Source organism: Oryctolagus cuniculus, chromosome 2 (assembly GCF_964237555.1).
Source record: "Oryctolagus cuniculus chromosome 2, mOryCun1.1, whole genome shotgun sequence".
NCBI lineage: Eukaryota > Metazoa > Chordata > Mammalia > Lagomorpha > Leporidae > Oryctolagus > Oryctolagus cuniculus.
The window spans coordinates 13,733,841-13,805,929 of NC_091433.1; the positions used below are offsets into that span (position 1 = coordinate 13,733,841).

General features: G+C 37.7%; 1 pseudogene; it reads left to right on the forward strand.

The window, feature by feature from the left end:
* The first annotated feature begins 27,258 nt into the window (after positions 1-27,258).
* LOC100356097 (GTPase NRas pseudogene) lies at positions 27,259-29,903 on the forward strand (annotated as a pseudogene).
* The last annotated feature ends 42,186 nt before the right edge of the window (positions 29,904-72,089 follow it).

Genomic DNA, 72,089 nt, shown 5'->3' on the forward strand with positions numbered 1-72,089 from the left:
TTGGAGTGAGGCATTAAGAATTACTTTTTCTTAACTAGTTTTTTAAATTTAGGTTACACAAGGTTCATATAATTCATATATACAGATTTAGGAACTTAGTAGCACTTCCCCTTCCAATCTCCCTCTGGCCCATACTCCAACCCTTCCTCCCCCTTACTCTAGGATACCCAGTCTTAACTTTTGCAATGACCTATTTTCAGTATACTTAATGATTGTGTAGTTAGCCCTACTCTAAGTAAAAGAGTTTATCAAATAGTACAAAGAGAAAGAAAACAAAACAAAACACTGTTCCTCAATGGAAGGGACAAAGGCTATAAACAATCATCGAGTCTCAAAATGTCTATTTCAGTGCAACACATTACATTTCAGGTATTCCATTAGTTACTTCAGATCAGGGAAAAATATATATGATATCTGTCTTTTTAGGATTGATTTATTTTACTAACTATAATGGTTTGCAGTTGCGATCATCTTGCTGCAAAAGACAGGATTTCATTTATTTTCACAGCTGAGTAGTACTCCATAGTATATTTATACCATAATTTCTTTAGTCAACAGTTGATGGATATCTGGGTTGATTCCATATCTTAGCTATTGTGAATTGTGCTGCAGTGAACATGGGGCTACAGATAATTCTTTCATATATTTATTTATTTTGATTGGGTGAATTCCTAGGAGTGTGATGGATTCATCTTATGATATAAGTCAATATTCAGATTTCTGACATATCTCCATACTGTCTTCCACAGTGATTGCAGGAGTTAACATTCCTACCAACAGTGGATCAGGGTACATTTTCCCCCACATCCTCACGAGCATTTGTTGTTTGTTGATTTATGTATGTGAGCTATGCTAACTGGAGTGAGGTGGAACCTCCTTGTGGTTTTTATTTTCATTTCCCTGATGGCTAGTGATCCTGAGCATTTTTTCAAGTGTTTGTTGACCACTTGAATTTCCTTCCTCTCTTGAAAAGTGCCTGTTCAAGTCCTTTGCCCACTTCTTAACTAGGTTGTTTGTTTTGTTGTTGTTGAATTTCTTGAGCTGTTTATAGATTCTGGAAGTTAACCCTTTATCAGTTGCATAACTTGCAAATATTTTCTCCTACTTTTGGTTGCCTTTTTACTTTGCTGAGCATTTCTTTGAAATGCAGAAGCTTCTCAGCTTGATGTAATCCCAATATCAATTTTGGTTTTGATTGCCTGAATCAGGCTGTTTTGATACAACTACCCTGTAGTACGTCTTGAAATCAGGTATTGTGATGCCTCTGGCTTTATTTTTTTTATAAGATTGCTTTAGCTATTCAGGTTCTCTTATGTTTCCATGTGAATTTTAGCATCAATTTTTCTAGAACTGTGAAGAATGCTGTTGGTATTTTGATTGGGATCACACTGAATCTGTAAATTACTGTGGGTAGTATGGACATTTTGATGATGTTGATTCTTCCAATCCATGAACATGGAAGGTTGACTGTTTTTTAATATCTTCAATTTCTTTCTTCAGAGGTTTGTAATTTTCATCATAGAGATTGACATCTTTGCTCAAATTTATTCTTTGATTCTTTTGGAGCTATTATGAATGGGATTCATCTTAAAAAGATCTTTTTCAGCCATTACATTTTCTGTGTATACAAAGGCTATTGATTTTTCCATGTTGATTTTGTATCCTGCCACTTTACCAAACTCATTTTATGAGTTCCAACATTCTCTCAGTGAAGTCTTTTGGACCCCTATATATACGATCATGTCATCTGCAAATAGGAATAGTTTGACTTGCTCCTTTCCCAATGTGTATGCCTTTTATTTCTTTTTCTTGCCTAATGGCTCTGGCTAAAACTTCCAGGATTATATTGAATAACAATGCTGAGAGTGGATATCCTGGATCTTAGGGAGAATGTTTCTAGTTTTCTCCATTCAACAGGATGCTGGCCATGGGTTTGAAATAAATTGCCTTGATTGGTTTGAGGGATGGTCCTGCTATCCCCAATTTGCTTAAGGTTTTCATCATGAAAAAATTTTGTATTTTGTCAAATGCTTTCTCTGTATCTATTGATTGTTATTCTTCAGTTTGTTAATGTGATGTATCACAATGATTGATTTGCGAATGTTGCACCATCTCTGTAAACCAGGTATTATTCCAGCTTTGTCCAGATGAATGATCTTTCTGATGTGTTATTGGATTCAATTAGGTAATATTTTGTTGAGGATATTTTCATCTATTTTCATCAGGGATTTTGGACTCTTTCTCTGTTGCATCTTTTTCAGCTTTGGGTATTAAGGTGATGCAGACTTCATAAAAGGAGTTTGGGAGAATTCCCTCCCTTCCCATTGTTTTGAATAGCTTGAGAAGAATTAGAATCATTTTTGCTTTAAATGTCTGGTAGGGTACAACAGTGAAGCCACCTGTTCTTGGGCATTTCTTTGTTGGGAGGGTCTCAATTACTGATTCAATTTCCATCTTGTTTATTGGTCTATTTAGGTTTTCTAAGTCTTCATGACTCAATTTTGGTGCACTATGTTTCTAAGAATCTATCCATTTCTTCTAGGTTTTCAATTTGTTGGCATATAGCTCTTTGTATTAATTTATTTATTTTTTTTAAAGATTTATTTATTTATTTCAAAGGCAGAGTTACAGAGAGACACAGGCAGAGAGAGAGAGAAAGACAGAGAGAGAGGGGTGTCTTCTCCTCTATCCCCTGGGTCACTCCCCAGAGGGCTGCAACAGCCAGAGCTAACTGATCTGAAGCCAGGAGCCAGGAGCTTCTTCTGGATCTCCCATACAGGTTCAGGGGCCCAAGCACTTGGGCCATCTTCCACTGCTTTCCCAGGCCAAAACAGAGAGATGGATTGGAAGTGGAGCAGCTGGTTTTCGAACCGGTGCCCATATGGGATGCCATCACTGCAGGCAGCGGCCTTATCTGCTATGCCACAATGCCGGCCTCTCTTTGTAGTAATTTCTGGTGATTCTTTTTATTTCTGTGGTTTGTGTTGTTACATTTTCTTTTTCATCTGTTCATCCTTTCATGATTTTATTGTTATGGGTCTTCTCCCCTTTTTTGGTTAGTTGTAACAATGGTGTTTCAGTTTATTTTTTTTTCAAATAACAAGCTCTTCATTTCGCTATTTTTTTTTGTTTTTGGTTTTGGTTTCAATTTAATTTCTTCTCTAATTTTAATTATTTCTTTCCTCCTACTAGCTTTGGGGTTTGGCTTGTTGTTTTTCTAGGTTCTTGATATGCATTGATATTTCATTCATTTAGTACCTTTCCAATTTTTTCATGTAGGCATCGATTGCTATAAACTTTCCTCATAATATAGCTTTTGCAGTATGCCATAAGTTTTGATATGATGTATTGTCATCTTCATCATTTTAGGAAAATTTTTATAACTCTTTTGATTTCTTCTATGATCCACTGTTCATTCTGTAGCATGTTGTTCAGTCTCCATGTGTTCACCTATGATCTAGAGATTCTTTAGTTATTGATTTCCAGCTTCATTAAATTGCTGTCCAAGAAGATGCATGGTATGATTTCAATTTTTTTGAATTTGCTGAGACTTTCATGCACTGAGGAGAAGAATGTATATTCTGCTTCTGTGGTGTGGAATGTTCTGTAGATATGTATTAGGCCCACTTGATCTATCATGTTGATTAACTCTGTTATTTCCTTGCTGATTTCCTGTCTGTTTGATCTGTCCATTGCTGAAAGTGGAGTATTGAAGTCCCTCATTATTATTGTATTGGAGTGTGTGTCTCCCTTTAGGTCCATTCATATTTCTTTAAATAGCCAGGCACTCTATAATTGGGTGCAGATATATTTATTATAGTAATGTATTCCTGTTGAATTGATCATTTTATCATTACATAATGCCTTTCTTTGTCTCTTTTAATAGTTTTTGTGTTAAAGTCTATTTTGTCTGATATTAGGATGGCAACATCAACTCTTTTTCAGTTTCTGTTAGCATGGACTATCTTTTCCCATCCTTTCACTTTCAGTTTGTATAAATCTTTGTTGGTGAGGTGTGTTTCTTGTAGGCAGAAATTTGATGGATTTTGCTTTTTAATCCATTCAATGAGTCTGTATCTTTTAACTAGAGAGTTGAGGCCACTTACCTGCAAGTGACAATTGCTAAGTAACAACGTGGCCCTGCCATTTTTCCACAAATAATTCCTATTGTTTACTTTGGATTTCTTTTGTACTTCTACTAAGGGATTTTCTACCTTCTCCCTCTTTCATAATGATGGCAATATTTCTGTGTTTTTGTGTATAGTGCATCCTTAAGCATCTTTTTTAAGGGTGGATGAGTGGAGACAAAGTCTTTCAATTACTGTTTTATGGAAGTTCTTTATTTCATCTTCTTTCATAAATGAGAGATTTGTAGGGTACAGTAGCAGGTTGACAGTTTTTTTTCCCTTTTAAGTCTTGGACTGTATCTTGCCTTTCCCTTTTAGCCCATGGGGTTTCTGATGAGAATTAAGCTGTGAGTCTAATAGGAAATCATCTGAAAGTAATCTGACATTTCTCTCACGCACATTTTAGAATCTTTTCTTTATGTTTTACTGTGGAAAGTTTTATAAAATGTATCATGGTGAAGATTATCTCTGGTCCTGTCTTTTAGGAGTTCTATGTACTTCCTCAACTTGATGTCTCTTTATTTCCCCAAATTGGTAAAATTTTCTTTAATTATTTCACCAAATAAGCCTTTTAATACATTCTCTCTTTCCACACCTTCCAGAACTCCTAAGACCTGTATGTTGGTTCATTTGATAGTATCCCATAGTTCTCCAACACTGTTTTTAAGTTTTCTATCTTCTTTTTGTTTTTTGGGGGGTGGGGGAGTGGGGATGGCTGTAAGATTGTCAAAGATTTGTCTTCTTGTTTGGATATTCTTTCTTCTGCCTCTCCAAGTCTGCTGTTAGGGCTTTCTATTGCATCTTTTATTTGATCTATTTAATTCTTCATTTCTAATATTTCATTTAGATTTCTTTTTAAAAATCTCAATTTAATGGGAAAATTTTTCATTCATGTATGTATGGTTTCCTATAGTTATTTGATTTGCTTCTGATTAATACTATGATTAATTTTTTTAATTCCATTTCCAGCATTTTCTCAATTTTTTTTTTTTTTGGTTATAAATATGAGGCATCCTTTAGAAGGATCCCTCTTTTTTTTAACTTTTATTTAATGAATATAAATTTCCAAAGTACAGCATATGGATTACAATGGCTTCACCCCCCCATAACTTCCCTCCCACCCGCAACCCTCCCCTCTCCCGCTCCCTCTCCCCTTCCATTCATATCAAGATTCATTTTCGATTCTCTTTATATACAGAAGATCAGTTTAGCATACATTAAGTAAAGATTTCAACAGTTTGCTCCCACACAGAAACATAAAGTGAAAAATACTGTTTGAGTACTAGTTATAGCATTAGATCTCAATGTACAGCACACTAAGGACAAAGATCCTACATGAGGAGTAAGTGCACAGTGACTCCTGTTGTTGATTTAACAAATTGACACTCTTGTTTATGGCATCAGTAATCACCCTAGGCTCTTGTCATGAGTTGCCAAGGCTATGGAAGCCCCCGAGTTCACTGACTCTGATCATTTTTAGACAAGGCCATGGTCAAAGTGGAAGTTCTCTCCTCCCTTCAGAGAAAGGTACCTCCTTCTTTGATGACCCATTCTTTCCACTGGGATCTCACTCGTGGAGATCTTTCATTTAGGTTTTTTTTTTTTTTTCCCCCAGAGTGTCTTGGCTTTCCATGCCTGAAATACTCTCATGGGCATTTCAGCCAGATCCGCATGCCTTAAGGGTGTTGAAATGTTGTGTTGCTTCAAGGAGGTGGGATTCATTATGTCTTCCTTATTCTTGTTTCTTGAATTTTTGCATTTGTTTTTAGACATTTGTGGAATTGATTTTTGTATTTTCCTCTAATGGCATTTATGTTTGAGCTGTCCCTCTGTGGCTAAGTAGAATGTCTGAACTTTTAGTGAATACCAAGAGGTATGTGGTAGGTGTGGCCAGAGAGCTCTGGTCAATGCTCCAGGGTGGGGTGAGTATCCAAGGTAACACCTAAGTTGGGCATGGTAGATCTCAATATCCATCTATACCTTGGACCTTCTCATGTAACCACTGAGTCCCCACAGTCTCAGCACACAAAGATCCTACAGTCTCCAGGTCCAGAGGTTTCTCTTTGCCTGCTAGCCTGTTCAATCAACAGAGAGGCATATGCACCCTAAGAATTCTGCCTTGGAGGTTTGACCCTGCGAGGGTAGGGGAGCCCCACCATCCCTCCTGGCTGACCAGCCACCTCCCAGCCTGGCTCGAAGTCCGTGAAGACTGCAGACAGTTCCCTTCACGAGAATCTCTGGATCATACATGCACACGTGAGCCACTGGGCTGGCACTGCCAATTAGGCATCCTGTCTCAGTCAGCTGCTGCACACTAACACAAAGACTTCTGTAACCGTCCCCCAACCCAAAATGGTGTCTGCCCTCTTTCAGCCAGACAGCAGTCACTATTTTGGAGCAGCTGGGGGAAACAAAAATCCCCCTCCACTTCCACTGTGTCTGCGGGCAACCTCCAACAACCGACAGCCACGAGAGCTTCAGTTCAGACCCAGGCCACACTCTTTCTCTGGCTCTGTTTCCATGGGCTGCTGCAGTCCAGTCTCACCTCCATCTACAAACTGCTACCTCTCTGGCTCTCAGTCTCTGCAGTTGTGCTTGTGCCTACACTGTGAGTCTGCTCCCTCCACACAGGTCCGTGCCATTTGTCCTCCTTCTATTGGACTTCCAGTGTGTTTTTCTCTCCAATTCTCCCCTGAAAGTACACCCCCTATACTTTTCTCTTTATTGTTTATCCTTAGTCCATCTTAGCATGTTGCTCCCTAATTTGCCATCTTAGAATCTCTAAGAATTACCTTTTTAATGCTTGCCATTTGAAAATAAATATCTTAGTAAGCAATCCCCAAAAGAATGGCTTCCCTTGAATGGTAGTTTGCTATGGTGGGGAATAAAACAAAGCATATAGTTTGGAACCAAACAAGTTTGGCTGAATTGCCTTGGAGAGGTTGCTTACATTTGCTAAAACCCAGAAGCAACATTCGAAAAGACAGAATCTGTATGTTACTAGAGTTTAGCATATCCTTTTGGGCCCACAGAAAACCATGTTTTCTCATCCCCATTAGAGACTGGTCAGGACAGATGAAGAATTTTAGATAATGGGGTGAGGGTGGAAGTGACACAGATCACTTAAAAGTGAAGGCAGTGAAAATCTACTGAACAAATTTGCAATATCTCTTTCCTATGTGTAGCCTTAAGGAGGTCTTATGTTGATAGGTGGAGCCTCAAGATGAAAGTATCCTGGATACTAAGCATGGCATGAAAAAAAGTTGCCCTGGAAGGTTACCTTCTTAGTTTATCTACAATTTCTTATTCGTTTTCTCAACAGATAGGAATAAACTACAAATTATAGTGTATATCACAGTGTAGGCACTAAGACTTAACTCTCTTCCTGTGGGAGTTTCAGGTACAATGAAAAATGAGAGCAAGATGATTTGAAGTAAGAGAAATGGAATGTTTGATTCCACGTGGGTGTCTGTATAAAAGGCTAAGCCATATCTGACACTATTGGTTTTGTTTAGCATCATGATTCCCATATTCTTGAAAGTACCTGATAAGAGACCGGCGCTGCGACTCACTAGGCTAATACTCTGCCAGCGGTGCCGGTACTCTGGGTTCCAGTCCCTGTTGGGGTGAGGGTTCTGTCCCGGTTGCTCCTCTTCCAGTCCAGCTCTCTGCTGTGGCCCAAGAAGGCAGTGCAGGATGGCCCAAGTGTTTGGCCCTGCACCCGCATGGGAAACCAGGAGGAAGTACCTGGCTCCTGGCTTCAGATCGGCGCAGCTAGCCGGCTGTAGTGGCCATTTGTGGGGTGAACCAACAGAAGGAAGACCTTTCTCTCTGTTTCTCTCTCTCACTGTCTAACTCTGCCTGTCAAAAAGAAAAAAAAAAGAAAAAGAAAGTACCTGATAAAAAAATTTTAGTCAACAAAATTTTGCTGAATAAAAGTGGAATGGTAATTTGAGGTTAATTATTAAATACTCCAAATGAAATTCTGGTTAGGCGAGATTAGTTGATTGAATTCATCATATTAGTAAAATGTCATAATTCCTTATATTTTCTAAATTCTTTAAGGCTATCAACCCTGTGTGGGTATTTACCCCAATGGTTGAGATGCAACATGGGATACTCACAACCCATATCAGAGCAGTAGGTTCAAGTCCTGGCTCCGATTCCAATTCCAGCTTCCTGCTAATACCCACCCTTGGAGGCAACAGTGATGGCTCTAGTAATTGGGTACCTGCCACCCACGTGGTTGGCCTGGGCCAGTCCCGACTTTTCTGGGCATTTGAGAAGTGAACCAACAGATAGAATATCTGTCTGTCTCTGTATTTCTGTCTCCCTTTGTCTCTGTGTCTCTGCCTCAATCCTTGTCACTTTAAAATAAATGAATTGTAATCCTATCTAGCCTGCTTTTGATAAAAATAAAAGCCATCAGAAGGGTGATATATGCAACTTCTTCTTTCTATTCTCATGATAAGACTAGGGAATCAGAAGGGTGGGATTGGCACTTTTGTCTTGGGCCATCTGATAGATGTTGTCCCTGGCCTTTGATTGATTGTTTCCCAAATTGTGCTTAAAAGACTCTACTTCAGCCAGTCTCATGGGTCTTCCTCTCTTGGAACCCTCCTCCTGGCTGCTGAGGAAGGAGGTTTATGGCTTGAATAAATCTTGCTTTGCTCAAATAAATAAACAAAAAATTAAAAATACACAGTTAGCAATTCAGTATTAGGAATGTCATTTGTATTATTTCACTGAAAGAATATTACTTTGATTATATTTTCTATCAAATCCTTTACTCTTTTGAAACAAATTTGTTCTTGCTTTCAAAGTAGCATTACTAAACAAAATTGTTCTTTTACAGAAAACATGGAGCTTCTATTCTCAGTTTTCATAGTATGTGCAATGCTCTAAAATGGTAGTTCCTGTGGACCCAGCCATAGAGTTTTACTCGTGGTTTCATGGTTGCATTCTCCAAGGAAGGATGCTTTTTTGGTGGCATGGATACATCTGGGCTGCATCTGCATATGGGAGGTGGATCTTTTTTCTAATTTGTATACTGCAAATGATTTAGTGTCTGTCAGCTTGGGATATACATATATAGAGGCATCATTGCAGGATCTAGCTTTCTAAAATGACTCCAGATGATACTCATCTCTTCTTCAGCATGGCCCTGTATTATTATACAGTCCCCTTACGTATGGACTAGATCTAGTAGCTTGCTTGTGTAGAATGCGCTTAAAGTGATGAACTATGACTTCCTTGATTTTGTTCCAAAAAGACTGTAACTTTCATTCCCCCCACCCCACCCCGCTCCCTCTCCCTGTCTCCTTTACTGGTACCACCTCTCTTGATCTTTCTCTTGTTCACTCTGGAGAAACCAACTTCCATATGGAGAGAACATAGTAACAAGGAACTGAAGGCAGCTTGAAAGAAGTTAAGTACCTTAGCTCACAACCCCCCAGGAATGAAACCCTGCCATTAGCTACTGAGAGAGTTTAGAAGCGTACTTGTATATTCCTTCATTTGTGTCTTGAGATGATTGGAGTGGGACATTTTGAAACTTTAAGCAGAATGACACTACCAATTTGTTCTCAAATCTCTGAAATACAGAAGCTATGATATGCATGCTAAGTTTTGAGATGATGTGTTTTATAGCAACAGACAAGTTGATACACATTGTAAAATCTTTTTCATTCCTCACTTATTCTTTCATCTTCACATTTTGCTTGTGTTGCATGATCATCTTGTGTCCAGGTTTTGAGTACTCTGACAAGCAATGGGTGTTACAGGGCAGTATGCTATAGAAAACTACCATAATCATGTAAAAATGGTTGAAAGAGTTTTCCAGATAAAGATAGAAGCAGGCAGAAAAGAATGATAGAAAAGCAGATCAAAAGATGTGGACAAGTTGTATACCCTAGGGGTTTCATACAGTGATTGTAATACTTGGACTTCCATCAGAATTCATCAGAAATCTTAAGCAATACCCAGAGGGTCCATTGATGCAGCTTCTCTTTTCTGACATGGAAAAATTAGATGTCTCTGTGCAAAGCAAGCAAATGACAGAGGATCCATTATTAACCCAATGACTCTAGATCCAACTGAAGATCTACAGGAAGTACAGATGAACTTGTACATGCTTTGCTGACTAAATACTTTAAATCACTGAGAAAAGAGAATACTAATCAGAGTCTACTCTTGAGAATGAGCTGTAAAGAGCAGAACCATTCTTCTACTCTTCTTGACAAATCCTTAAGCACCACTGTTGCTGGATAGACCTGGAACCTACAGGCTGACTCATAGCAGTGATTTTTTAAAAAGGTTTATTTATTTTGAAAATTAAAATTACAGAAGAGGGGGAGGCACACAGGGAGAGCTCCTCCAGCTGCTGGTTCACTCCCTAGATGGCCACAACAGCCAGTACTTGATTAGGCTGAAGCCAGGGGTTTCAACCAGGTCTCCCACAGAGGGTGGCAGTGGCCCAAACACCTGGGCCATCTTCTGATATTTTCCCAGGCCAATAGCAGGGAGCTGGATTGGAAATGGAGTAGCTGGGGCTTGAACCAGTCCCCATATGGGATGCTGGCATTGTAAGTGGCAGCTTCACATGCTACACCACAATGCCAGCCCCCATAGCAAAAATTTTTATGTTTCGCGCTATCAGACAGTAAATAACTTTACTGAAAGGACCACACACATACAAATTAGACTGAACCTGGTCAAATGACAATCCTCAGTGGTATTTGGGTGAGCTTGGCTAGGAAATGGTTCAAGTCAGTAAAAAACATTGAATTAAACAGAATTTAGCATTCAATTAAGAACTTACCACATGGAGGGAAAAGACCACAGGGTTCAGGTCAGCTGGCCTGGGTTTGTGAGCCCTGAGTAATTAAATGGTCACGGGTGGGCAGTGCAATCTGATGTGGTTGAACATTCACTCAGTAAAATAATACTTGAAGCACTTTTTAAAAAGCCCAGAAGGAACTCGGGTGCTTTTTTAAAATAACAATGAAGGAGAGATTTATGATTTCTGGGGCGGTTTTATGCATTAGCATTTTTAGAAAGCAGAAATGCATAGCAGTTAGAAGCGGAAGTTGTAGGGATAAAATATTTCAATCAAACTTATCTCCATCCCTTATTAACTGTGTGGCACTTAGAAAGTTGTTCTAACTCTAGCCTCCACTTCCTGATCTGTCAAGTAGAAGTATCTACTAAGAGTATCTATTTCAAGGTTGCAATGTGGATAATAATACTACCAGGAATAGTGAATAAAGACTCAGATTAATTTAGTGGCTATGCACATGGACACTATAGTCAGACCACAGGGTTTCAAGTTCAGCACCCCTACTTCCTAGATGTTTGCTAGCATGTAAATCTTAGCACATTGTTGAATCTCTCTGTACCTCAGTTTCTCACTTGTAAAATGGGATAACAATAATTATGTCTATGAAATTTGGTGATAATGAGAATTAGTTCATTTTTTAAAGTACTGATTGAGCTTCTGTTATAATCCAGCCCCTATTGTAGGAACCAAACCAAAGGTATCCCTGCCTTGGTGTTTACCTTCTGTTATATTAAAAGAGAAAACAAGGGGGAAGAAGATGTCATTATCTGGCAATGCCAACCAGGGAGAAGAGGGATTTGGAAGGGAGAGCAGCTGAGAGTTCAAGGAAGTGGGGCGGGCATTTTGCAGCATTAATCTTTGTATTCAGAGTTGGCCTCAGTAGCATGAGATACATGAGCAAGGACTTCAAAGAAATGAGGGAGCTATCCATGCATATAACTAGAGAAAAACCTCCCAGGCAAAAGATCCAAATAGATGAAAGCCTTAGACTGGGACCATGCATAATGTATCTGAGGGTCAGCAATAATCTAGTGTGGCTTGCACACAACAGGAGTTAGGAAGAAAAGTTAAGAGGGATAATGAGGTGTTTGTGATATTTCAGGACTCTGTGGACATCTAATAGGGATTTGGCTTCCAGTCTGAGTACACTGGACTATCCTGTGGGATTTAAATGGAGAGGTGTGGAGAGGTGACCTCCTGATGTAATTCACATTTTAGAACAGGTTTTTTTTTTTTTTTTTTTTTTGGCTGTGTTGTGAATAGATGCATTGGGATAAGTATAGAAGTAGAAAGACCTATGGTAGACATGTTGTACTACACATTTCTTCACATTTCTCAGGATTCCTTTTCAGTAATTTGACCTTATGAGCTCAGTATACCAACAGCAAAAGTGATTATATCACTTTCTGTAGACTCCCTGAAGTCCCAGGAATCAATTAGAGCCATGTTGCAGAACAGATCTGGGTTCCTACCAGACAGCTTAGAGGAGAGCATCCCAAGAAAAATCACCACACTTGGGACATCAGCTTTTTAAAAAATATTTGTTGTTTATTTGAAAGGTAGAGTTACAGAGAAGCAGAGGCAGAGAGAGAAAGAGAGAGAGAGAGAGAGTCAGTATTCCATCCACTTGTTCACTCCCTAAATGGCTGCAATGGCTGGAGCTGTGTCGATCTGAAGCCAGGAGCTTCCTCTGGGTCTCCCATGCTGGTGCAAGTGCCTAAGCACTCAGGCCATCTTCCACTGCCTTCCAAGGCCATAGCAAGGAGCTTGATCAGAAGAGGAGCAACCAGGTCTCGAACAGGCGCCCATATCGGATGCTGGAACTGCAGGTGGCTACATTACCCACTACGCCACAGCATCAGCCCCAGGATATCTACTTTGAACTTTGTATATCATAATCATAATCTTTTATTGTGTTAAGCCACTCATATTTTGGTACTACTTATTTCTTTTTTTTATGTCAGGCAGAGTTAGACAGTGAGAGAGACAGAGAGAAAGGTCTTCCTTCCGTTGGTTCACCCCCCCAAATGGGGCTGATCAAAAGCAAGGAGCCAGGTGCTTCCTCGTGGTTTCCCACATGGGTGCAGGGCCCAAGCACTTGGGCCATCCTGCACTGCCTTCCCGGGCCACAGCAGAGAGCTGGACTGGAAGAGGAGCAAGTGGGACAGAATCTGGCACCCCAAACGGGACTAGAACCCGGGTTGCCAGCACCGCAGGCGGAGGATTAGTCTAGTGAGCCACGTGCCGGCCGGTACTATTTCTTATAGGCACTTAGCATATTTGTTCAATGCAATCTGTTAAAAAGCAATTGCCAGTACTTCAGAAAGAAATGAATTACTGTCTCATCCCTGTGCTGCAACAATGCAGGTAGTGAGAAGGTAAATTTTTCTGGGTTTGTAATATAAGGGAAGGGAGGGTATACAGAATGACTTCATGTATTTTTATTGAAAAATTGCAAGAATGGGGCTGTCAACTGAAATCAGAAACTCCATATGCAGCAGTTTAGTGAATGTTATAGAGTTCATTTATTTATTTATTTGTGACTTGAGGAGTTTTACAAATCTATTACCTCAGTAAATTTGTGGAATATACAGTTGTATGTATGAATATGTGTCAAATTTGAGAGAAATGTCTCTGCTGGAGCTGACACATAAAGCTGTGGGGCTGGATATGACCACTAAGTGTTTAATATAAGTAGAAAATTGCCAAAATAATTGTGCCTTGGGGTGTTTAAAAATTAAGAAGTCAAGGGCAAGAGCAAAAATTCAGAGCAGACTGATAATGAGTGATCAACAAGAAAAGACGGAAAGAAAGGATTATGTTTACTAGGAAGCCAAGAAAATTTATCAGGGAGATGGAAATGGTAAGTTGTATTAAAATGCAGGTAAAATAAAGACAGAGAACTCCCTGCTGAAATCAATTCTGAGGTCATTGTTGCCCTTGGTGTGCATTTCCAGTGGTATGGTCTGAATGAAGATTTGATTAGAATAGGCTTACTAGAGAATGGGAAGAAAGAAACTGGAGATGGCGATTCCAGACAACTATTTTTCAGAGAGTTTTGGTTCACATGAAGGCAACAAATATGATAGAGCTGAATGAGTCAAACTATAAATATATATATGATAATTAAAAACATATTTGCATAGAAGTATGAATTATTCAGTACAGAGAGAAATTATGATTATGCAGGAAGGAGAGAACTGGTTTGATATGCCTTTAATGAAGATTCGTTTTCCTATCCAGTAGCCTATTTATTATGTTTGCCCCATTCTACACTGTTTCAAACATTGCATCTATAGAGTAAAATAAATCCTTCTACCCTGCACCTTTTTTCTACTCATCCTCTTAGTGTGATCATCCTTCAAGATTATCATGGCTAGTCTGAGCTCTGTATTCTTCTATTTAATTTTATAATAATCTGTCAGTGTGCCCATCCAGACATATACACACCCACTCATGCAAACACAAGTATTGAAATTTTGAATACAATTGCAGAGAATATGCCTATTTCTTTGACATAATTATTACACTAATAAGACTGAAACTCCCTCTCCATGAATATGGTCTATGTTTTCATTACTGTTTTTCAATAATGTTTGACATCTTTGAATATCTCTGAAAATTTATTCCAGGTTTTCTTTTCTTGTTGTCATATTGAAATATTTATTTACTTATTTTTTATTTTGTTTCATTTTATTCTATTTGATTTTTATTGTGGGCTTCATGTTTTACTGCTTTATATTTATTTATTTTCATTTTATTTGAAAGGCAGAAAGAGAAAGAGAGGGGTTGGAAAGAGAGAGAGACTATTTTATATCTGCCTGTTGAAGTCCCAAATAGCTATAATAGTTAGAGCTGGGCCAGACTGAAGCCAGGAGCCTGGAACACCATCTGGGCCTCCCACATGAGTGGCAGGAATCCAAGTGATTGAGGCATCATCTGCCACCTTCAGGAAACACATTAGTAGGAAGCTGGATTGGAACCAGAGTAGCCAGGATGCAAACCAAGCATTCTGATACGGGATGTGGGCATCCAAAGTGGTGACTTAACTGCTGGACCAAATGGCTGTGTCTGAAGAATTATTTAAATAAAGTAAGACAAGTAATTTTAAGTGGTTAGCTGAAGAAGTTTTGGTAATCACATAAACCTTTATATACCCCAAACAAGATATATATAATTTCCACCAAACCAGACAGTTTTGTGTGACAATTCTCTCTCAAGTTTTCCATGATCACCAAGACAAATACTGTCTTGACATCTGTTATTTGTTTTGTCTATTCTTGTACTTCATATAAATTGAATGATAGGCCTCTTTCAGTTAACATGATTGGGAGTCTCTTTCATGTTGCTACAAAAGCAGCATTTCATTTGACTCTATTGTTGTGCAATACTCTATTATATGACTATAAAACAACACATTTATGTGTTTCCCTATTGATAGACATTTGGATTATTTCCAATTTTCACCTATTGTGAGCAAATCTCCTAAGAGAATCATGCAATTCTCATTGTTGGTATATGTTTGTCTTTCTTTGAGACAAATTCCTAGTGTGGCATTGCTAAGCCATAAGGTAGATGTGTAACTTTAAAACTACTCTTCCCTTCCACCTTAACAAGTTGCCATTCTTTTACTGAGAAAATGGAAGAAATGGGAGGATCATTTTCTCATACTTCCATTATCAAACTTCCTTTCACCATTTTACCTGTACCTGTGTAAACAGTCTAGTCTCCTGTTCAATGAATGAATTATTTGGGTCTGTCAGGGACCAAACTTTTCATGTGTTTCCCTGATCTTCTTTCATCCTGCCTATTCAAAGATATTCCTCATTCATTCTCTCTATCTAATGGTCAGTTCCTCTTAGGTACAAAAATGCTGCAATGCTATCATATATCCTCATATGACTAGTTCCTGTTTACAAAGAGTTTAGGTTTACAGGAACTATGGCAGAGTGAGACATTTCTCAGTGAATATCTCTAAGTTCCTGCACATTTCCCATTCTTAATCTGAGTGGGATCAATATCAATAGTTTACAGCCGTTCTAGTATGGCATTTGTATGCTCTCTCCCCACCCTTCCTCACTTCTGCCTCACTTCCCTCTCCTCTCTACATTTATATGGAAACAAAGTATTCTGAATAGAAGAATTGAAGATAGAAGCAGTCTGGATTCACTCCTTTAAAAAAAACATACTTACCTATTTGAAAGACAGTGTCAGAGAGAAGAAGAGACACATTATCTTCTTTCTGCTGGTTTACTCTCCAATAATCCACACCAGCAGGGGCCTGGGCAAGCCTAACCCAGGAGCCCAGAATCTATCCCAGCCTCCTACAGGGGTGGCAGGAACTCAACCACTTTGAGCCCTCATCGGCTGCTCCCTAGGATCATATTAGCATGAGGCTAGATCAAAAGTGGAGGCAGAACTCAATCTCAAGCACTCTGATACGGAATGTGGGCATCCCAAGCAGCAGCTTAACCTGCTGAACCAGGACACCCATCCCCACATTCCTTAATCAGTTCCTAGAAGCATCACTATAGTGCCACCCAATCCACAATGATTGGCAATGTATGTGAGAAATTCTCATATGGCTCTGTTAAGGTACTGAAATTTGGGGGTTTCTTTGCTCTTGAAGCTTATCTTAGCCTGTTCTGGCTACTAAAAAGCATAGGAAGAATTACAAAACAATTAATATTGTCTTATGATTAAACTTGGGGTGACAGGGAAACACAGAGGAGGATATATGGTCCCATCTTGAACGTTAGACAATGTTTCCTTTAAGAATTAAAGTCTGCACTGGGATCATAAAAATTAATTCACATTATTATGTCCCAGCACAGCCACCAAGTACATGGTCACAAGAATGCTTTCTGATTGGATCTATAAAACTATCAACTATCAGACTACAGATACCTTATAGAGCACCTTGCAAAGGCTTTCTGTCTGAATACACTGGTGCTTGAAACCACAGCACTCTTTTTTATCTTGGAGGCAAGAACAATTTGCGTATTCCAATATATAACGATGGCCAGAAATCAAAACTTATTTTTTGCCTACCTTACATCATAGCTTAAAAGTAATGCCACCCCATTGACCTTAATTTCATTTTAAAGTTCCTGTACCATGACAGTGTTAATAATTCATAGACAATTTAGAGGAGGCTTCTCAAAAATGGAGGAACAGAGAAGCAAGGGGAAGAAACTAAAGCAAAACTAGCAGAAAGTTTAAAGATGTTTGATTGACTCTGGAAGGCTCCAAGGCCACAGACAGGACATAAGGTTGAGCAAGGTGAGTGAGGCTGAAGGGAAATTGGTCCAGTAACAGCAATGACTATATGATTCCAAGTACAGTGCATAGTCTTCATTTATCCATGGGAGCAGACACCTAGGAGGAAACTACTTCTGGGGAAGGAAACTTCTCATTTTGGATGGAAAACACTTGAAATAAATAGTAACATAGAAGCTCAGCTTCTTCCACTGCGGTACAATGGTATAATTTGGTCATCACATGAAGACACTAAAAAGCATTTATACAAATACACCCACAATGGAGATGGGGATTTTGTTAAAGAGAAGGTAAGCCTTACAGCTTTGTTTCAAACCTTGAGGGATAAAAGTGAGTGCTTTTTTATACTCATAAATTCAAACCAAATGCATCTTCCTTCCTTACTGTGTCACTGCTCCCTATCCAAGCAGTGACAGACAGCATTATGTGTTAACATGTTCCACAAGGGTTGCCATGGTAAGAGTTCACCCCCCCCCCATCTCCCAGCTTTTCATAAATAACAGAGTGAAAGAGTGCATAAAACTATTGAAAGGATGTCTGGGCCAAAATAATTACTTAATGTTTCACCAGTCAGAAGAGTTACCAGGTTTTATGTTAATTACATGTGGTATTAAAAGTGTGCATGCTCCCTCTCTGTGTTTTGGGGAGGTGGCCTGATTTTCCACATTTTCCAGTTCCAAACATCATCACCAAACACTGGCAGATTTAACTGATTTAATGAAGCGGCAGTGTGGAGTGTGTGCATGTGTGTGCATTGAATTGCAGTTGAATTTCAGTAGCAGCTCACTCTTGTAAATGTCGACTCTGCCTTAATTATGTCAGACTTAGCAATCATCAGCAAGGTTTCAAAAACAGCTTTATGTTTTTTTCTAGGAAGGAAAACATGGTCATTATTTTCATGCTTACTGAGATTGTCTTATATGTTTTCATGGAATTCTTAAGCAATTCTCTTTTATGACATGAATCACTTTAAAGTGACATGAAAAAAAAATTTCCCCCATCTGAACATTGCAAAGTTTTGCTTCACTTACAAGTGCTCATTTAGTGACTGTTCTGTGTCCTTGAAGTTTCCAGAGACTCAGCGATGACTAGGCTATGGCTGTTGTTCTCCAGGAGCGCCTAGTTTTGTGGCTTCTTTTTAAAATTGAGTCTTGAGTTTTGAGGACAGACAAAAGGTGTTCTGCAGAAGACGCTTATGTGTTCTGGCTGCATGCTTTGTAGGCCACGTCCAGGGGCTGAGAAACTTAGAGGAGAGAGAACAAAACTCAGTTTTCCAAAAGCAGAAGTGATGTAGGAAGAGCATGGCTTAATCAGTCCTCAGTGGTTCCCAGAGGCCCACAGCAAGCACTGTCTGAGGTCAGAGCAATTAGCAGTAAGCAGTCTATGGCCACAGTTATTCTTCCTCTCGCCATGAGGTTTCTGCTGCCTCTTAAGCCAGAACAGCTCTGGAGTTTCTGTGCAATTCTATCCTTTTGAAGAGGCCTTCTGCACTTGAAGAATTGTTGGCATGCCATGATGCCACTCCTCTGAAGGCGTATCCTTAACAGACATTGACTTGAGATGTTCAGGCTGAGTAAGGGGGCCACATATCTGGTCAAGAAAAGGAAAGGTATTAGAGTAGCACATTATCTCAAAATAAGGCACACAAGATTATTCTGCAATAAACTTTTAAAAATAATTTTGACTTTATTTCATGTAATAGAAAAATATCAGCCAGCACATGAAATCTATTAAACAATCAATGCCATTATAAATAAATTTGAGAAAAATGTTCATTCAAATAAATTATCCAGTATAAATGGTTCAAGCTGTATTTGTCAGGCAAGACCGACTGCAGTAGTGAACAACCTCTGAACCTCTGAGACTCAGTTACTAAGGAATTAAATGCATGTCACAAGCCATTGTGAGTTGGCATCATTGCTCTGCTCCGTATAGTTACCGAGGACCCTGGCTCTTTCCAATTTGTTTCTCCAAAATCCACTGGGTCTCCTGGTTCTCCATTAGATCATCTGAATATGCTAATGGATGCTATGAGAGGAGAGCCTGGAGAATTGTTCAAGGAGTTCTGAAGGGCCAACTATGAGAGTAGTAGCCATTACAAACCACTACATTCCTTTGGCTAGATTTTATTAATGTGGCCATACAACCTCAAGACAGTCTGGGAATGATGCTCTATCTATGTAACCAAATAATCTCTGACAGAAACTCTGTGCCCAATATTAAAACTGCGTATGAATGATTGAATTATGATAGCTCTAGGCATGAGCTCTGAAGGTTTTTATTTTAATCCCAACCCATTTTCTAAATAAATCTCAGCAGTACATTTTATACGTGAAATAATAAACACTTTGCTCAGTTTCTCTGAGACCTAGGGGCCCTTTGTGTAGAGAAAGAAAATGTGTTCCAAGGGTTTTGTGAGGAGTCACCAAAGCTCACACATGTTTAGCATCATGCATAGTACTTGGCATGAAGTAGATATTCACCAAATGTTATTTCCTGTCCTGTAACATCTCTCTCTTCTGAAGTTTTCTCTTGAAAAATTTGAGGAGAGCCTTTGTCTCAGAAGTAATATTATCACCAATTAACTTGATAAAATAATTGCTCCTTCCCAAATAGAAGCATGCCTTTTTTTCCCTGTATTGTTGTTCTTTCAACTGCAGTATCACACATAAAATTGAGAACACATAATAAGAATTTTAAAAATTATCAGGTGTGTGTTTTTTAATTTAAAAAGCAACCTCATTTGGTCTTACTAGATTAAACCAAAAGAAATTAAGTTTTCATAATAAAACTTTGCAGTAACCGCAAACAAACTTATAACTGGGTCTGAAAACATTGATTTTAACCATGTCTATTTGGATGGTATTTTCTGTACAGTTCTGTCCTTTGACATTTGTTAGACATTTATGAGACATTTATGTCCTTTTGACAATGATGAGACAACTAGTCACATAACAGAGGGAATTGTCCCTTCATTCACCCTTCAACTTAAGGCAAGGATTTTTCAAACCCTTTGAGATTTGAAATTTTATATTAATTTGTGCATTTTCTTACTCATTCACAGTAATCATATCTCCTTAACCTATTGGGAAGTTTCTACTGTAACTTTTAAGGATTTCAACCTAAATTAGATTCTAAAACTAATCAAACTTAGCAATTCCATGACAGTAATCTAATATTATCCCCTCAATGAGCACAGGAAAGTTCCATTTTACTATGAATGAAGAAATCTTATGAATAATGTGTGGAAAATTAATCATTGAACATTCACCAGTAACTCATGCTTTCAATTTTCCCACTGAGGCATTTGATAAGGAAATTTTTCTCCCTTCAGACATGGAAAAATTACAGGTAACATTGGGAGCTAGTCAGAGGATGGTCTGCCATGATTTTCATAAATTCAACATCTGTAATGTGATGACAAATCATCAAAGTTTGCATTAATGATAATAATAAAAACTGCCATTTAACTGGCTTTTACTGTGTGCTAGATGCTGAGGTGGTGCTTCACAGCTGGTGGGGGTGAGGTTTCAACTCCAGTGGGTAGCTCCAACAGCTCTTGTTTTTGTGTTACCCGCCTCTGGAGGCAGAGTAGGACGAAGGAGCATGGGGCTAGGTTCCACAACCTCCTTCTACTCACTTCCTCTGGGACTGCCATGAGGCACTTCATCTCCCCAAACCCTCCACTGCTCACTTCTAAAATGAGAATAAGCAAAAATATTTGAAAGAAATACAGTTGTATCTATGTAACATATTATGTAAGTACACCTTCTTTCTAGTAGGACCAATGGTTGAATGGTCTTTACAAATGGCTAATCTGGCACAGGTGTATTTCCTTTGCCTTCAGGAACTGGGTGAAATTCTAGTGGGGTTTAATGCCATATTACAAAATGAGAGCCATGAAAAGTGATGAGAATGAGATCATGATTTTAGTTGAAGTACTGCTGATTAAATAGCATGAAAAATAGTAGAGAAGAATAATAATAACAAAGATATCAACAAACATTTGTTGAATATTCATTGAATGCATATTGTGTGCCATTCATTGAACTAAGTTGTGGCTTCAAGCACAAATGACATCTATTCTGTGAGATGCTCACTCTGAGAGGCTGGGAGAAACTGGAACTAAATATGGGAACAGCAGATTCACACCTCCCTTCTCACTAAGGCAAGCTACCAATTATTGAAAGTGGAATTTCACACACTGTTGAACTGTTATTTTTCTCTTGCTTTCTGTTATCTGTCTCTGGACAAGAGCTTACAGTTGAATTCATATAAGTTCCATGTGCGTGTTGGGTACTATACTTGCATTAACTCATGTAATCTTTATGACAATCCTACAATATAGGTAGCAGATGTTGTATTTCTTTTATATCTAGAGAAATTGAGGGCAGTTAGATTGAAAGATTTTTCCCAAAGCCATATAGCAATAATTGGGGTATCTGTGCTTAGATCCAGGGAGGAGACAGGTAAAGAAAGCAGTGATGAACAAGCTTTGTAGTCCCTTTATTCATATCCAGTTTCATAATGTATTTTTGGAGTTTCATGACCTTCTGTTGGGACTGTTGAAAAACCCACAATTGGTTTCACAGTCTATATTTTCTCATCGATTCTTCATCATTTTATTCTCTTTTGTAATCCTCTAGATTTGAATTTATTATCCTATATTTAAATATCTTATTATTCTACCTATATTTCTTTGCATTAAAATTTATTGAATGTTTTACCTTGGTTACATTTTTTTTCCTTCTATGATTGAGATAAAAACATCTTATTTCCTAAAAATCAAGCCACTACCAAGTCTTGCAGGTAAAAGTATACCGTATACCGTAGTGCTTGAAAACATGAACTCAGGCACTACCTACCAATCAGCACCTGTGGGAATTCACTAAGCTTGAATGAGTAGTCTCATCTCTAAAATAAGTCTGTAGATCTTCCTATATCATGGGATATTTTACAGCATTAAACATAAAGGACTTTGCTTACATACTGATGCAGAGTGAGTGCTGGATAAATATTGCTACATTATGTAGCAATGTGTGTTAATATTAGTTTTCCACAAGATACCTCAGGTACCATTAATCACCTCCTTAGAAGGGTTGTAGAATAGATCTTGTTCCAATATATGTTACAGAATTTATACTACTATCTTGTATCTATCTGCTTAACCATCTCTTTTTCTATCACTATATCCCGTTAATAACGTAGTGACCTCTGTCACTATATCCTGTTATTAATAGCAGAAGCTTTCTGCATCAAATTCTGCTTCTTGGGAATTGTAGATTCTGAAAGTTGAGACCAGGAAAGTCTCTAGGAAGCAGATCCCAAGGACCTGTTTTGGGGCTGGATTGCTTATAGTCTGAGGGCAAGGAGTAGAGGAATCATTATTTTGTTAGAGGCTGAGCTGAATAAACGGTATGGGGAAAGTGATGATTGTGAGGTTATTGGAATGGATTAATTGAATTACAATCCTTCACAAAAGAAAAAAAGTAGATTTAGAGCAGTGTGTTGTCAACAGAAACCATGCTGTGCCAGTCAGAGGTGCTTTGTGTCTGCTTGGAAAAGCAATGATATATTTTGTATTTATGGTGCAGATTATAGAAAAATCAGAGTGGCAGTTCCGAAGAGAAGACTAAATGCACGACCACCACATCTTGCCTTTATTAGCACCTTGGTAAAAAGAATGGGTACCAGAGAAATGGATAGGGGACATTTAAATAGACAAATTTAAGGATTGGAAATCTGTAAATTCCCTTGAATTTCCAGCACCAAAAAGAAAACCTCTCCCTCTTGTGGAGGAAAGTTGCCTCTCCTTGCTTGGAGACCATGCGGGGATCTGTCTTGAGAGACAGGTCCTCACAGTGCTATCCTGTTCTCTGAGTCTACCTCTACACATCTCAGCTTCTCCAGACCTAGAACCATGGTCACATTCTTATCACTTACTGAGTGGAGAAGTATTGTATTGGCCCAGTAAAAAAAATAGCAGATATTCCAAGGAACTGCAGAACTTGACTAATGTGCCCTGGTAAGAACTGGGGAGGACATTTATGGGAATGAAATGTGAGGGTTTTGGAGCAGACAGAATGGATTATACATCTAGATGTGGCAAGACTGTTGTTGTTGAGACTCTTAACTATGATTCTGCATTTATGGTTTGGGAAAGATACCTGGAGTTTTCTAACTTGGCATCTGAAAGTTTGAACATAGACTATAGGGAATGGGGTAAAGAAGCTAAAATCTCCTTGAAAGTGTGTTGAGTAACAGATCAGAAGAGTTCAATAGGCAGAAATGTTTGAATGACTTTCCTATATAAGATTTAGGAGGGCATCAGCTGGCTCTGTTTCCCAGGAGAGGCCAGGGAGCACCCCCCTTTACAAAGGAAATAGTGCACAGGTTAGGGATGTACTGGCTTTTTTAACAGGTCAGTCATGTCTGTTTACATAGGTCTGGTTTGAAAGAGGGAGAAACTGCATGAAACTGAGCTCTCCTACATGTGCATGATGGATCTGGAGAAATGCAGAAGCCATATGGCAGCATCTAAAGGTCAGTTGCAGGAGGGAAATAATTATTATAATATGCATCAAGGCCAAATGGCAATCAGGGCATCTTGTTGAACAAAGATAGGTGGTGATAGCTATTAAATCTCGGCATTCCTTGGAAGAGGGAGTTGAGAGAATCAATCAGGTGTTTCTCATCTCATATTACTAAGGAAGGTTGAGATCTGGTGGGATGCTGTCTGATGTCAGCAATCATAATGAGAAATCATGGTCTCTCACCCTGTTTTCCAGATCTATTACCAGTTCTAAGATTCAGAACCTACTGAGAGAAGAGAATGACAGATTTCCTTGAGGAAAGCCTCTGCATAAGTGGTTTATATAGTAAATAGCCTTCTGTTCCTTCCCTAAAGTGGCCTGGAGTTATTTTGAGAGTAATTGCATTGGAAAAAGGGGAAAACTCAGGTTGTTGCTGTGAGATTAGCAGCCTTCCAGCTGGAGTTGGAGTCAATAGGTAGACTTGGAGTCAACAGACAGGCTTAAATTGTTCTTATTGTTAGGAGAATTATTCAGGACCCAGTCGGGATAGATAGGATTGGCTGCTGGATTTAGAATGTTCATGTTGGTTCCCTGAACTGTGATGTCAGGCCTATCATGGTGGATAAGACTGAACAGAATCTCATAAAACTGATCTCTACCCTGTTGAGATAGTGAATCAAAAGCAACATTGCCACTCTCAGACATATAAAAGATTCTGGGATTGTCTTGATGATTGCCACTTCTACTAATACATGCCTGGGAAATACAATGGGAGGTAACAATGGGTTACCATGTGGTTAATTATAGTCTAAACATAGCCATTGGAGTGGATGTGGGATGTTACTAGAGTTGATCAAAAGAGTCTCTAGCACTTGAAATGAATATTTGAAGTTGGAAAATGTGGTCTCTTTTATCTCATCTGTGATCAGAAAATCAAAATTGTTCACCTTCATGGGGCAGAATAGCAATACCATTTACTCTCTTTCCCTAGTTCTTTGTTAATAACTTTCCTACACTCTGTTATAACACTGCCTATGGAATCTCAGTCACCTTGGTATTACCAGATGTTCATATGGTCCACTGTACTGATGACATCTCACAATCAAATTGTCTTTCTTTCTTTCTTTTTTTATTTTTTGACAGGCAGAGTGGACAGTGAGAGAGAGAGAGACAGAGAGAAAGGTCTTCCTTTTGCCATTGGTTCACTCTCCAATGGCTGCACCGTGCTGATCCGAAGCCAGGAGCCAGGTGCTTCTCCTGGTCATCCATGCAGGTACAGGGCCCAAGGACTTGGGCCATCCTCCACTGCACTCCCGAGCCACAGCAGAGAGCTGGCCTGGAAGAGGGGCAACCGACAGAATCTGGCGCCCCAACCAGGACTAGAACCTGGCGTGCCGGCTCCATAGGCGGAGGATTAGCCTGTTGAGCCGCGGCGCTGGCCCAAATTGTCTTTCATAAACTGAATATTACCTAATACACCAAACTATGTAAAGTTCGATGGGTGAAGCAATAATCCCTCAGTTACTGGAAATTACATATTAGGGACTTGGCTCATGCAGATACAGAAAAGACAGGAAAAGGTGGCCTAGACCCATTCCCATATTGTTCTGATACCTCTCTCTCAGCATCTACCTGTGGCCTGCTGAGGTATCCATGACTTAGTGACATCTAGGGACAGGATCCAGGCTTGGTTCACAAAGGATTGGTACAAGTTGTTGCTAGCTAAAAATGCACTACTGCTCAGTTATAGCACTGCTTAGGGGTGGCACTAAAGAGCAATGGTGAAAGGAAATCTTTTGACTCTGTAGAGCTTCATACACCTGGTCCAGCTGGCTGTGGAGGCAGAAATTGATGACCCGAGATATAGACACATATGGCAAATGATTTGGCTGGTAGGATGAAAGAAACATTATTGGAAATTCTTACAAGAGCTGGTAGGGAATAAAGCCATGGCCATAGGTATGAAGCAAACGGATCATTTTCTCTTATGTAAGTGCCCACTGGAGAGCATCAGCCAGGAGGAGCTTTCTAGTCCCAGGGGCAGGATGACCTGGCCAGTGATATCACCTGGCCTCTGTCCTTTGCCACCCCAGTGCTGCTTGTTGCAGCCTCAAGGTGATCAGTAACACAGTTATGTGATCATTTTTGAAGCCATAAAAATAATGTTTTTCCTCATTTTACTAGTTCCTTTGTAATTCAATCACTCTTTAACTGTATTCATTCTATTGTTGCTATGTGATTTTTAAATAAAAGAAAAACAACCAATGCATACTTCTTAGTTAGGATTATAGGGAAGGAAATAAACCACTGGTGCCTGTTAAATTAATTATGATGCACCCTTCCTATGAAATATTCTTTATGTATAAAAGGTCAGCCTGCCTGCACAAATATAGAAAGATCATCAAAGATATCAGGATTCATTTGGACAGTAAGTTTGTCAGTTATTTCTCTTATGTTTTGATACTTCTCTAGGTAAAATTTTCAAGATACATTTGAATTATAACCAAGTGAAAAAAACAAAGGCTAATTTTGAAATGGAAAGCAATGATCCTGAGTATGAAATGATTGTGTTGAGAAGGAAAATTGTTGGTTTGTGCATCAAAGAAATCAATTTCTGCTTTTATTTATTTTGCATGGGGACTTGAGTCAATTAAGTTAGTCTTTTTTTAACTTTAGTTTTCCTATCTGTATGTTAAAATAATGATACCTATTCAAAAGCACTTACTTTAAGGACTAAATGAGATGGTTCTTTCAGTGCATGAAGAATATGTGTATGAGAAAGAACCAGTTTCTTCCAAAATAAAGTTGTATGTGAGCAAGGCAAGATGACATATTTTGAAAGCATAAATTTGCAGCTGGCTGCACTGTCTAATTTCTGTTAGGAAAATGGAAGATGTATAAATTAGAAGTCACCCATAAGAATAGAAAGTGTTTATCCGAGTATTTCTGTCTTCCTTGTTGGAAAGTCAAACAAGAAGACAGTAGAAGAAATTTTAAATGCAGGAGCACCTTTTAAACTTGTGATGTGTCTAAAAATGTGTCCTGCATTGGTTTCTTTCTCATATGGAAGCTTTTGTTTCCATATCTGTAGGAGTATTTGTGCCACTCAATGTATCTGACTTACTAGGATGTAGAATTGCTCTCTCCCTGAACCCACTCCCCTCCAGTTAACTGGATGGAAGAAGCAAAGATCTCTATTCAGGGACCACAACATTTGCTATGTTTTTCAGTTATCTCTAAGTCAGAGAACACAAAAGGATGTTTTCCTGAGTTAATTGTTGATGCACTAGTCCTGAAGTACTGGGGTTGAGCCTTTTACTGCATGGTCATACTGCCCCCATGTGGTTAAATTTAGAAAATCTCTCCCAAACCTTTATACAATCCGAAAGCAAACTTCTTGGTTCACAGGAAAAACCACCATGATCGTTGATAGAATACTTAAGTTTTTGCATAAGGAGGCTAAGTCCATCTGATGTGAAAGGCTGACAGCTCTTTCTCCCAGTAGGGCAACGTGACTATTGTTTTAAAATTCAGAATTTGAGGTCTCCTCTCTGGGGGAAAAAGATTGAAAAATCCCTATTTTATGAGGTAAGGGAGATACAGTAATATATGCCTTAAATGCCTTTGAATTATACATGTAATGATGATATAAAGTTGATGGGACCAAAGTGGGATTTTTCAAGCCAAAGTATTGTTAATTGAATCCTGTCATCCAGGGAGGGGAGAAAAGAGGACTTGAAGAAAGTCCTTAAAAATTTCCTGGGTACATAGTTTTTTGTTCTGAAGAAGTGCTGTAAATAATACACAATATTCCCATTTTAACTGGGTTAAGACAATTGTAAAATTACTTTCTTAAAGTCTAAAATGCCATACTTGTCTTTGTTTGCATAATTACTAAATGTTTGAATATCTACTCAAAGACTCCCTACAGCAGAAATTATGTTTGGCTAAGAGTTAGAATTCCTGTGTCCTGGCTTCAACTTTTTCAATAACTTCATATGTAAAATTAGACTAGTTCTATCTGAAGGCTCCTATTGCTTCATCTCTCATATATTGATAATAATCTTACTTTCCTTATCTCATTGGGAATGTTATTGACATGCACTTTTTGGGGAGAGATTTTGAAGACTATGACTGTCAAGCATATTATATCCTTAGATCTTATCCTTCTTTCATTCCAGAAACAAGCAACCCTCTCCTACTATTAACTAGTATCAGGGTTGTTCACAGATCACAGATTCACTTCAAAGTAAATAAATAATGACTACAAATCCATGCATCATTTGCAATGAATTATAATGAAGCCAGGAGCCAGAACTACCCTTAGCCCTGAGAAATACAAAGTTGAATATCTTTAGCTGGAAAATATAGTATTAGCTTCTTTGTGGCAGGTGGCAATTTGATTAGGTGCTCCACCTGCTGATCCTGTTGGTTTTACTGTAACCTATAAAAATGAATTTTCTGAATAACTTAGTTTGAGATAGTGAATAATTTACAAGGAAAACTCACCATCCCTCCCTCCCCTCAGCATCTCAAGTGAGAGCATGTCCATGTTTTTTCTGTAGCTTGTTCCTCCATTAAAAGAATGTTTCACACAAAAATTCTGTACAGTTCTTCTCGGATTGGCATTTATAGAGATCACATTACACTGAATAGAACCTCCTTAAGTCTAATATAATGAACAACCAACTCACATCTACACATCACACATAGAGCTCTTTGCAGGGTGAAGGATCAGGGCTGTGTCCTGCTGGATACCTAAGAACAAATTGGCTTTGAAAGTATAGAGAAACCCTTTCTTCCCACCCCCCAGCCACTGTTTATGGAAGAATACACAGAAAGTTTCAAAGAGGGAAGTGCCACTCTCTGGTGGGGGCTATTCATGGTGGTTCCGGGGTCTCTAGCATTTTCCCCGGTTGTAGTGCTGAATTTGTTCCAGGTGCAGGCAGCAGAGCTTGAGGTTCTTGCTGGTAGGAAATGACTGAGTACAAACTGGTGGTGATTGGAGCAGGTGGTGTTGAGAAAAGCGCACTGACAATCCAGCTAATCCAGAACCACTTTGTGGATGAATATGATCCCACCATAGAGGATTCTTACCAAAAACAGATGGTTATAGATGGTGAAACCTGTTGGACATTCTGGGTACAGCTGGACAAGAGGAATACAGTGCCATGAGAGACCAATACATGAGGACAGGCGAAGGCTTCCTCTGTGTGTTTGCCATCAATAATAGCAAATCATTCACAGATATTAACCTCTACAGGGAGCAGATTAAGTGAGTGAAAGACTCAGATGATGTACCTATGGTGCTGGTAGAAAACAAGTTTGATATGCCGACAAGGACCGTTGACACAAAACAAGCCCATGAACTGGCCAAGAGTTACTGGATTCCATTCATTGAAACCTCTGCCAAGACCAGACAGGGTGTTGAAGATGCCTTGTACACACTGGTAAGGGAAACATGCCAGTACTGAATGAAAAAGCTCAACAGAAGTGATGATGGGGCTCAGGGTTGTAGGGGCTGCCCTGTTTGGTGATGTAACAAGCATTGCAAATTCTGTCATCAGAAAAGAGCCGCTTTCAAGCTGCACGGACAACCTGGTCCTGACTCCTGGAGGAGAAGCATTCCTGTTGCTGTCTTCACTCTCGCAGAGAAGCTCGTGCTACCTCCCCAACTCATAGTAATCAGCACAATATTCTCTGTCTGAGAAGTTCTCAGAATTACTACCTCCTCACTTGGTTGTCTGACCAGAGAAATGCACCTCTTGTTATTCCCCGGTATTGTTCTGCACTGGGTTCTCCCCCAGTCCACACAAACACACCTCTGCCACCAAGGTTTTTCATCTGAAAAACAATTTATGCTCTGAAACAGAACCAAACTGTAGACATTAAATTCTGTTGAAAATAATATTGGGCTCTAATGTAGCAACTGCTGGTGATTTTTCTTTTTACTATTAAACTTGGAACTATGTTAGTTTTTAGAGAAATGTCATACATTACTGTTATATTTGTCACAGTTGAGAAGCCTACAGTGATACATCATTATTACCCAAAATCCATAGTCTATGTCAGAATTCACTCTTGGTGTTTCATATTTGAAGAGTTTGGTCAAATATAGAATTATATATATCCATCATTATAGTATCATACAGAGCGTTTTCACTAACACTTTGAGGTCATATGACTTTTGAAAAGCTGCTTAACTTTTTCCTAACTCAGTTTTCTGATCTGTAAATTAGGGATAGAGTGAAACCTCATAAATATCTTATCTATAAGTGAGTTAGTAGAGAATGCTAACTTGAAACCTTGCCTGGCACATGGAAAAAAATTCATTAAATGCTATTATTTTTGTTAAATATATAACATTATTTTCATGGCTAAAGCCCTGTTATAGATGCTCTTTTACTTTAAATGAACAGCCAGTTTCTGAAAGATTCCTTGTAAGTCATTTGCTGGTAGGTCCAAGGTGACTCTCTACAAGGACTAATGTAACTGCATTAATGGGAAGCTTGGATTCACACAAGAACTGAGGAGGCCTATGGTATAAGTTCTGATGTTCATATTTGCAGAGGTAACATTCATAATTTCCTCACAATTACGGTTTAGATCTTTTCCTTGTTTCCTCTTAATATCTGAGGACTTGTCCTTTAAGGACTTACTGCATTTGTGAAGCAAACATCATTACAAACGCATGACTGATAATGGCATCTGGGGAGGTGTCCAGGCTGCTTTTGCTCTTGCAAATAACTGTGTCTGTCTTTTCATTTAGCCAGTATTGACTGCGTACTCACCATGCAACAGGTGCTGTTGTGGTCTCCTAGGAAGGGCCTGAGAAACAAAGCAGTTATGGTTCCTGCTCCCTTAAACTTATTTTTACATCCAGATCCTTAGGAAAGGGTGCATGTTGCAAAGTCCAAGTTGATGACTTTATGTGTTTTCAGACATGGTTTGGTCTTTTAAATGCCCTACAATTTGGCGTATCTGGGACTGCTTCCCCCGTAGGAAGACTGATTATTTCATCCTTACTTTCAGCATCAGACATGGGTAAGTGTATGCTAAGTGGTATGACATTTCAGTTTGATTTAAACCAATTGACATCGACAGCTTCATGACAAAGTGTCTTAATTGTTAATCAGAAATATCCCTGTGGACCAATGAATGTGCCTAGCATTAATTGACAATGACTGCTTGCAAGCTTTCTGGGGGAAGCTGTGGATAAAATCAAAGTTCCAGTAACTTAGGAAGAAAAAAAGTATTTCTAAAACAGCTCCATCAAAGATTGATTGTTATTTTTGGGGAATTAAATGCTATTCATTGAACAATAATGCCTATGTTCAAATAACATTTAAGAACACCTACTATGCATAATGAGTGGCTTGGGGGATACAAAGATGCCATATCCTTAAGGAACTCATAGTTTGATAATGGAATTATAAGCAAACAAATGAGTAGAAACCAATGTGATCAATTTCTTGGTATAGCTCAGCTGATTCTGCAAGAATAGTTAATTACTCTGTACAGAAAATGTAGACAGATTCTTCTGTATATTAGGGGGGGGATCTTTGTTTACAACACTGATTCTTTGCAAGGACCCTCCTCCCCCAGCAACAGATATTCAAAAGCCCTTTCTCATCGCCACAATACAGATAAAAACTGGATTTCTTGAGACAATTCAGCTGCCCAGGGTGCATAGTGGAGACAGTGTTTGCTGAGGCAGGATGACTGCTGGACATCATGTTTCTCATTTCATGTCCAGACTGCATCATTGGATTCTCTGTGCTGTTTTCCAAATATAATCAGTCACCATGTTCTGATAGTCTTCTCTCTCTGCCATCCTCTTCTGGGGTAGAAATATGTTTCAGGTCTACTTTTAATTGATCTGAGGTACAGATTTGGCATCAGTAGCCTTAAAATTTCCTCAAGTGATTCTAATGCATTAAAAAATTTGAGAACCCATATATCAGAATCTCATGGTAAGACTGCCAAAGAAACAAAATCAGGCCCTAGTTAAAGTGGTAATTTCAGATTTTAATCAGTAAGAACTATTGCATTAGATAAAAGCTCACTATGAGCTGAACTCAACTCTGATTTTTAGAGGTGACTTGGTGTTTTAATGGAAATTGAGGGAGTAGGAAGTGGGTGAGGTGGACTTATTAGGGTCAGAGAAATGAAAATGTACAAAGCATGGAAGGGTGTGTGTTGGTCTATGGGAAGCCCATCTGGGTTTGCTAAGTGGCACTCATCAAAGATAGACTCCTACCCTCTGGGAAGTCTTGTGTCTTCTGGTATTCCCAAACCAATTAATTCTCTTGGAAGCTTTAAGTTTTCTCATGTGGGATCTTTAAGGGACTCTAGGGTCATTGTAGGGATGTAGCCTTGAGCTTTTAGAAACTATGGTAGACAAAGATTGACAAAGATTGATTCCTAGTCAAGAAAAGACTCAGAGGAGGTTGGCTAGAGTTTGATCAAAGAGAGAATCTTTTATTAATTTGTTATTATTTTTAACTGACAAGTAACAAGTATATGTATTTATGGGATACAATGTGTTGTCTCAATACATATACATATTTGTGTAGTGTCCAAAATTCAAATCAGGGTAAACATCTATTTCAAATGTTTATCATCTCTTCAATAATGAAAATATTTGAAATTCTTTGTTCTAGTTTTTTAAAAGCATACAGTGCATTATTATCTATGATCATGCTACTGTACAATAGAACACCGAAACAAGGAGAGAATATTTGTTGAGAGCTAGGCTAAAACTTCTCAAATACACATACCAGTGAGTCCCCAAATATGAGAATCCACTGTGTGTTGCAGTACCTCTGAAACATCAATGCAAGCACGCATCACCTGGGACTTGTGATTCAGTAATTCTAGACGCAGTCTGAGGTCCTACACCTCTGCAGAGCTCCTGGCTGATGCCGCTGCTGCTGGTCCGAGAACCACGCTGTCAGCTACAAGGGAGCAGAGTCCTGTCAGAGCCTCCTGAGTGTCCCGTTTGTACTCAAACCCCTTCCTCTCTCATTCATGTGGAATGCCACAGCCAGTGAGGTCTTCCTAAAACATTTAGGCTCATGCTACTTCTCCCCTTAAAGTCCTTTACCAAGTTATTAGTGCCATCAAGGAAGATGCCTCAAATTTTGTATGATGGTTTACAAGTCCCTTTGAGGTTGTGCCCCTGCCTAACACATCACTTTTAATACTAACTACTCCCTCCAATGACTGCTGTGGCCACTCCGGATGCAGGCAGTTTTATAGCCAGATCTTTGCTCCCTCTCTGACATCTGTGGCTTGTCTATACTCTCCCCTCCTTTGAAACATATTGTAACTTCAACATGCTCTGTAATTCATTATCACTATGCAAATGTGGTAATTTTCTGCTTATTTTATACCTCACTCATGAAGGATAGTATGTGTCTCCATTATGCACCCTAATTTTCTCTGGCAATATTTAAGCCAGGATCAATATTTGAAAAGTATTCATCATATAGATGATTAGGAATAATAAATATCGATTGAATGTATAGAGATACCATCAGACTAGGGAAACTACAATTCTGATGGGGGTCAAATAGAAAATATTTTGAGCAAGGGGCCAGTGTTGTGGTATAGTGGGTGAAGCCAGCATCCCTTATGTGTTCCAGTTCATATCCCCACTGTTCCACTTCTCATTCAGCTCCCTGCTAATAGCCTAGGAAAAACAGCAAAATATAGCCAAGGTGCTTGGGCCACTGCCACTCACATGGGAGACATGGAAGAAGTTCCTGGCTCCTGAATTTGGCCTGACCCAGCCCTGACAGTTACAGCCATCTGGGGAGTGAACCAGTGGATGGAAGATCTCTCTCTGTCTTTTCCTCTCTTTCTGTAACTATGATTTTCAAACAAACAAAATGAATCTTTAAAAGAATATAATGCAGCATACCTTCTTTAAAAAAAGAATTTTGAGCATTTTTTTTTTTTTGGCCAGGCAGAGTTAGACAGAGAGAGACAGAGAGAGAGAATTATAGACAGTGAGAGAGACAGAGAGAAAGGTCTTCCTTCCATTGGTTCATTCCCCTAAGGGCCGCTACGGATGGTGCTGTGCCGATCTGAAGCCAGGAGCTGGGTGCTTCCTCCCAGTCTCCCATGCGGGTGCAGGGACCCAAGCACTTGGACCATCCTCCGCTGCCCTCCCAGGCCACAGCAGAGAGCTGGACTGGAAGAGGAGCAACCAGGACTAGAACCCGGGGTGCTGGCGCCACAGGCAGAGGATTAGCCAAATGAGCCATGGCGCCGGTCTATTTTGAGCAAATTTTTAAAATGAATTACGACATAGTAATAAACCTTTGTACAGAAAGTACATTCCTTGACCAAGGCAAATGCAACATGAGATGCTCCTGAGAGGACTTGTCTTTATGGCCAATATAATGTTTCTACCCTCCTCCAATCCCACACATGATAAGTTAGGGAGTATCTCCAGTTTCCACATGTGAAGGAAGCAGGGAGTCTCTGTAATCCCCTGGTTGTCTTTCCTAACTCCTTGTCCATAATATATAAATGGTATATGGTTCCTTTCTCAGAACTTAGCTCTAAGCTTTCTCAAGAAATATTTTTGTCATCTTTATTAACTTTTGAATTATGAATTGCAAGCCTCATCTACATGTATATATAAATATATGCAAATAAAATGTACATCTCAAAATTGTACAGGTTCCCAGTTGGAGATATGCAGAGTTAGGGAAATCTGTTTTATCCAAGCTCTCTGTGATCTCTGGGCTTTATAAACACTGTTCCCTTTGTGGAGATTCCTTGGAGTGAAATATTTCACAAAGTGACAGAGGTTTTCGCCCAGCAGGATGTGATGTTAAGCTAAATGGGCTTGGTCTTTCTCTTCCTCCCTCTGTCCCTTTTTTCCTATCTAGCCTCTCTCTCTGCCTTCATCCTTCCCTCTATTTCCCCCTCCTTTCCTTTCTTTTTTCCCTCCTTTAATTCCTCCTTCAATTGATAGGGTTTTCATATAAATAAAATGGTAAAATTTATACAAAGAGGTTAATGTTGTACCTGATGTTCATTAAGCTCTGTAAATATTAGCTTCAGTACCATGATTCTTAGTTTAACAGTGGTCCAGTTTCTGGCCTTTCTCCATCATTTGCCTTCATTAAATCACAAGTAGAAAAAACTGCTGACTTCTGTGAGAGTGAATTGTAAAGTCAGAGTGATTTGTAAAGTCAACTGTAAAAGTCTGAAATGAAATGACTTGATCATGTAATTTCAAAACCAACATCGGAGCTGAAAAGCACAACTGCATTGGAGACAATATTTGCTTGATTCAGAACATGACACATGATTCTAACTCGGCTCCAAAGTTCTGAGATCTGAGACCTTGACAAGAAACATGCTTTTCAAGGAAAAAAAAAATCGTGCCTTTCAGCTTTGATAGAGTCAGGAACTACCAAGAGAATTGTCAATTTTGTGGTTTGTACACTTAGGCATCCTGTGTTGAAAGGATGCAACTGCAGCAACTACTTTTAAAGTATATTTATGCAGTTTGAAGTCTTTGTAAAAAATGGAGCATGGTAGCTACAAGTGAAATATCACTTGGAAACTTCCATTTTCAGCTCATTTTGAGTCTGGCAAAAAATTTAGCAGTTATTTGTCTAGCAGTCAGAGAATCCATTTGTGTATATTAGAAAAGATTTGTTGGCATAAAAACAGTATTTCTCTTCTTTTAAAAATCTGGTTATGACAACTGTTTACAGTGACAAGAATACAAAGACTAGAAGATAATTTTTTGCCTAAAGAAAGATTTTTTTCCAGGCTCTTAGAAAGTGACAAAAATAATCCAAGGGAGGGATTTGCTGAAAACATGGTATGGGGCTGGCACTGTGGCTCAATAGGCTAATCCTCTGCCTGCTGCGCCAGCACACCGGGTTCTAGTCCTGGTCGGGGCGCCAGATTCTGTCCCGGTTGCCCCTCTTCCAGGCCAGCTCTCTGCTGTGGCCAGGGAGTGCAGTGGAGGATGGCCCAAGTGCTTGGGCCCTGCACCTGCATGGGAGACCAGGGAAAGAACCTGGCTCCTGGCTTCGGTTCAGTGCAGTGTGCTGGCTGCAGCGTTCTGGCCACGGCGGCCATTGGTGGGTGAACCAACGGTAAAGGAAGACCTTTCTCTCTGTCTCTCTCACTGTCTACTCTGCCTGTTTAAAAAACAAAAACAAAAACAAAAAACAAAAAACATGGTATGAAAGAAAGTCAGCATGTCTTAGGACTGGATCAAAATCAGAGGTCAACTCCTGATACCCCTAGGAGAGAGTTAACATTATGTAAACTGTTCAGAAGAGAGGTTCTCATTCCTTTTAAACACTTCCTAGTAATAGTAAGGAAAACTAGGATATGTGTATGGACATGGGTATCAACAATGAACAATGAGTTTCGTGTCATATTTGGAGGAAAGAGTAGGCACAAGGGGCACAGCTCTGGACAGAGCCCATATTGTAACCATGAATGTGGGATTTACCCAAAAAGAGGAGCAGGGGAACAGTCTGCCAAGTGCTTAGTTCCCTGGGCTTGTTTTTCAGAGAATGTTCCAGCTCACTTTATCTTACAGCATTGTACCCAGAAGGCTCCAGACCACCAAAAACAAGGAAATGTGAAAGTAGTAAGAATCCATTTTGAGGAGGCGGTCATTGTGGTGACACAGGTTAAGCTACTACGTAGGATGAAGTCCTGTTTCCACTTCCCTTCCAGTTTCCTGTTAATGTATCTGGAAGGCAGCGGATGGTGACTCAAACACTGGAGTCTATGCTATCCACTTGGGAGATCAGATGGAGTTACTGGCTCTTGTCTTTGGCTTAGCCCAGCTCTGGTAGTTGCAGGATATTTGAGGCATCTACAAGCAGATGGAAAATTTCTTTCTCTTTCAAATAAATAAAAATGAATCAATACATATTAAAAATATGGAACATATTTGAGTAAGATCTTAAAAATTAAGCTCATTATAATACTAAATTCTCCTCACAGAGGTGGAGACTGCTATCATGTTTTGAACATACAGTATATGAAGTTGTATGTTGCTTACATGGTATGAGCGGGAGGAGCTTTTCCTCTCCTTCTTCATATATGCTGAGGACTCCCCTAACCTTTGCTATAATCGTCCTAGAAAATTGCTTCTCTGTGAGGCAACTTCTGTTTCAGAATTGTCTCTTCCTTTTGCCTCTTTTACATGACACAAGTAAATAAAGCTGTCCTCTGAACAGCTCAAGTTTAAGTCTGATTATTTGGTGACACCCCACGTCATGAACCTGTTCTGACCACCAATAACATAGGAGACTTCAGAATGGAAGGGTTTAGTATATCCTAGTGGAGCTCCAAGAAGTGCTTGGCTAATTCTTAGGGATTACCAAGAGGATAGATAGGGCTGAAATTTGCAGGATCCACTTGTAGGAAATTTGCACCCAGCTGGTGATACCGTAGCCTGTGAATACTGAGCATGAATTGGCAGCAAATATTACCTTAAAGAAGACCAGGAGACTTTGATATTATCAAAATAAAGCAAATATCTGGGGAAAAATGAACTCTTCTAGTGTGAACTTCAGTACTTCAGAGTAAAGTCCTCCCACAAGGCTTCAGAGCCCACCTCTACTTGCTTTCTTAATGTGAGACTCACAGTTATTAGCCTGTCTTCCCCTGCCCCACAAAGAACTCCTCAGAATCCCCACTACAGGTCCTTGTTAGAAGAAGCCCCTCCTCTTTATTTTTTGTTTTACCTAGAAAGCTTTTATTTAAGGTATACAATCTTCATGTATTTCATAAATACAAATTTAGGCCATAGTGATTCTTCCCATCCTACCCTTCTTTCCAAATGCACTTTTATCCATCTTTCTCCTCCCTCTCCAGAAACTAAATCTTGTTTTTAAATAACATCTATTTTCAATTAACTTTATACACATAAGACTAACTCTACAATAAGTAAATAATTCAATGAACAATATGAAAAAAAAATTTTCCTCAACGATTGAGAGAAGGGCAGTTCAAAATCATTGCATCTCTAAGTGTCAGTTTCACTTCTATAGATTACATTTAGATACTCTTACTTACCACAGATCAGGAAGAATATATGGTATTTGTCTTTTTGGGACTAGCTTATTCCACTAAGTATAGGGATATCCAGTTGCATCCATTTTGTTGCAAACAACAGGATTTCTTTTTTTTTTTTTTTTTTTTTTTTTTTACTGCTGTGTAGTTTTCCATGGTGTACATGTTCCATAATTTCCTTATCCAGTCTTCAGTTGATGGACATCTGGGTTGATTCTGTATCTTAGCTATTATGAATCAAGCTGTGATAAACATGGGGTATAGATAACTCTTTCATGTGCTGATTTCCTTTCCTTTGGGTAAATTTCCAGGAGTGGGATGGCTGGGTCATATGCTAGGTCTATATTCAAATCTCTGAGTTATTTCATACTGTCTTCCACAGTGGCTGTACCAGTCTATATCCCACCAACAGTGGATTAGGGTAATTCTTTCCCCACATCCTTGCCAGAAGTTGTTGCTTATTGATTTCTGTATGAGAGCCATTCTAACTGGGGTGAGGTGAAACCTCATTCTGGTTTTGGTTTACATTTCCCTGATGGCTAGTGATTCTGAACATATTTTCATGTGTCTGTTGGCCATTTGAATTTCCTCTTTTGAAAAATGCCTGTTGAAGTCCTTTGCCTATTTCTTAACTGGGTTGTTTGTTTTGTTGTTGAATTTTTTGAGCTCCTTATGGATTCTGGATATTAATCTCTTATCAGTGGTATAGTTTGCAAATATTTTCTCACATTCTGTCAGTTACCTCATTACTTTATTAGTTGTTTCCTTTGCAATGCAGAATCTCCTTAGCTTAAGACAATTCCATTTGTCAATTTTGGATTTGATTGCTTATGCTTCTCTTGTCTTTTCCAATAAGTCTTTGCCTATGCCAATGTCTTGCAATGTCTCCAGTGTTCTCTAATATTTGATGGTATAGGGTTGTAGTTTAAGTCTTTGATTCATTTTGTGTGAATTTTTCTGTAAGGTGTGAAGTGGGGGTCTTGATTCTTTCTTCTGCATGTGGAAATCCAGTTTTCCCAATACCCATTTATTGAAGAAGACTGTCCTTGCTCCAAGGATTGATTTTAGCTCCTTTGCCAAATATTTTTTGATTGTAGATGCATGGATTGATTTCTGGAGTTACTGTTCTGTTCCATCAGTCTACCCATCTGTTTTTTGCCAATACCAGTCTGTTATGATTATAACTGCCTTGTAGTATGTCTTGAAATCATGTATTATGTTGCTTCCAGCTTTGTTCTTGTTGTATATGATTGTTTTATCTTTTCTAAGCCTCTTACGTTTCCATATGAATTTCAGCATCATTTTTTCTATATATGAGAGAATGTTCTTCGTGTTTTGATTGGTATCACATTGAAACTGTAAATTGTTTTCGGGAGTATGGACATTTTGATGACATCAATTCTACCAATCCATGTCCAAGGAATATTTTTCCATTTTTTTGTGTCTTCTATTTATTTAATCTTTTATAATTTTATTGTCTAGATTTTTTTCATCTTTGATTACATATATTCCAAGGCATTTACTTTTTTGTAGCTATTGTGATTGGTATTGATCTTATAAGTTGTTTCTAAGCCATGGCATTGTCTGTGTATACAATGATTGTTGATTTTTATATAAATATTATATCTTGCTACTTACCAAACTCCTCTATGATTTCCAATAGTGCTAGTGGAGTCTGTTGGATTTGCTATATATTATCATGTCATCTGCAAATAGGGATAGATGACTTCCTGATTTCCAGTTTGTATCCTGTGATTTCTTTTTCTTGCCTAATGGCTTTGGCTAAAACAACCAGGACTGTACTGAATAGCAATGGTTATAGTGGGAATGCTTGTCTGTCTACAGATCTTAATGGGAATGTTTCCAACTTTTTCAATTTCAATAAGATGCTGATCGTGGGTTTGTCATAAATTGCCTTCATTGTCTTGAGGAATGTTCCTTCTATACCCATTTTTTCTTAAGGTTTTCATCATGAATTGACGTTGTATTTTATCAAATGCTTTATCTGCATCTATTGAGATAATCATATGGTTTTTGTCCTTCAGTTTATTAATGTGATGTATCACATAAATTGATTTGAGAATGTTGAAAAATCCCTGTGTACTAGGGATGAATCCTATTTGGTCCAGGCTAATGATCTTTCTATTGTTTTATTGGATTTGATTGGTTAGCATTTTGTCGAGGATTTTTACATCTATGTTCATCAGAGAAACTGGTCTGTAGTTCTCTTTCTCTGTTGTATCTTATTCAGGTTTAGGAATAAAGGTGATGCAGGTTTTATAGAAGGAGTTTGGAGGATTCCCTCACTTTCAATTGTTTTGAATAGCTTGAGAAAAATGCTAGGCCATCAAACAAGTCTCAGTAAATTCAAAAAAATAAAAATCATACCATGCATATTCTCTGAACACAATGGAATGAAGCTAGAAATCAGCAACTCAGGAATATCTAGAACATATGCAAGCTGAAATTTCACTGCATGCTCCTGAATGAACAATGGGTCATAGAAGATATCAAAAGAAAAATGAAAAAATTTCTGGGCATAAATGAAGATGGCAATTTAACATATCAAAACGTTTGGGATACCACAAAAGCAGTGTTAAGAGGAAAGTTTATAGCAGTTGGTGCCTAGATCAAGAAATTGGAAAGACACCAAATAAATGAACTATCAATGCATCTCAAAGATCTAGAAAAACAACAACAAACCAAACCCAAGGCTAGTAGGAGAAAAGAAATAATAAAAATTAGAGAAGAAATTAAAAAAATTGAAACAAAAAGATACAAAAGATAAGTAAAACAAAGAGCTGGTTTGTTTTTTGAAAACTAAACAAAACTGACACACAATTGGCCCAACTAATCAAAAAAAGGAGAGAGAAGACCCAAATCAGTAAAATCAGAGATGTAAAGGAAATGTAATAATAGAGACCACAGAAATAAAAAGAATCATCAGAAATTATTACAAAGAACTGTATCCCAACAAACTGGTAAACTTAGAAAAAATTAATTGATTCCTGGATACATACAACCTACCTAAATTGAACCAACCATGAAGACATAGAAAACCTAAATAGACCCATTACCCAGGAAGGAATTGAATCAGTAATAATGATCCTACCTACAAAGAAAAGCCAAGGACCAGATGGCTTCACTGCTGAATTCTACCAGAGATTTAAAGAACTAACTCCACTTCTTCTCAAGTTATTCAAAACAATGGAAAGGGAGGGAATCCTTCCAATTCTTTCTATGAAGCCAGCATCACTTTGATTCCTAAACCTGGAAAAGATGCCACAGAGAAAAAGAACTACATACCAATTTCCCTGATGAACATTGGTGCAAAAATACTCGACAAAATTCTGACCAGTTGAATCCAACAACACATCAGAAAGATCATTTACTCCGACCAAGTGTTATTTATCCCTGGTATGCAAGGATGATTCAACATTTGCAAATCAATCAATGTGATACATCACATCAATAAATTGAAGAACAAAAACTACATGATTATCTCAATAGATGCAGCAAAAACATTTGATAAAATATAACACCCTTACATGATGAAAAATCTAAGAAAATTGGGTATAAAAGGAACATTCCTCAACAGAATCAAGGCAACTTATGAAAAATCCATGGCCAACATCCTATTGAATGGAGAAAAGTTGGAAGCATTCCCACTGATTTCTGGAACCAAGCAAAGATGCCCAGTCTCACCATTGTTATTCAATACAGTCTGGAAGATTTAACTAGAGCCAATAGGTAAGAAACAGAAATCAAAGCACTTTGTTGGCAAACAGGAAGTCAAATTATCCCTATTTTCAGATGACATGATTCTATATGTAGGGGGTCTAAAATATTCCACTAAGAGACTATTGGAACTCATAGAAGAGTTTGCTAAGTAGGAGGATATAAAATCAATACAGAAAAAAATCAACAGCCTTTGTATACACAGATGATGGCACAGCTATAAAAGAACTTCTAAGGTCAATCCCATTCACAATAGCCACAAAAAAGATGAAATTCCTTGGAATAAATTTAATCAAGGGTGTCAAAGATCTCTACATTGAGAATTGCAAAACATTACAGGAAGAAATAGAACAAGATACAAAAAAGTGGAAAAAGTATTCCATGTTCATAGGTTGGAAGAATCAATATCATCAAAATATCCATTCTTCTGAAAGCAATTTACAGATTCAATGCACTACCAATCGAAATACCAAGGACATTCTTCTCAGATATAGAAAAAAATGATGTTTAAATTCATATGGGAACACAGGAGATTCCAAATAGCTAGAGAAATTTTATACAACAAAAACAAAGCCAGAGGCATCACAATACCAGATTTCAAGACATAATACATGACAGTTATAATGAAAACAGATGTCTGCTAATAACAACAAATAGAATTAAAAAGGAGGGAACAATCCAACATGGGAAGCAGATATGCAGCAGACTCATAATGGCAGATGTCCTAAACAGCACTCTGGCCTCAGAATCAGCCCTTAAGGCATTTGGATCTGGCTAAAAAGCCCATGAGAGTATTTCAGGCATGGAAAGCCAAGACACTGTGGCACAAAAAATGACCTAAATGAAAGATCTCTGTGAGTGAGATCCCAGCAGAAAGAGCGGGCCATCAAAGAAGGAGCTACCTTTCTCTGTAGGGAGGAGAGAACATCCACTTTGACTATGCCTTGTCTAAATAAGGTCAGAGTTTGTGAACTCAAGAGGCTTCCATAGCCTTGGAAGCTCATGACAAGAGCCTCAGGTGATTACTGACATCATAAATGAGAGTGTCAATTGTTAAGTCAACAACAGGAGTCACTGTGCACTTACTCCCCATGTAGGATCTCTGTCCTTAATGTGTTGTACTATGTGAATTAACAGTAAAACTAGTATTCAAACAGTACTTTACACTTTGTGTGTCTGTGTGGGTGCAAACTCATGAAATATTTACTTAGTATAAACTAAGTTATCTTCTGTATGTAAAGATAATTGAAAATGAATTTTAATGAAGAATGGGATGGAACAGGGAGTAGGAGATGATATGGTTTGTGGGTGAGAGTGTGGTTATAGGGGGAAAAAACTGCTATAATCCAAAAGTTGTACTTTTGAAATTTATATTTATTAAATAAAAGTTTAAAAATATAAAATTCTGGCCCATCTGAAATTTACCTTGGAGTGAGGTAGGGAGTGAGTGAGCTATTTTCCCTCAGATAATGCATCAATCATTCCTACCTCATTTACTAAATAAATAATCACTCCTAAATAATAGGAAGTAACACTTAAAAAAAAGACAATAGCCTGTTACTGGGACAAATACAGATGGATAGACCAATGGAACACAATAGAAACACCATAAATCAATCTAAGCATCTACAGCCAACTTATATTTGACCAAGGAGCTAAATCCAATCCCTGGAGCAAGGACAGTCTCTTCAACAAATGGTGCTGGGAAAACTGGATTTCCATATGCAGAAGTATCAAGTAGGGTGCCTACCTTACATCTTACACAACAATCCGTCAAAAATGGATGAGAGATCTAAATCTATGACCTGATACCATAAAATTATTACAGAACATTGTTGAAACCTTGCAAGACATTGGCATAGACAAAGACTTCTTGAGAAAGACCACAGAGTCAAAACAATCAAGGCCAAAATTAACAAATGGGATTATATCAAATTGAGAAGCTTTTGTATGGCAAAAGGAAAATTCAGGAAATTAGAAAGGGAAATAACAGAATGGAAGAAATTATTTGCAAACAATGCAACTGATAAAAGATTAATAACCAGGATTTATAAAGAGATCAAGAAGCTCCACAGCAACAAAACAAACAACCCAATTAAGAAATGGGCAAAGGAATTAAACAGATATTTCTCAAAGAAAGAAATCCAAATGGCCAACAGACACTTGAAAATATGCTCAGGATCACTAGCCATCAGAGAAATGCAAATCAAAACCACAATGAGGTTCCCTTCACCCCAATTAGAATGGCTCTCACATAGAAATCAACAAACAAAAAATGCTGATGAGTATGTGAGGAAAAAGGTACCTTAATCCATTGTGTTGGGAAAGTAAACTGGTAAAACCACTATGGAAGACAGTTTGGAGTTACCTCAAAAATCTAAATATAGTCCTATCATATGACCCAGTCATCCCACTCCTGGGAACTTATCCAAGGGAAATGAAATCAGCAAATGAAAGAGGTATCTGCACCCCCATACTTATTGCATTTCAATTCACAATAGCTAAAACATGGAATCAATCTAAATGCCCATCAACCAAAGACTGGATAAAGAAATTATGGGATATGTACTCTATGGAATACACAGTGGTAAGAACAAAGAAATCTGGTCATTTGCAACAAAATGGATGATTTTAAAAAACATACTTAGTAACATAAGCCAATCCCAAAGGTACAAATACCATACGTTGTCCCTGATCTGTGATAACTAATACAGCACCTAAAAGGAAATATGTAGAAGTTACATTGACACTTTGAGAATCAATGACTTGAACAAGGCTTGTTTTGACTGTTGAGCAAGGTTTTTTTTTTTTTAAATATAGAATGGGACTGGGATTAGGAGAGAGAAGAGGAGATGGGGTGGGATTTGGTGTGGGAGGGTGGGTATGGGGGGAAGAATCACTATATTCCTAAAATTGTACTTACGAAATTTGTACTCATTAAATAAAAGGTTTATTTGGGAAAAAATTTTAATTCTTACTAGTTATTGATATGTATAGGTTTTCTATGTCTTCATGGCTCAATTTTTGTAGGTTTTATGTATACAGGAATTAATCCATTTCTTCTAGGTTTCCCGGTTTTTTGGCATACAGCTCTTTGTAGTATTTCTGATGATACTTTTTATTTCTATGGTGTCTAGCGTTCTATTTTCTTTTTCATATCTATTTTATTAATTTGTGTCTCCTCTCTTTTTTTTTGGTTAGTTAGGCCAATATTGTGTCAGTTTTCTTTATTTTTTTCAATAAACCAGCTCTTTGTTTTGCTGATCTTTTGTATTTTTTTGTTTCAAATTTTTGATTTCTTCTCTAATTTTAGTTATTTCTTTTCTCCTACTAGCTTTGAGTTTGGTTTGTTGTTTTTCTAGATCTTGGGATGCATTGATAGCTTATTTATTTAGTGCCTTTCCAATTTCTTGATGTAGATACCAATTAGGTCCTTTTATCTATTGTGTTGATTCACTCTATTTTCATGCTGGTTTTCTGTTGGGTTGATCTGTCCATTGCTGAAAGTGGGATATTGAAGTCCCCCATTACTACCGTATTATGTCTCCCTTTAGATCAAATTTAGATTAAAATTTTTTTAATAACCAGGTGTCCTATAATTGGGTGCATAAACATATATTATAGTCATATTTTTCTGTTGAATTTATCTGTTAATCATTACACAGTGCCCTTCTTTCTTTAACAGTTTTTGTGGTAAAGTCTATTTGGTCTGAAATTAGAGTGGCTACACCAGCTCTTTTTTGGTTTCTGTTAGCATGGAATATCTTTTGCCATCCTTCACTTTCAGTATGCATGTATCTTTCTTGGAGAGATGTGTTTCTTCCATGCAGTAAATAGATGGGTCTTGTTTTTTTTAATCCATTTAGTCAGTCTGTATCTTTTAACAGGAGAGTTGTGGCTATTTACATTCAAGGTGACTATTGATAAATAATGACTTTGCCCTGATGTTTTTCCACAGATCTTCCTATTATTTACTTTGGATTTTCTTTGTACTTTTACTGGGGTATTTACTGCCTTCACAGTTTTTCATAACAATGACCATGTTTCTGTGTTTTTGTTTGTAGCACATCCTTAAGCATCCTTTTTTTTGAGATTTATAAGTATTTATTCGAATCAAGGACCTCCATCTTAAGTGTCATGAAGGGGGTCTTCCAAGAGAGGGAAAACCCCAAAAGAGACTGGTGGTAGTGGTTTAAGCATCTTTTGTAAGGCTAGAGGAGAGGTTAAAAATTCTTTCAATTTCTTTTTTTTATGGAAGGGCTTTATTTCACTTTCATTCATAAATGAGAGCATTGCAGGGCCCAGTATTCTGGGTTGACAGTTTTTTTCTCTTAAGATTTTGACTATAATCCACCATTCTCTTCTAATCTGTAGGGTTTCTAATGAGAAGTCAGCTGTGAGTCTATTTTCAGATCCTCTGAAAGTAACCTGGTATTTCTCTCATGCATATTTTAGAATTTTTTTCTTTATGTTTTACTGTGGAGAGTCTGACTATAATGTGCTGTGATGAAGATATTTTCTGGTCATGTCTATTAGGAGTTCTTTGTGCTTACTGTGCTTGGATGTCCCTTTCTCATATTGAAGAAGTTTTTTTTTTTGGTAATTATTTTACCAAAAAGGCCTTCTAATCCATTCCCTCTTTCCAGGCTTTCAGGAACTCCTAAGACCCATGTTAGATTGTTTGATAGTAACCCATAAATCTCCAATGCTGTTTTTAATTTTTATGATCTCTCTCTCTCTCTCTTTTTTAGTCTGACTGTAAAATTCTCAGAAATTTGTCTTCTCATTCAGTTATATGCTCTTCTGCCTTACAAATTCCACCACATTTTTATTTGATCTTTTGAATTCTTCATTTCTAATGTCATTTTTATCTCTCTTTAAAATATCAATATCATGGGAAAATTTTTCATTCATGTCATATATTGATTTTTTTAATTCATGGATTTGCTTCTGATTATCTCTGAGTAAGCCTATGATTAATTTTCTGAATTCCATTTCTGGCATTTCATCAATCTCTCCATCTTTTGGGGGCTATCTTCTTTATTCTCATTTCTTGCATTTCTGCATTTATTTTTAGGCATTTGTGGAGATGCTTGTTGGTGTTTTTTTTTTTTTTTCCCCTCTGATGGTTTTTCTCTTTGGACTATGCCTCTGTGACTTAATGGAGTGTCTGCTCTTTCAGTCAATACCCAGAGGTGTGTGCTGAGTGTTGCCAGGGAGGTCTGCTCAGTGCTCCAGGGTGAGGGGAGTGTCCCAGGTGACACCCAATTTTGGCATGGTAAAATTTTTTTAACGGAGAAAAGGATTTAATCAGCTCTATTGGTACAGTTCCATATTTACCTCTTCTACTCCAAGGCAACCAATTCCCAGACACAAGCCTAAGCAGGGGCAATATTCATCCATAGTGCCACAGGAACCACACAAAAGATCCACACAGTCCTCAGTGTGAGTAGAGATCCCACAACACTGGCCTCCCCTTGTAGTCAGGGAACCCCAAGTATGTGGAGCCATCTATAGCAACTGCCCAGAGACCCAGCCACACCCTGCACCCTCCCACACAGACACAACATTTCCACAGTTCCAGCACACAAGGCTCCCACTGTCATGGAGTACCACTGCCTTTAGTGCAGGCATCCTTTGTGGGTGATGGTTCAAGTCCTGGCTACTCCACTTTCTAATAGCTTTCTGCTATGGCCTGGGAAATCAGTAGAAGAGGGCCCAAGTCCATGGGCCCCTGCACCCATGTGGGAGAACCCGTAGGAAGCTTCTGGCTCCTTGTTTTGGTATTGGCACAGCTTTGGCCATTGTGGCCAATTGGGAGGTGAACCAGTGGGTGGAAGACCTCTCTCTCTCTCTCTCTCTCTCTCTCTCTCTCTCTGCCTCTCCTCTCTCTGTATAACTCTGCCTTTAAAATAAATAATCTCAAAAATAAATAAATAAATAAATATTTCCATTTACAGGCTTACAAATATAGTCAAAGTATTCTCTCAGGATTTAAAGTGATAGGAGAATGTAAGGGAAAAAGGAGAACCTGGAGGAGCAGTTCAGAGGGCCAATTTCAGACTGCTCCAATGCCAGGTGCAAAATAAATGGAACAAAGAAACTCATCAAAATATAAAAGAAAAATTCTTAAGGAGTAAAAGGTGATAGATTTTTAGATTAACAGAACATGGTGAGGATCAAAAACAACAAACTGTGTGAAGCTCAAAACTCATATTTTGTTACATCACTGTAAAATGTAAGCATAATAAGGATAATACAGTTCCTAGAAGTTTCTGGAATTTTGTTTCTGGAAAATAAAGTCTCATATTCTAAAACTTTCATGGAGGTTTATAAAACACCCATTTCTCCTAAGAAGTTTTTTATTTTATTAAAACATTTGACTTTATTTTTTACACTTTAACAAGTTCAATATAGTTCATAAATACAGTTCTAAGACTGTAATATTATTTTTCTTTCACTTTCCCTAACTCCCTCCCTCCCTTTTTTCCTTTGCCTTTTCCCCTTCTTCCCTTCACTTCTGAGATAACATATCTTTAACTTACATTTAACTTAAATTGCATAATGCTCCAGTAAATAAAGAGTCCAACAAATAAAAGCAAAAAGATCCTAGTTTTGCAGAAATGTAGGCAAAGTCTATAAACAATGATCAAATGGAAAAATGAGTATTTCACCCATATATGGTAAATTTCAAAGTAATCACAGATCATGGTTAGAACTGTATAACATTTTAAACCATTAGTTTGACAAAGGTATAAAACAAAGTTTGACAAAACTGTATTTGCAACAATGCTGATACACACAAGCATTTCATTTCTTTCTTTTTTGTTTTCTTTATTTTCTTTTTTAAGTTTAGTTGCCACATAAAAAGGAAAACATAAAGTGTCTTTTTGGATCAGCTTATTTCACTCACATGATGTCCTCCAGTTGCATCCATTTTGCTGCAAATGTAGAATCTCAATCTTTTTAATAGCTGAATAATATTACATTGTATATATATGCTATATTTTCTTTATCAATTCATCTGATGATGGCCACCTTGGTTGATTCCGTATTTTGGCTATTGTAAATAGTGCTGCTATAAACATAGTGGTGCAAGTATCTCTTTGATACAACATGGTCCTGTCTTTTGAGTATATACGCAGAAATGGGATTCCTGGAACATATTACAGATTTACTTCTAGTTTTTAAGTTTTCCACAGAGGCTGTATTAAATTACATTCCCACCAAGAGTGTTTTAGAGTTCCTCTTTCCCCACATTCTCATGAGCATTTGTAACAGTTTGTCTTTGGGATTTTAGTCATTCTGATGGTTCTGAGTTGATATCTCAGCTGCTTTTGATTTGCAGTTCCCTGACAGCTAGTGATGTTGATAATTTTTCCCCTATATTTGTTGGCCATTTGTATTTCTTCTTTTGAGAACTGTCTTTTGAGGTTCTTTGCCCGTTTCTTAACTGGATTGCTTCTTTTTTTTTTTTTTTTTTTGGTTGTTAGGTTTTTTAAGTTGCTGATATATTCTAGATATTTATCCTTTCATGGAAAATAGCTCACAAGTATTTTTCCCATTCTGTTGGCTGTCTCTTCACTTGGTTGATCATTGGCTTTGCTGTGCAGTATCTTCTTTGCTTGATAAAGTCCCATTTGTTTAGTTTCGCTTTTGTTACCTTTGCTTTGGGGGTCTTATCCAAGAAATTGTCACTTCCACCAATGTCTTTAGGTGTTGCCACTACATTTTCTTCCATCAGCTTCATAGTCTTAGATCTGAAATGTGGGTTTTTGATCCATCTTGAGTTTTATATATGATGAGAGGTATGGATCTAGTTTCATTCTTCTGCATGTATACATCCAGTTTTGTCAGCATCATTTGTTGAAAAGATTATTTTTACTCCAATATATGGTCTGAGCATTTCTGTCAAAAAGCAGTTGGATTTGACTTTGGTTCTAGCTGAGCCCAGGAGTGTAGTGTCTGAGTCATTTCTTTGTTTTAATCAATGTTAATATTGTCTGTAGGTGACACAGTGGTCTATTTTGCTGCAGTTCAGAAAGACAGAAGTGAGATGAATGTGGGTTTCCTAGGGTGTATATTTTCAGTCTACAGAGAGATTGGTGTCAGTAATACTGGGAATTGTGACAGCCAGAGCTTTGTTCTTGGTGCTAAGGAAGTCACAAGTGGCAGACCCTTGTCCCACTGGCAAGCTTGTGTGAAGCTGGGGTTGTGGCACCAATTGCTGTGGCTCTAGAATTGTGTGAAACAGATGTTCCTTTCCTCAGGTCCTGCTATGAGAGTACAGGTGGTGCTGTAGCTTTTAATACTAACTGTCTTAGTATTGGAACTGGGGAATGTGGATTGAACCCTACTCTGGTCCTACAGAGTGACTACAACTTATAAAGGAAATTTTGCTTTGTCAGGTAACCGTCCAGTGAAGTGGAATACAGGTAGGTTCTTCTCCAGGTCTACTTGGTAGATTTTGCTGGGGCTGAAGAAAATGGAGCTAATTGTTACAGTCCTGGTACAGGATATAATGGGGTTATTGCCCAGATATTCCAGAGTGGGAGCAGATTTTTTGAAGGGCGGCTGCTGGTTCTAGCCCCTAGAAGCTAAGGGGAACCCCCAGCTCAAATAGGGTGAGGGTAGCTCTGATGCTCATGTCGAAAAATGCTCCTGGAGTTGCAATATATAGGAGATCTGTCTTTTTTTTTTTTTTTTTTTTTTTTTTTTTTTGACAGGAAGAGTGGACAGTGAGAGAGACAGAGAGAAAGGTCTTCCTTTGCCGTTGGTTCACCCTCCAATGGCTGCCGCGGCCGGCGCGCTGCAGCTGGCACACCACGCTGATCCGATGGCAGGAGCCAGGTACTTATCCTGGTCTCCCATGGGGTGCAGGGCCCAAGCACTTGGGCCATCCTCCACTGCACTCCCTAGCCACAGCAGAGAGCTGGCCTGGAAGAGGGGCAACTGGGACAGAATCCGGCGCCCCGACTGGGACTAGAACCCGGTGTGCCGGCGCTGTAAGGCGGAGGATTAGCCTAGTGAGCCACGGCGCCAGTGGAGATCTGTCTTCTAACAAACAAGTTGCCTTGATCCTGACTCTGATTACATCTGGTAATAGCTTTGTGACTTTTTCCAGTGGAGCCTGGCACTCTGTGTAGGTGACAAAGGCAATGTAGGCAATATAGCTGCCCTTCTCAAACACAAGCCATGGCTCAGACCCCATTCAACTCCCTAGGCTGGAGTAAAAGTCAGTAGTTGACTATGGAATTCTCTCTGATAAAACCGTGATGGTGGCGTCAGGCAATTTCTTTCTACTTTGGCTTGAGAAGATTGGCAACGCCCAGCCTGCACAGCACTGAGCAGCATCTCTGTCTTCCCTTCTCTTTTCCCATGTAGTCTTTGTTGTTTTTTCCTTTCTCCACCAAAAATTTCTGTCAGTCAGACCCCTGGAAACATGGTCCTTCTTTTTGTATCCCGAAGTAACTGCATTTAATGTGGATGCACCCTATTCAGCCATCTTTGATCCTCCATGAAGTTTCTTAAGAATGTATTGTAACAAAATCTTACACAAGTAGAGTAAACAGAAAAAAACAGACCTATGCAGGAAATTGTAGACCTCCACGGGGAGAGAATTGTTTCTGCTTCTCCAGTGGGCAGAAAAAGTAAACTTTGAATTAAAGAACGGAAGAAAAAAGAGTTTTCTAGGGGAAAAAAGATGGTGAGATTGAGATATTGAAAAAAAAGTGAAGTCAGTAGTACAAGAATAAAGGAAAGGTATCTCAAATTTAAAAATCAATAAGAGTAAATTATACTTTGTGTATCTGTGTGGGTGCAAACTGTTGAAATTTTTACTTAGTATATACTAAATTGATCTTCTGTATATAAAGATAATTGAAAATGGATCTTGATGAAGAATGGGGTGGGAGAAGGAGTGGGAGATAAGATGGTTGCAGGTGGGAGGGAGGTTATGGGGGGAAAAGCTGCTATAATCCAAAACTTATACTTTGGAAATTTATATTTATTAAACAAAATTTGAAAAAAAAGAAAATAAATAAATAAAAAACAAAAAAGAGTAGGAAGCAAAATGAGATGTGCAATGCATTTCAGCCATGGAAGGTGTACATGAAAGGAGAATGGATTCGCTGCAACACCAGTAGTAGCCGCAAAAACGGAAGCAGCAGTCCCAGAGTGGAGGTCATAGTGTGAGTGGCTGCATTCAGACTTTTTGCTTCCCGTCCTCCTTCCCTCTATAATACTGACTTTCCATAATATGCTTCAGATGTTATTCCAAGTCTATATGTAAGTGGTAACAAATAAAATCGTGCATGCATTTCTTCTTCAATAGATCCAAGCAAAGAATACAGGACCTGTGGAAAAGCAAATAAAATCTTAATGAATCATACTAATTAAAGACTATTCATGGTTTTTCATCTTTTTTGTTTATGGGCGACACTTGGAATAGTTGAATGCAGCTACAGAGTAAAATGCAGCTGTGTAAGTGAATGTGTGAGCAAAAGGGATAATAGAAGCAGAAGAGTTTGCTAGTCCTTGTTTTATCAATGAAAGTGATGCTAAAAATCCTAATTTCATATTGGAGAAAACAAAGTGATTCTATCAAAAATTAGTGGAACACAGAAATAGAGGCATAGGTCCATTATTTAATGTTACAATGGTAATCACTTGAAGAACTAAAAATAATATAAATACTGGAATTTATATAGAAAATAAGATAGAGATCAGAATTTTAGGGAGTTTATTCAACATGTTATGGAGCCATGATTGCTCTCTAAAGATGAAAAATAAAGAGGTACATTTTTTTTTTTTGACAGGCAGAGTGGACAGTGAGAGAGAGAGAGAGACAGAGAGAAAGGTCTTCCTTTGCCGTTGGTTCACCCTCCAATGGCCGCCTGGCGCACCGCGCTGATCCGGTGGCAGGAGCCAGGTACTTCTCCTGGTCTCCCATGGGGTGCAGGGCCCAAGGACTTGGGCCATCCTCCACTGCACTCCCTGGCCACAGCAGAGAGCTAGCCTGGAAGAGGGGTAACCGGGACAGAATCCGGCACTCCGACCGGGACTAGAACCCGGTGTGCCGGTGCCGCTAGGCGGAGGATTAGGCTAGTGAGCCGCAGCGCCGGCCAAGAGGTACATTTTTAAAAACATTTTAAAATAATTATCAATTTATTTTTAAAACAGTAATAAACCTATGATATATTAACCTAAATGACATTTTTATTTTTCCCCTGTTTAATCTTTTGTTTTGTTTTGTCTTGTTTTTTTAAACCCTTTATTTAATGAGTATAAATTTCATATGAATATCTTTAGGAATACAGTGATTCTTCCCACCATATTTACCCTCCCACCATTAATACCTCCCCCTTTTATCCTCTTTTTCCCAATCCAGTCTCTTTCTTCATTAAGATCATTTTTAATTAACTTTATACACAGAAGACCAACTCTATACTAAGTAGAGATTTTAACTATTTGCACATATGCATACACTAAATATGACAAACTGAGAACAAGTTTTACAGTTAAACCTCATAGCATGACTCATATAGGATGGAGGTCCTACATGGGGAGTAAGTACACATGACTCCTGTTGTTAAGTTAAAAATTAACACTCTTATGTATGGCGTCAGTGATCACCTGAGGCTCTTGCCATGAGTTGCCCAAGCTATGGAAGACTTTTAAGACAACAGTCTTTGTCAGTATTTACGCAAGGCCAAAGCAAAGTGGAAGTTCTCTCCTCACTTCAGAAAAAAATGCATCCTTCTTTGATGGCCCCATTTTTGACTATGGTCTCATTCATGGAAATCCTTCATGCAGGATTTTTTTTTTTTTTTTTTTTTTTTTGCCACAGTGTCTTGGCTTAAGGGCTGATTCTGAAGTCAGAGTGCTATTTAAAGCAATTGGCATTCTATGAGTCTGCTGTGTGGACTGCTTCCCATGTTGGAAAATTCTGTGCTTTTTATTTCTATCTATTCTTATTATTAGACACTAGATCATATTTATATAATCTCTTTAACAGTTCTCTCTATATGGTCACTTTAACACTTCATTTAGTCACTTTAACACTTTTTTTAAGATTTATTTATTTATTTGGCAGTCAGAGTTACACAGAGAGAGAAGGAGAGGTGGGGGGAGGGTCCTTCTTCCATCTGCTGGTTCACTCCCCAATTGGCCTCAACGGCCTGAGATGTGCTGATCTGAAGCCAGGAGCCAGGAGCTTCTACTGGGTCTCCCACATGGGTACAGGGACCCAAGACTTGGGCCATCCTCTATTGCTTTCCTGGGCCATAGAAGAGAGCTCGATTGGAAGTGGAGCAGCTGGGACTCGAACTGGCGCCCATATGGGATGCCAGCACTGCAGGCAGTAGCTTTATCCACTGCACTACAGCACCAGCCCACACTTTAAAACTTGAGATAGCATTTTTTTTTTTTATTTTTTGACAGGCAGAGTGGACAGTGAGAGAGACAGACAGAGAGAAAGGTCTTCCTTTTGCCATTGGTTCACCCTCCAATGGCCGCTGCGGCTGGTGCACCGCGCTGATCCAATGGCAGGAGCCAGGTACTTATCCTGGTCTCCCATGGGGTGCAGGGCCCAAGCACTTGGGCCATCCTCCACTGCACTCCCTGGCCACAGCAGAGAGCTGGCCTGGAAGAGGGGCAACTGGGACAGAATCCGGCGCCCCGACTGGGACTAGAACCCGGTGTGCCGGCGCCATAAGGCGGAGGATTAGCCGAGTGAGCCACAGCGCCGGCCAAGATAGCATTTTTACCATGCAACTTAATAGGATTTGGGTCCCATGGGAAGTTTTTAAACTGTACACTTAGAAGAAAGGCATGTATGCATAATTATAGAGCTTTTACAATTACAAACTTCTTCCTCACTGTCTTATTCCCACTCATTTTTTCCTGAGATCTGTTTTGCAATTGACTTTATGCACATATGATTAATTCTTTATATATAGAATTAATTAATTCTATATATAATTAATATATATTAATTATATATTATTAATTATCATATTATATTATTATTAATATAATATATTATATTATACATTATATTTTATTATTAATATAATATATAATATTAATATTATATAACTAATTAATTCTATATAAATAATAATATATATTCTATACATAATATTAATAATATATTAATAATACAATATTATTATGATATTATAAATATACATCATTATATAATATATTATACAATATTTTATATTATAATAAATTAATGTTAATATATTATATATTCTATAATATATAGAATTATATATTTATTATACACATTATATTTTTATATTAATAATATACCAGTGGATATATAATATATTAATATATTATATTTTTGTAATTATATATATTTTCTCTATATATATAATTCCTCAATAGTCATGACAAGGGCTGTTCAGGTCTTTGCTTCTCAAAGTGTTCAAAGTATCAGTTTCACTTTTTCAGGTTTCCTTTTAGGTATTCTCTTAGTTCTCACAGATCAGGGAGAACTTATGGTGTTTGTTCTTTTGGGACTGGCTTATTTCACTAAGTATGATGCTTCCAGAATCATTCATTTTGTTGCAAATGGCTGGATTTCACTTTTTTTTACACTGTGTAGTATTCCATGGAGTACTTATTTCATAATTTCTTATCCAGTCTTTAGTTCATGGGCATTTAGGTTGATTCCATGTTTTAGCTATTGTGAATTGAGCTGCAATAATCATGGGGGTACAGATATCTCTTTTATTTGTTGATTTCAATTCCCTTGGATAAATTCTCAGGAGTGGGATGGCTGGGTTGTATGGTAGGACTATATTCAGATTTCTAAGGTATCTCCAAACTGTCTTCCATAGTGGTTTTACCAGTTTACATTCCAATCAACAATGGATTATAGTATGTTTTTCTACCATCCTTGCCAGCATTTGTTATTTTTTGATTTCTGTATTAAAGACACTCTAACAGGGGTGAGGCAAAACCTCATTGTGGTTTTGATTTGCATTTCCCTGACGGTTAATGATCATGAACATTTTTTTCAAGTATCTGTTGGCCGTTTAGATTTCCTCTTTTGAAAAATATCTGTTTAAGTCCTTTGCCCTTTGTAATTGGGTTATTTGCTTTGTTGTTTTCGAGTTTCTTGATCTCTTTGTACATTCTGGTTATTAATCCATTATGAGTTGCATAGTTTGCAAATAATTTCTCCCATTATTTTAGTTGCCTCTTCACTTTCTTGACTATTTCTTTTCCAGTACACAAGCTTCTCAATTTGATGTAATCCCATTTGTTAATTTTTGCTTTGATTGCTTGTATCTCTGGGTTATTTTTCAAGAAGTCGGCGCCTATGACAGTGTCTTGTAGGGTTTCCCCAATGCTCTCTGATAATTTGATAGTTTCAGGTTATAGGTTTAGGTCTTCAATCTATTTTGAATGGATTTCTGTGTAAGGTGTAAGGTAGGCACCCTGCTTGATACTTCTGCATGTGGAAATCCAGTTTTCCTAGCACCATTTGTTGAAGAGATTGTCCTTGCTCTAGGGATCGGTTTTAGCTCCTTGATCAAATATAAGTTGGTTATAGATGTTTGGATTGATTTCTGGCATTTCTATTCTGTTTCATTGTCTATCCATCTGTTTTTATTATAACTGCCTTGTAGTATGTCTTGAAATCTGGTATTGTGATGCCCTACAGCTTTGTTTTTGTTGTATAAGATTATTTTATCTATTCGGGGTATACTGTGTTTCCAAATGAATTTCAGCATCATTTTTTTCTAGATCTGAAAAGAATGGCTTTGGTATTTTGATTGGTAGTGCATTGAATCTGTAAATTGCTTTCAGTAATATGGACATTTTGATGATATGGATTCTTCCAATTCATGAACATGAAAGTTTTTCCATTTTTTATGTCTGCTTCTATTTCTTTCTTCAGTGTTTTGTAATTCTGATCATAGAGATCTTTGACTGCCTTGGTTAAGTCTATTCCAAGGTATTTGATTTTTTTGTAGCTATTGTGAAAAGGATTGACCTTAGAAGTTCTTTCTCAGCTGTGGCATTGTCTGTGTATACAAAGGCTGTTGTTTTTGTGTATTGATTTTATATCCTGACACTTTGCCAAACTCTTCTATGAGTTCCAATAGTCTCTTGGTGGAGTCTTTTGGAGCCCTTATATACAGGATAAGGTTATCTTGTCATTTGCAAATAGGAATAGTTTGACTTCCTCTTTTCTGATTTGAACCCCTTTGATTTTTTTTTTCTTGCCTAATGGCTCTGGCTAGAATTTCCAGGATTATATCGAATAGAAATGGTGAGTGTAAGGCATCCTTGTCTGGTTCTGGATCTCAGTGAGAATGCTTCCAACTTTTCACCATTCAATAGGATGCTGGATGTTGGTTTGTCATAAATTCCCTTAATTGTGTTGAGGAATCTTCCTTCTAAATCCAGTTTACTTGTCATTTTCATCATGAAAGAGTATCATATTTTATCAAATGTTTTCTCTGCATCTACTGAAGTTATCATATAGTTTTTGTTCTTCAGTTTGTTGATGTGATGTATCACATTGAATAATTTGTGAATGTTGAACCATCCACGCATACCAGGGATAAATCCCACTTGGTTTGGGTGGATGATCTTTCTGATGTGTTGTTGGATTCTATTGCCCAGAATATTGTTAAGGATTTTTGCATATGTTCGTCAGGAAAATTGGTCTGTAGTTCTCTTTCTCTGTTGCTTCTTTTCCAGGTTTAAAATTCAAGTGATGGTGGTTTCATAGAAAGAATTTGGGAGAATTCCCTCTTTCAACTGTTTTGAATAACTTGAGAATAAGTGGAGTTATTTCTTTTAATGTCCGGTAGAATTCAGCAGTAAAGCCATCCTACCCTGTGCTTTTCTCTTTTGAGAAGGCCTTTATTACTGATTTGATTTCTGTCTTGGTAATTGGTCTGTTTAGGTTTTGTATTTACATTTGACTATTATTTATAGACTTTGCATACATTTCTGCAAAACTTGGTCTTTTGACTTTTTATTTGTTGGACTTTTTATTTACTGGAGCATTATGCAATGTAAGCTAAATATAAGTTAAAGATATGTTATCACAAAAGTGGAATGAAGAAGGAGAAAAGGGAAAGGAAGAAAGGAAAGGGAGGAGTTTCTGAAATAGAAAGAAAAATAATATGATTATAGCCAATGGTTTGTCAATTTTGTTTATGTTTTCAATAATCAGGTCTTCATTTTGCTGATATTTTGTATTTTTTGTTTCAATTTTATAGATTTCTTCTCTAATTTTAATTATTTCTTTTCCCCTACTGTTTTTGGGTTTTGTTTGCTGTTGTTTTCTAGGTCCTTGTTATGTATTGATAGCTCATTTATTTGGTGCCTTTCCCGTTTCTTGAAGTAGGCAGCAATTGCTATAAACTTTCTTCTTAGTACTGCTTTTGCTGTGTTGCATAAGTTTTGATATGTTGTATTGTTGTCTTCATTTATTTCCAGAAACTTTCTGATTTCTCTTTTGATTTCTTCTATGCCCCACTGTTCATTCAGGAGCATTTTGTTGAGTCTCCATATGTTTGCATGTGTTCTAAAGATTCCTGAGTTGCTGATTTCCAGTTTGATTGCATTGTGGTCCATGAAGATGCATAGCATGATTTTGATTTTTTTTGAATTTGCTGAGACTTGTTTTATGGCCTACCATATGATCAGTCCTAGAGAAAGTTCCATGCACTGGAAAAAATATGTATTATGTGGTTGTTTGTTGGAAGTCTCTGTAGATATCTGCTAGGTCTATTTGGTCTATAGTGTCAATTAACTCTGTTGTTTGTTGATTTTCTGTCTGGTTGATCCGTCTGATGCTGACAAAAGTTTATTAAACTGGAGCCCTATTACTGTTTTATTTGAGTCTATGTCTCCATTCAAATCCATTAACATTTCTTTTAGATAGTCAGGTGTCCTGAAATTAGCTGTAAATACATTTATAATAGTCACATCTCCCGGTTGAAATGAGTCTTTAATCATTATATAGTGCCCTTCTTTGTCTCTTTTAATATTTTTTGTTTTAAAGTCTATTTTGTCTGAAATTAGGAAGACTATATCAGCTCCTTTTTGGTTTATGTTGGCATGGATTATTTTTTTCCATCCTTTTACTTTCAGTCTGTGTATATCTTTCTTGGTAAGATGTGTTTCTTGTAGGTAGCATATAGATGGGTTTTCTATTTTAATCCTTTCTGCCAGTCTGTCTTTTAACTTGGAGTTGAGACCATTTACATTCAGTGTTATTATTGTTAAGTACTGACTTTGCCCTGACATGTTTCCATAAATAGTACTGTTTATGTATTTTGGATTTCCTTTATACTTTTGCTGAGTCATATTCTGAATTCATCTTTTGTAGTGATGTCCCTATTTCTGTCTTTCTGTGTATAGCAAATCCTTAAACATCTTTTGTAGGGCTAGGTGAGTAGTTAAAAATTCTTTCAATTTCTGCTTATTGTGTAAGATCTTTATTTCTCCTTCATTCATAAGTGAGAGTTTTGTAAGGTACTGTATTCTGGGTTGACAATTTTTTTATCTTTAGGCTTGGAAGATATCTAACCATTCTCTCCTTACCTGAAGGGTTTCTGAGGAGAAGTCCTCAGTGAGCCTAATTGGATTTCCTCTGTGGTTTGGAATTTCTCTTGTGCACTTTTTAAGATCTTTTCTTTATGTTTTGCTGTGGAGAGTTTTATTACAATGTGTCATGGACAAGATCTTTTCTGGTCATATCTATTGGAAGTTGTGTGTACCTCATGCACTTGGATGTCTCTTTCTTTCTCTAGATTGGGAAAGTTTTCTGTTATTATTTCATTAAGAAGGTCTTCTAATCCTTTCTCTCTTTCCATGCCTTCTGTAACTCCTAGGATCTGTATGTTGGGTTACTTGATAGTATCTTGTAAATCCCAACCATGTTTTTTAAGATTTTTAATTTCTTCTTTCTTTTTATTGTCTGTAGTATTTTCAGAAATTTGTCTTCTAAGTATGATAACCTTTCTTCTGTCTCACCTATTCTGCTGCTAAGGCTTTCCACTGCATTTTTTATTTGATTTATTGAATTCTTCATTTCTAGTATTTCATTCTGACTTCTCTTTAATATCTCGATTTCTTGGGAACACTTTTTGTTTAGATCATGAATTTGCTTCTGATTGCTTCTAAGTAATCTGAGGATTAATTTTCTGAATTCCATTTCTGGCATATCCTCGATCTCTTCATCTCCACCTTCTATTCTTGAAGAGTTGTAATGTTCTTTTGGGGTGCTCATAGTGTCTTCCTTATTCTTATTTAGGGTTTTTGCTTTTTTTTTTGGCATTTTGTGTGTATAAATATTTATCTGGAGAATTTCTCTGGTGAGATTTCTCTGTTACAACCTGTTGTGTGTTTGTGTGTTTGAAGTGGAAGCACAGAGCCATCTACTGGAGCCCTGCTCACTTGTCAATCATAGTGGGGGTGGCTATGAGCTTTGGTGTGCTTAGCCCTGCCTACTGAAACCCGGCTTGCTTCTCAATGATTGATGGAATGGGCTCGAGTTTCCTTGTTGCATGGCTTACATGGTGGAGAAGAAATTCCTCTGAGATGTTGTGGACCTTGCTCCTGGGTGGGGCTTTTGTGGGGTGGCTCTGGCAGTTGATGGGTGTGTGCTCAGGAGGCAAAGGCCTATGATTCAGAATGTAAACATTCAAGATGACTTTTCTTGGCCAGCTGCAGGTCAAGATCAGGGGAAGGGAAATGGACCAGGGAGTGCCTACCTCTCTGTTTGCTTTTCTATGTCTTCTCTTTTTTTCCTGAGTGGAACTTTAAAAGCAGTCCCCCTATATCCCTCTCCCACTGCTACTCACAGCACCCTAGGCCCCCAATTTTCCACCTAACCTGGATTGCTGGGGGCTGGTGGCCACTGTCCCCAACAATCTGCATCTCCTGTGTTCCTTTGTTTCTCCTCCTTACTTGCTCTTTCAGCATGGACCTGTCCAGTCTGTGTTGGCCTCCTGGGTTTCCCATCATAAATTTCCTGCAGCTCAATCTCCAGCATGTAACTTCTCTACCTTTTAACTATCTATTTTGTCCCATGTGACTTCAATCATCCTGTTGCTAAGCCACCAAATTGAGGAACTGTCAAATAAAGAGGTTCATTATTAACATGATTCTTAATGTAAGAAGAAATTATCAAAAGTACTAAAAAAACCTAAGAATTAATGCCATTGTGTAACCAAATGGTGTCCCTTATTGGAGTATGCAAAACAGTTTTGCTTTTTTCTGCAGGTATTTTGTGTTGTTTCATTGTCTTTGACAGTTACTTTATGTGTATATGGTTAAAAAAAAGTTACAAAAATATGTAAGGACCAAGGGTGGAAGGAAGTGCGGGAAGAAGGAAACAGGGAAGGAAGGAAGAGAAAAAAGGAAGGGAAAGAGAGATGAAAGGATGGAGGAAAGGGTGGGTGGAAGTGAGGGAGAGAGAGTCTGCCTATCTACACCCTTAATGTCATTACCTCTAAAGTTACTATCACTTACCATCCAAGATTTTTGGCATGCTTATTGTCTACCAGACACTTTGAATCTATTAATTAATGCAGTATCTTCTATTTTTAATCCCTTACAAATAAGGGCTCACAAATTCTGACTATCTTAATGCTAATTTCTTTATCCCATTTTAAAATTGATTTGAGCTGTATTGGTCATCTGCACACTTTCCATCTGATGTTTAGCTATACCTGGATTTCAAAAGAAAAGTTTTAGCAACTATACAATAGCCATCTTCAATATTTGAGGAGTTGACATGTGAACGATAATTAGATTTGTTTTCAAATGTTATGAGGCATTATGGTAATATATACTGTGAAATAATAGGTCTGATAAAACATAACCATATCTCAATTGATTCTGAAACAAGCAGTCCATATGTCATTCATGGAGAAACTTTAGTGGTGGGGCTGTATTTTCTTATCTCTATAGTACCTTCTACTTCTACAAGACTCTGAATTTCACAGATTGATGCTTTGCTCCAGTGTTAGCTTAGAAATGCTATATAGATAATATATTCTTGTAGTAAATAGAAATCATTCTTTTGATCAATAAAAGAAAATAAATGCAGTCCAACTAATTTTACTTCCTATTTTCATCTCATACCATTCAATTGAGGTATTATTTGTAGCAGCTTGTTTATGCACAAGAAAATCACAAATTAGAAAAAGCTATCCAAATATGAATACAAATATAAAACATGACATACTGGCCATTTAAAAAAAAAAACAAGCAACTAAACAAATAAAACCTGTTCCAGTATGAAAGATTGATTTTCCAATAAGAAAGAAAATAGATTATCTCATCAAATTTTCCTTTGTACACCGAGAGACACATATTTCCACCATCCCAAGGATACTAAGTACTCAGAACAATGCTTCTATTTACTGAGCTAATGAGTTTCCATTATTATTTATTTATTCTGCTGCAGTCTGGAAAAATTAAAACAAAAATCTATTCCATTTTTGGGAGCTTTACAAAAAATCACATACTTCATAAGACATATATTCCTCATATTAAGAATAATATCTATTGGAAAAACACTGGAAGAAAGACAAACATACACTCTGGCTGATTTTCTGCTTCAACAATATTGTTCTCATTTTCTTTTTATTGATTAAACAGCTTCTAACCTAGATTCCTGTGGAGAATTCAAAGAATTTTCAACCAATACTAAATATGGTGAACAGATTTCTCAAAGAATAGGCATGGTTTTTTAAAATTTATATAAGATGAACAAATTTCATGCATTTCATATATATAGATTTAGGAGCACAGTGATACTTCCCACCCGAGCCTCCCTCCTGCTGTTGTTCCCACCTGCCTTCTCCTTCCTCTCTAAAACTTTAATTTAGTATTTACAATGGCTATTTTCAGTTTATTTTATAATCATAAGCTTAACAATCTACTAAGTAAGGAATTTACAATACGAAAAAAAAGCACTCCCTTAACTTTAGAACAAGGGATGTAAACAATTAAAACAAGGTTAATTTCATTCACATACATTATATTTTTTTACTCTATTGTTACTACAAATCAGGGAAAATATATATTTGAATTTTGGGGGCTGACATTTCACTGAGTATAATGGTTTCCAATTACATCTATTTTGTTGCAAAGCACAGGACTTCATTAATTTTAATGGCTGAATAGCATTCCATAGTGTATATATACAACATTTTCTTTATCCATTAATGGGTTAGAGGCATCTAGGTTGATTCCATATCTTAGCTATTATTGATTGAGGTGCAGGAAACTTGTAGATACAGATAACTATTTTATATGTTGATTTAATTTCATTTGCATAAATTCCCAGGAGTGGGATGGCTGGGTCATAATGATAGATCTATTTTCAGCTTTCTGAGTAATCCCTATACTGTTTTCCACAATTTGTACTAGTTTGTATTCCCACCAACACTGTATTAAGATACCATTTTCCCCACATCTTTGCCAGCATTTGTTGTTTTTTGATTTCTGTAAAATGAGAGCCATTCTCACTGGGGTGAGGTGAAACCTCATCATGGTTTGAATTTGCATTTCCCTGATGGCTAGTGACCCTGAGCATTTTTTCATGTTGGCCACTCGAATTTCTTCTTTTGAAAAATGCCTGTTCAATTCCTTTGTCCATTTCTTAGCTGAAATTTTTGTTGTGTTGTAGAGTATCTTGAGCTCTTTATAGATTCTGGACATTAATCATTTATAAGTTACACAGTTTGCAAATATTTTCTCCCATTCTTCCAGTTATCTCTTCACTTTGTTGAATGTTTCCTTTGCCTTGCAGACTTTTTAGCTTTACATAATTCCATTTGCCTCTTTTTGCTTTGATTGCCTGTCCTGTGCTTCTTTGTTCTTTTACAAGAGTCTTTGCCTAGTTCAATGTCTTTCAAAGTTTCCTCAATGTTCTCCTCTACTAATTTGATGGAATAAGTTTATAAATTTAGATCCCTGAACAGTTCTGAGTTGATTTTTTATAAAAGATAAGGATGATAATCTTTTATCAATTGCATAATTTGCAAATGTTTTCTAATAGTCTACTGGTTACCTCTTCACTTTCTTAATTGTTTCCTTTTAAGTAAAGTTGCTCAGCTTAATATAATTCCATTTGTCAATTACAGCTTTGATTGCTTGTGCTTCTCCAGTCTTTTCCAATAAGTCTTTGCCTATGCCAATGTCTTGCAGGACTTCCCCAATGTTCTCTAACATTGATTATGTAAGGTTGTAGATTTAGGTCTTTGATCCATTTTGAGTGTATTTTTGTATAAGGTGTGAGGTAGGGGTCTTGTTTTATACTTCTGCACATGGAGATCCAATTTTCCCAACACCATTTGTTGAAGAGACTGTCCTTTCACCAGGGATTGATTTTAGCTCCTTCGTCAAAGAATAGTTTGTTGTAGATGTACATATTAATTTCTGAGGTTTCTATTCTGTTCTGTTGGTCTACATATTTACTTTTCTGCCAGTACCTGGGTATTTTGATAGTGACTATCCTGTAATATATCTTGAAATCATGTGTGATGAGGCTTCTGGCTTTGTTTTTGTTATTTATGATTTTTTTGGTTATTCTAGGGTTTCTTGTGCTTCCATATGAATTTGAGCATCCTTTTTTCTAGATATGAGAAAAATTTCATTGATATTTTGGTTGGGATCTGTAATTGCTTTCAGCTGTGTGGACATTCTGATGATATTAATTCTTCCAATCTATAAACATGGAGGATTTTTTCACTTTTTGTGTCTTCTATTTCTTTAATGTCTTGTAATTTTCATTATAGAGATCTTTGATGTCATTGGTTAAATTTATTCCAAGTTATTTATATTTTTGGTAGCTATTATGAATGGAATTGATTTTAGGAGTTCTTTCTGAAGCATGGAATTGTCTGTGTATTCAAGAGGTTTTGATTTTTGTGTGTTGGTTTTATAGCCTGCAATTTAACTAAATTCTTTTATGAGTTCTCATAGTCTCTTAGTGGAGTCTTTTGATTCCCATATATATAGAATCATGTCATCTACAAGCAAGGATAATTTTACTTCCTGAATTCTAAGTTATATCCCTTTGTTTTCCTTTTCTTGCCTGATGGCTGTGGCTAAAACTTTCAGAACTATACTGAATAGCATTAGTGAAAGTGGGCATCCTTGTGTTATTCTAGATCTTGATGGAATTGCTTCCAACTTTTCCCCCATAAAATATGATGCTTGTTGTGGGTTTGTACTATATTTTTCTTGACTGTGTTGACAAATGTTTCTTCTATATCCAGTTTTTAAAGGTTTTTATCATTGAAAGAATGTTGTATTTTATCAAATGCTTTCTCTGCATTTATTGAGATATTCAGAAGGATTTTATTCTTCAGTTTTTAAATGCGATATATCACATTTATCAATCTGTTTTTGTTGAAACATCCCTGCACACTAGAGATAAATCCATTTATTCCAGGTGAATGATCTTTCTGATGTGTTATTGTATTCAATTAGCTAGTATTTTGTTGAGGTTTTGTGCATTTAAGTTTATTCAGGGATATTGGTCTATAATTTTCCTGGTTTTGGAATCAAGATGATGCCGGTCTTGTGGAAGTAATTTGGGAAGATTCCCTCCCTTTGAATTATTTTGAATAGGTTGACATTAACTATAATTAATTCTTCTTTAAATGTTTAATAGAATTCAAAGTAAAGCCTTGTGGTCCTGGGGTTTTCTTTGTTGAGAATGTTTATCACTAATTCAGTCTCTAACTTGATTATTAGTCTGTTTAAGGTTTCTATGTCTGATGACTCAATTTTGCTATGTTACATGTGTCCAGGAATCCATTCATTTCTTCTAGATTTTCCAACTTGTTTGCATATACTTGTTTATAGTAATTCCTGATGATTATTTTTATTTCTGTGGTATCTGCTCTTGCTCCTTTTTCATCTCTGATTTTATTGATTTTGGGCTACTCCTTCTTTTTTTGGTTAGTTGGGGCAATGATGCATAGATTTTATTTTTTTCAGAAAAACAGCTCTTCATTTCATTTATTTCTTATAATGTTTTTTATTTTCAATTTTACTTCTTCTCTATTTTTAACTATATCTTCCTTCCTATTAATTTTGGATTTGTTTGTTGTTATTTTTCTATGTTCTAGAGATGCACTGATAGCTCATTTATTTGGTATCTTTTCAATTTCTTGATATAGGCACTAATTCCTATAAACTTCCTTCTAAGCACTGCTTTTGGTGAATCTCATAAGTTTGATATGTTGTGTTGTCACCTTCATTCATTTCAAGGAATTTTTGGATTTCCCTTTTGATTACTTCTGAGACCCAGTGTTCATCCAGGAGTATATTGCTCAGTCTCCATGTATTTACATAACTTCTAGAGACTTTTAGGTTGTTAATTTCCATCTTCATTAATTTGTGGTCAAAACAGTTACATGGTATGATTTTAATCTTTTTGAATTTGTTGAGTCTTGCTTAATGGCCTACTTTATCTCTAACCTAGAGAAATTTACATGAAGTGGTAAGGAAAAAGTGTATACTGTGACTGTAGGATGAAAAGTCCTGTGGGTATCAGTAATGTCCATTTGATCCATAGTGTTGCAATGTGTAGATTAACTCAGTTGTGTATTTGTTAATTTTCTGTCTAGTTGTTCTGTCCATTGATGAAAGGAGGATGTTGAAATCCCCCATTACTATTGTATTGGAGTCTGTGTCTCCCTTTAGATCCATTAACATTGGTATTAAATAGCCAGCTGCCTTTGCATAGTGTGCAAATATATAATTATTATAGTCATAGCTGCCTTTTGAATTGACCTTTAATCATTTTACATAGTTCCCTTCTTTGTCTCTTTGAGCAGCATTTGTGTTAAAGTCCATTTTGTCTGATATTAGGATGGCTACACCTGCTTCTTTTTTCCTTTCAGTTAGCATGGAATATCTTTTGCCATTTTTGATTTTCAGTTTGCATGTATCTTTGTTGGTTAGGTATGTTTCTTATAGGAAACACATGGATGAGCCTTGTTTTTTAATCCATTCAACCAATCTGCATCTTTTAATTGGAGAATTTAGACCATTTACATTCAAGGTTATTATTGATAAGTGATTTTGTCCTACCATTTTTCCATACTTATTCCTATTTGCTTTGGAATTCTTTTGTACTTTTACTAGGAGAGTTTCTGCATTCACATACTTGTCCATGATGCTATTGTTCTATGTTTCTCTGTGTAGAATATCCTTAAGTATCATTTCTTTTTTTTTAAAGATTTATTTATTTGCTTTGAAAGTCAGAATTATACAGAGAGAGAAGGAGAGGCAGAGAGAGAGAGAGAGAGAGAGTGAGAGAGAGAGGTGTTCCATCTGCTGGTTCACTCCCCAATTGACTGCAATGACTGGAGCTGTGCCAATCCAAAGACAGGAGCCAGGAGCTTCCTCCAGGTCTCCCATGCAGGTTCAGGGGCCTAAGCTCTTGGGCCAACTTCTACTGCTTTCCCAGGCCATAGTAGAGAGCTGGATTGTAAGTGGAGCAGCTGGGTCTCAAACTGGCACCCATATGGATAGCTGGCACTGCAGGCAGCAGCTTACCTGCTAAACCACAGTGACAGCCCCCCTTAAATATCATTTCTATGGCTGGACAAGTGGTGACAAATTCTTTCAATTTTTGTTTGTTCTGGGAGGTCTTTGTTTCACCTCCATTTATAAATGAGAGCTTTCCTGGATACAGTATTCTGGATTGACAGTTTCTTTTTTTCTTTTAGGACTTGAACTATTTATCTGCATTCTCTCTTAGCCTATAGGGTTTTTGATGAGAAATCTGCTGTTAGTATAATTGGATTATCCTCTGAAGGTAACATGGTGTTTCTTGTGTGTACATTTTAGAATCTTTCTTTCTGTTTTGTGTTGAAGGTTGACAACAGTGTGTTATGGTAAAGATCTTTTCTGATGCTGCCTATTAAGAACTCTACGCGTTCCTGATTTAGATGCCCCTTTATTTCTACAAATTAGGGAACTTTTCTGCTATTATTTCACTGAATAGGCCTTCTAATACTTTCTCACTTTTGATACTTTCAGAAATTCCTTGCACATGTGTTTGGTCATTTGATATTATCCCATAAATAGCAAACACTATTTTCAATTTTTCTAATTTTTTATTCTCTTTTTTGTGTGATTGAGATATTTCCAAGGATTTTTCTTCTAGCATGGATATTCTTCTACCTCACCAAGTATTATGTTGAGGCTTTCCACTGCATTTTCTATTTGACATATTGAATTCTTCATTTCTAATATTGAAATTTTTCATTCATATTTTGTATGGATTTGTTTATCTCATGAATTTATTTCTGAATAATGTTGTGATTATGCCTTTGAATTCATTTTCAGACATTTCATCAATATCTCTCTCTTTACATTGTAATATTGAAGTATTGTTGAAGTTTTGGGGAGTCACATTGTCTTCCTTGTTCTTGTTTCTTATATTTCTGCATTTGTTTTTAAGCATTTGTTGAAATACTTTTGGTTTTCCATTCTGATAAGTTTTACCTTTGAACTATGCCTCTGTGTCATAGAGTCTGCTCCTTCAGTGGATATCAAGAGGCATTTTCTTGGGTAACAAGGTACTCAATTGTGGGGAGCGAATAGAGGGTGACACCCAAGTTGTTTATGGTAGATCTCTATTGTCAACAGGGGAGATGGTATGATCATACCTGATGGCATAATCACAACCTCATCTCTTCTCCCATGGTGGTCATTGCCTGGATTAGTCCACACCAGTACAATCCCCACCCATGTAGGTACATTAACTGCACAAAGGACCTATGCAGTCTTCAGTGTAAACATGGAACCCTCTGTAGTCTTATGCAGTCAGGGAGATCTGAATTTTGACACCAGACAGTGATTGCCCAGAGACCCAGCAGTCACTGAATTCCCACAGTCACAGGACAAAAGGCTCCCAAAGTCATGGGGTACAGAGGATCCACTCTCAACCCCATGAACCTACCCTGTCTATGGAGAGAGGAGATACATTCCCAAAGCCAGCTGCCTGTGGGTGCTCTGCCTTGGCAGTTTGAACCCCAGAGCCTGTGATACAGTGGAGTTATAGGAGCACCTCACAGTCCTAAGTTGGTGCCACTCCTCTGCCATCCCTCCCAGCCAGCCTCAAAATCAGTGGGGAAAACAAATTTTTACCTCTGAGAAAATCCCGTGGCTGCATGCATGCAAGACATGCCACAGCCTTTACAGGCATCAAGATGTTGCTTTCTCTCCACTGTTCACCTGGCACAATTGTAGGGGATTAGAAGAAACAAAGGTGCTCTTCACTTCACTGGATTATGTGGGCACCCTGCCACCTGCTAGGGCTCTAGGCTGGACTGAAACTCAGTGGGTCCCCAAGGTCCTCCCTTAAGCAATATCACCATGGACGTAGATTGCCACAGATGGCGTTCACCTTGCTCCCTGAAGCTGGGATCTCCTCCAGCCCGTGGCTGTGGGTTTTGTGCCTGGTGTTCCATTCACTGCTACACATATGCATTTTCCATGTTATTCCAAAGCATCCCTCTTCTCTCTGTAGAACTTCGATTGCAGACTTCTCTCCAACTCTCCCCTGGGAATGAGCTTTCTCCACTTTTCTTCTGCTGTAATCCCCTGGTCAGAAATAGTGCATCTTTCCTCTATTTAACCATCTTGGAATCTCTGGACATGGTTTTTATAATTTGCATCACCCACATTCAAAAACTGTGTAGTGATGGAAATCTAGTTACCTGCCATATTTGTCAAATTGCTGGGTCTATGAAGAAAATTGTATGTTTATAATTTTGGTTTCAATTACAGAAACTCACAGTGACTCCAGTCAGTAATAATCTAAGTGACTTATCAACCTAGCAGGATTTTACTTTGATGGAGCTAGTTTTAAAAAAATCAAGGAACTGGAAAATAATATGAAAATCTAAGCGTATTTTCAGCTGCATTGATGAATAAGTGAATTTTAATCTGAAATAAGAAAAATTAGAGAGGTAACAAATTAGATACTAGTTTGTGAAGTATTATCTTATTTTTTGCCATGTATTTGAGCTATCAACATCAAAAATAATTCAGAGGAAACCATATTTGGAATGAATTGCTGATCAAGTCACTGTTTCTCATAATGTCCATTTTACTTCAACAGGTTTCCTTTTTGGTGCTTGGTTAATTGTCATTGATCAGGGAGAACATATGATATTTGTCCCTTTGAGAGTGGCTTAATTCACTCAGCATGATGTGTTCCAGATTCCTCCATTTTGTTGCAAATGACTGGATTTCATTGTTTCTGACTGCTGTATAGTATTCTATAGAGTACATGTCCCATCGTTTCTTTTTTTTTTAACTTTTATTTAATGAATATAAATTTCCAAAGTACGGCTTATGGATTACAATGGCTTCCCCCCCCATATTGTCTCTCCCACCCGCATCCCTCCCCTTCCCTTCCATTCACATGAGGATTCATTTTTGATTCTCTTTATATACAGAAGATCAGTTTAGCATACATTAAGTAAAGATTTCAGCAGTTTGCTCCCACATAAACATAAAGTGAAAAATAATAGATGATTTTTTAAATGATGATGAAATCAGATCAGACCTATTGTCATGTTTAATCCCAGTGAGAGTCAAGTTGGAAATTGATAATTTCTTCTTTTTTTTTTTTTACAGAAGATCAGTTTAGTATACATTAAGTAAAGATTTCAACAGTTTGCACCCCGATAGAAACACAAAGCGAAATATACTGTTTGAGTACTCATTATAGCATTAAGTCTCAATGTACAGCACATTAAGGACAGAGATCCTACAAGAGGAGTAAGTGCACAGTGACTCCTGTTGTTGACTTTACCAATTGACACTCCTGTTTATGGCATCAGTAATCTCCCTATGCACCAGACATGAGTTTCCAAGGCTATGGAAGCCTTTTGAGTTCACCGACTCTTATCTTGTTTAGACAAGGTCATATTCAAAGTGGAGGTTCTCTCCTCCCTTCAGAGAAAGGTACCTCCTTCTTTGATGACCTGTTCTTTCCACTGGGATCTCACTCACAGAGATCTTTCATTTAGGGTTTTTTTTTTTTGTTTTTTTGTTTTTTTTTTTTTTTGCCAGAGTGTCTTGGCTTTCCATGCCTGAAATACTCTCATGGGCTTTTCAGCCAGATCTGAATGCCTTTAGGGCTGATTCTGAGGCCAGAGTGCTGTTTAGGACATCCACCATTCTATGAGTCTGCTGAGTATCTCGCTTCCCATGTTGGATCACTCTCCCCTTTATTTATTCTATCAGTTAGTATTAGCAGGTACTAGACTTGTTTATGTGCTTCCTTTGACTCTTAGTCCTTTCATTATGATCAATTGTGAACTGAAATTGATCACTTGGACTGGTGAGATGGCATTGGTACATGCCACCTTGATGGGATTAAATTGGAGTCCCCTGGTATGTTTCTAACTCTACCATTTGGGGCAAGTCAGCTTGAGCATGTCCCAAATTGTACATCTCTTCCTTCTCTTATCCCCACTCTTATGTTTAACAGGGATCACATTTCAGTAAAATTTCAACACTTAAGAATAACTGTGTATTAATTACAGAATTAAACCAGTCATATTAAGTAGAACAGACAAAAAAACTACTAAGAGGGATAATGTATTAAGTTGTTCATTAACAGTCAGGGCTATGCTGATCAAGTCACCATTTCCCATAGTGTCCATTTCACTTCAACAGGTTTCCTTTTTGGTGTTCAGTCAGTTGTCACCGATCAAGGCGAACATATGGTATTTGTCCCTTTGGGACTGGCTTATTTCACTCAGCATGATGTGTTCCAGATTCCTCCATTTTGTTGCAAATGACTGGATTTCGTTGTTTCTTACTGCGGTATAGTATTCTAAAGAGTACATATCCCATAATTTCTTTATCCAGTCTACCATTGATGGGCATTTAGGTTGGTTCCAGGTCTTAGCTATTGTGAATTGAGCTGCAATAAATATTAGGGTGCAGACCACTTTTTTGTTTGCCAATTTAAATTCCTTTGGGTAAATTCCAAGGAGTGGGATGGCTGGGTCGAACGGTAGCATTATCTTCTGGTTTCTGAGGAATCTCCAGAGTGACTTCCATAGTTGCTTGACCAGTTTGCATTCCCACCAACAGTGGGTTAGTGTCCCTTTTTCCCCACATCCTCGCCAGCATCTGTTGTTGGTAGATTTCTGCATGTGAGCCATTCTAACCGGGGTGAGGTGAACCTCATTGTGGTTTTGATTTGCATTTCCCTGATTGCTAATGAACTTGAACATTTTTTCATGTGCCTGTTGACCATTTGGATTTCCTCTTTTGAAAAATGTCTATTGAGGTCCTTGGCCCATCTCTTAAGTGGGTTGTTGGTTTTGTTTTTGTGGAGTTTCTTGATCTCTTTGTAGATTCTGGTTATTAACCCTTTATCTGTTGCATAGTTTGCAAATATTTTTTCCCATTCTGTCGGTTGTCTCTTCACTCTCCTGACTGTTTCTTTTGCAGTAC